This window comes from Tamandua tetradactyla, chromosome 14, assembly GCF_023851605.1.
Source record: "Tamandua tetradactyla isolate mTamTet1 chromosome 14, mTamTet1.pri, whole genome shotgun sequence".
Taxonomy (NCBI): Eukaryota; Metazoa; Chordata; class Mammalia; order Pilosa; family Myrmecophagidae; genus Tamandua; species Tamandua tetradactyla.
This window is the reverse complement of record NC_135340.1, coordinates 35844671-35916262: the sequence shown is the minus strand read 5'-3', so window position 1 is coordinate 35916262 and position 71592 is coordinate 35844671. Positions and strand designations below refer to the sequence as shown.

Genomic DNA, 71592 nt, shown 5'->3' with positions numbered 1-71592 from the left:
GCTTGTGTGAACTAGGCCCAGTTTGGTCCTCTGGGAACTGGCTAGGGACCAAGAAGAGCTTCCTGGGACCTAGATATTTTTATTAAAGTACACTTCCTTATGAGAGGATAGCCAGTCCTCCCAGCTAGAGTGCACATTTTAACTGTTTTGTTTGTTTTACCAAGGTTACACAATGGCAACATTAATTGTACATACAGAACAGATTCTTTTCATGAAATCAATTTTAAAACCCTTACATATAGCTGATGGGATACAGACTGTGCAAAAGGACTAGATACAAAAACTCAAAAATGGACAGCACAATAATACCTAATTGTAAAGTAATCATGTTAAAACACTGAATGAAGCTGCATCTGAGCTATAGGTTTTTGTTTTGTTTTTACTATTATTACTTTTATTTTTTTCTCTATATTAACATTCTATATCTTTTTCGGTTGTGTTGCTAGTTCTTCTAAACTGATGCAAATGTACTAAGAAACGATGATCATGCATCTATGTGATGATGTTAAGAATTACTGATTGCATATGTAGAATGGTATGATTTCTAAATGTTGGGTTAATTTCTTTTTTTCCATTAATTAATAAAAAAAACCCTTACATAGATGTTTTCCTTTTACTCTGAAATGTGTAAGATTTAATTTATAAGACAGAGTAATGATAAGCTGTAATATAAGAAAATTTTTTTTTTATTTTCCTAAAAGTAGTCCACTTTAATTCATACAGTTTCCTAAATCAGTCAAGTCAGGGGTCAGCTTGATTCCCCAGTCATCAGCGAAAGCCTTTTTTTAAAATTAGAAATCATGCATTTCAACTGTGTCTTACTGACTTCACCTCTCACATCTGAGGCACCAATGATTAGTGGGAGGGCTTGCAGACAAACAGCAAAGGGTTTTGAATAAACTGTCACTTCCTTCAGTCTGGCTGCTCCTCCATAGGGACATTGGGCACCTAAACCCCCACCAGCCCCCCTTTCAGGGTTGCTCACCCTGAGCCATATGAGGATTGCCACAAACTTGCAGAATCCGAACTCACTCATGGCCTGGTGCGCAGCCCAGGGCTTCCTTTCATTCACACAATTCCACACACACGTACACATTCCAACACACCCCCCTGCACCGTCCTTTCCAAAATCGAACCTGAAGACTTCTGTTTCCCCTGGTCCCCCCACTGGAGACCAGTACTTGGGTAGTCTGGGAGGTGATCAGGCTCCCCTTCCACCCAGGCCCCCCTAGCCTTTTATGAGTGGGCTGAAACTGATGCACCCAGGTGCTTACCAGACAAACGGGCAGTGCTCCCAGAAACCTGGTTCTAGAAACTGTCTCAGATCCATTGCCGCTCTGGCAGTGACAGGCGCCCCATCCAGGGAGTTCAGGAATCTGAGAGATGGGGAAATGCCCTGCTGTCAGCACTGGATTCCGTCGGGTCTCCAGTTAGGGCGCCACCACCACCATGGGTGAGGGAGGTGACAGTACACCTGCCTCATATCCTGGACGAGCCCCCAGAAATGTGGTGTGAAAACCAGGAATGAGGCTGCAGGCCTCCAGGAATGTTCTGTGAAGTTAGAACAGGCTGAGACTAAGGATCCATAGTTTTGGGAAGCAGGTTTTATTTGCTATGGCCATAGGGCTCAGCAGTAGCCTCTGAAAGTCTGAACCCTGTACAAAAGGCAGCCTTAGCTTTTATGGACTCTTTGACATGTTAAAGACAAGGTAAACAATTGGCTGATTTAAGTTGAGAATGGCCCAGAGCTGAACTGTTGAGGGGCCCCCACCCCAGGAATGTCTTCTCTTGCCTACCTGCATCTTCACCAATTCCTGAAGGCTAGGGGAGGGGGTTTCTATCCCAGGAAATATGCCTTATCTCGCTTGCCTACAAGTAGAGGGGGTTTGGGGATTTTCCACAGACAGCACAGCTAAATCAGGAAGAGGGGAAGGCCCACCTGTTGCAGTCTCTCTCCAGATTCTGGCTTGCTTAACATCTCATGGTGATGTCTGCTGGGCTCCAAGTATCTCCAAAACATCTGTGTCTCTGTTCTCTAAAGCAATTGTTCTCTAAGCGTCTACATCTGCTCTCTCTGTCAGCTCTGAGGCTTCTGTTGTTTCTCTCTCCAAAAAGTTTCCTCTTTTAAGGAATTCCAGTAAACTAATCAGGACCCACCTGAAATGGGCCGAATCACATCCCCATGAAAATAATCCAATCAAAAGCTTCTGGCCTACAATACTGAATTAGGATTAAAAGTAATGGCTGCCTCCACAAGGTTGAATCAGAAGTAAAACGTGGCTTTTCTGGGGTTCATAATACTCTCAAACCAATGCAGAATATTGGTCTGTAATTTTTTGTGTGTCTCTACATGAAATCAATAACAGGATAATTCAGGCCTCATAAAAGAATTAGGAAATGTGAGATGAACATATTTCTGTTGGTTTCTTTTTGTTTTTCCTGAAATTGATGCCAAGTACTATCACTATCTCTACCCTGTGTTCGTGTATAAGGGGCTATAGTAAGTCTACAAGGAGCATTAAGAACTGGGAGACAAAGTAAGATAGTAAGGGCCCAAAAAAGTAAGAAGGCACATTTTAGTGAAAATGATTTCCTATTCTGGGGCTGAGATCTTGCAGAAGTTTGGTGTCAAGCAAGGGTTCCTAGCAGTGCATCTCCTGGCCACTGCTGGAATCACAGACCACAGGTATACTTCTATCCATTTCAAGCTGATGTTTTAGGGTATACAAGCTAGCTGCAGGGTGGCTGCTCTAACAAAGCCTATCCATTCTGCCAATTATAGCTTCATCATTGTTTTGAAATTCTGCATTTGAAAAGTTTGAGAGGATTCAAACTCATTTGCATACAAAAGAAATTTTAGCATTGCCTTAGTGAAAGATAAGAAAGAGCTGTTAGATTTTTATATACAATTTCAATTGTTAATTTTTGAATGTTTATAAAATATTTGTAAATTTTATATTCTGTTTGTGCAAAAATAACAGTTCTCTTCATTAGTGACCATCAGAAATTTGGAAGATTGTCATTAAAGTAGCTTGAAAAGGAATTTTATATAATTGCTTCAAGCACAAAACATTAGTTTAAAAAGCTCAAGGTTTATAGTACAGCATTGAAAAGAGAATATTTGAATGAGTTTCTTGGGTGTGCACATTCATAACTTTCATCAAATTTGTGAAGTTTGGGGCCATTACTTCTTCAAATATTCTTTCTGTCCCCTTCTTTTTTTTTCTTCTGCAAGTACTCCTGTAATAAGTATGCTTCATGTTGTCCCACAAGTCGCTTAGGCTGTGCTCACTTTTTTAAATTTCTTTTTTCTTTCTGTCCTTAGATGAAATAATTTCAGTTATTCTACCTTTAGTGTTGCTAATTCTTTCTTCTGCCTGTTCAAATATGCTGTTGAATCCTTGTAGTGAATTTTTAACTTAAATTTTTATACTTTTCATCTCCAGAATTTCTACTTTGTTCCTTTAAAAAGTTTCTACTATCGCTTCTCGGCCTTTTGGCTAAGATCAAGTGTAGTATCTGTTCTTATCAGTTTAATATCTGATACGTCCTCTATCCGAGGAGAGTGTATTAAATGGATTTTTGGAGCAGGGAGATGGAGTGGGAGCTTGCTCCGTCCACTCCACGCATCGACCTGGTATTGCAGTACTTCCAGGAACGGTGCACCAAAAAAAAAAAAATAAATAAATAAATAAAAAGTTTCTACTTCCTCGCTTTGTTCATGTATCATTTTTTAAAATTACTTTTAGGGCCGTCATATTTTCTTTTAGTTCATGAACCTATGTAGGAGGTTTTGCTTAACTTCTTTGATTGGCATTTTAATGCTAGGCTGCTGAAATGCAAAATAGCAGAAATAGTATGATTTTTGCAAGGGGAATTTCTGAGGCCATGAAAGTGTCCAAATCAAGGCATCATTAAGATGATATCTTCTTCCTAAAGACTGATTACCAGTGATCCTGGACTCCTCTGTCAGATGACAAGGCACATGATGGCATCTACTTGTCTCTCCTTTCTGTTCTGGGTTTCGTTGCTTCTGTAACCGAGAAATAAAGAGTTAACATGATTATGATTACTGAATCATTATATAGATGTTTTCTTCTTTCTATATTGTAGAATAGGTGCAAGTTAATACCTGCAATTACTGAAACTGAGCTAGTCTCAGCCCTTTTATAGTTACTATTGTAATGGTTATTCTAACTTAGTCTCAGCTATGTGTATCCATTCCAATGTAATGATAACAACTCCATCCTCCTGTTTGAATCCATAAGAACTCTGAATTCCTTAGACTTGGGGAGACAGATTTGGGGGCCCAAGCAGTATCTGATCTGTTTTGCACCAATAAACTCTTTCTCTCTTTGAAACCACAGTGTCACGGATTGGCTGTTGTGCACATCAGACTGAGAACTCCGCATTTGTTTTGTATCACTTCCAGCTGCTTGCTTTGGTGACTTTCTTTGTTAATTTCTGTGCTTTCTCTCTCTTTTTCTGAATTTCATCCCTTTACAAAGGACTCCTGTAAAAGGATTAAGACCCATCCCTGGGCCATGCCCCAGCTGGAGTAACCTAATCACAAGTCACACCTACAAGTAAATTCACACCCCCAGAAATGGATGAGCTACAACAGCATAATTTTCTGTGATCCATAAAGCCTCCAGACCATCACAATTAGTAATTTAAATGTCTGTACTTCCCTGGGGATATTTTGTCACTATTTCTTTTGAATGGGTTATCTCTTCCTGTTTCTTTGTATGACTTGTAATTTTTTAATTTAAACTCTGGACATTTGAATATTTTTACGTATTGACTCTGACACCTTCCTCAGGGTTTGTTGATTTGTTGTTGTTTTATTGATTGTTGAAGAATGCAGTCTAGGTTGGCTCTGCATTAAGGCTTTCCTTCAATGTTTAACCTCGCTTATTTTGAATGTATAGATCAACTCAAGCTGAACAGTTTAATTCTTCTCAGGGTTTTCTGAGCATGTCTCCTGTCCTGGGCATACACGTGTAGCTTTCAAAATATTCTCCAGTACCCATGAATTCTCCTGTATATTTTAGTTTCCTCTCAAAAGAAGAAAAAAGAAACTCCTTCCTTAGATTATAATCCCAGGCCTTAGGTGTTTTTTGTTTGTTTGTTTTTGGTATGGGCAGTCCTGGAAATTGAACCCGGGTCTCTGGCATAGTAAGTGAGAATTCTGCCATAAGCCACTGTTGCACCACCCTTGGTGTTGTATTTTATATCTCAGTTGCAATCCTTTTCACCCCAGGTGGCTGTGGTTTACTTGGTTGTGTGCTAATTCTCTGGACTAATTCTCTGCCCTGAGTGAACACCAGGTTAGACAAAACAAACAATTGCTTTGAATCATCTTTTAGGGGGCTAGTTATAGCATACATATGAGTACATCAAATTTTTGCATTAGGTATGCTAATACCAAATACTGGGGACCACACTTTGAAACTGGACCACTGCACTGGGAATGTGGGTCACTGCCCAGTTCAATGAGTATGCCAACAAACTCTGTGTTTGTGTTTGTGTGTGTGTGTGTGGCCAGGACAAATGAAACCACCACACTACTTTTCTTACTACTTTTAGGTCTTCTTTTTCTTGATTCAGTGTTTTCTTAGTTACTGTTTAACTCTGACTATTTTCCAAAGAATATTTCGAGAGAAAGTTGGTTCTGATAGTTTCTCCTTGTTGCCCAATGTTTCTGTGGGTGTGGGGTGTTCACTTGAAGCTACTTATGCCACCATTTTGCTGATGTCACTCCTGGGATAGTTATTTTTATCATTCTTTTTTCTCTCTCCCTTATTTGGGTGTTGTTTTACTTTGCTAAAGCTGTCAGAAAGCAACACACCAGAGATGGATCAGCTTTTAATAAGGGGATTTATTTACTTACAAATGTATAGTTCTTCAGAGGAAAGGCAGCAAGCTTCCATCTGAGTTTTTGTCAATGGGAAGGCACACGGTTATGTCTGCTGGCCTTCTCTCCTGGCTTCTGGGTTCCAATGGCTTTCCTGGGGGTAATTCCTTTCTGTATCTCCAACTGTCTGGGCTGAGCTGCAAGTGCTGAGATGAGATATCTGGAGCTGCTTGGGCTGTGCTGTATTGAGCTCTCTTCTGCCCTCTCTCTTTTAAGCCTCCAGCTAATTAACTTAAACATCAATCATTGCAGAAGGCACTCCCCTTAGCTGACTGCGGATGTAATCAGCCATAGAGAATTTCACATACTGATGATTCAAGTCCATAGCAACAGAACTAGGCACCATCACATGGCCAAGTTCACACCTGAACCTAACTATCACAGATGCTATGGATGCTATTTATATTCTTTTAGTAATTTCCCTAGAAATTAAAACTTATATAATTAATTTATAAAAGCCTAAAGTTAATCAAAACATTTTTGTTGTCTTAGGTAATGCAAAGACCTTAGAAACCTTCATATCTATTTATCTCCATTATTGACTTTTATGTATTTTTTTATCAGAGCAGTTGTAGGTTTACAGAAAAATCACCCAGAAAAGTACACAGTTCCCAAATGCCCCACACAGTTTTCCCTGTTATTAATATTTTGTATTAGTGTTGTACATTTATTAAAATTGATGAAGCATAATTATTATAATTACACTATTAACTATTGTCTATAGTTTACATTAGAGTTTACTTTTTGTATTGTGCAGTTCTTTTCTGATACCATATATACAACTTAAAATTAATAATTTTAGCCACTGTCAAATATATATGTCAGTGGTGTAAATACATTCACAGTGTTGTGCTACTCTCATCATGATCCATGACCAAAACTTTTCCATCACTCCAAACAGAAACTCTGTACCAATTGAGCATTAACACTTTATTTGTCACACCTACCCTTGCCCCTGATAACCTATTCTAATTTCTGACAGTATGACTTTTCATATTCTAATTATTTCATAAAAGTGAGATCATACAATATTTGCCCTTTTCTGTCTGGTTTATTTCATGCAACATGATGTCTTCAGGGTTCAGCCATGCAGTTGCATGTATCAGGACTTCATTCCACTTAGGACTGAATAATATTCCATTGTATGTATATACCACATTTTATTAAAAAAATTTTTTATACCACATTTTTTTTAATCCCTTCACTTGACGGGCAGTTTGGTTACTTCCAACTTTTGGCAATTGTGAATAGTGCCACTATGAACATCAATGTGCAAATATCTGTTTGAATTTCTGCTTTTAATTTTTTGGAGGTATATACCTGGGTCATATTGTAATTCGATAAATAACTTTCTGAGGAACTGCCAAACTGTTTTCCTCAGTGGCTGCACCATGTTACATTCCCACCAATATTGTATGAAAGTTCCTGTTTCTCCACGTTGTTGCCAATATTTGTTATCTTCCATTTTTCATAGTAGCCATTCTAGTGGTGTGAATGGTATGCTCACTGTGGTTTTGATTTACATTTTCCTGATGACAAATGATATTGGGAATCTTTTCATGTGTTTATTGGGCATTTGTATATTTTCTCTGAAGAAGTATCTGTTCAAGTACTTTGCCCATCTTTTAAATGGATAGCATATCATTTTTTAAAACATTTTTCATTATGAAGTATTACACATATTAAAAAAGCAATAAATCTTAGAACACATTGTAACAAGTAGTCATAGAATAGATTTCAGAGTTTGGCATGGTTATTGTTCCACAATTTTATAGCTGGTCCAAGACACTGGAGATTAAAATAAATATCAATATAATAATTCAGCAGTCATATTCATTTGTTAAATCCTGTCTTCTCTGTTTCAACTTCTCCTTTGATTCTTCTCAATTTTCAGGGGCATCTGGGCTCTGCCCTTCCTAACTTTTCATGTTGGAAAGGGGTGTTGATAATATGGGATAGAGGAGTGGAGCTAGCTGATGTTCTTGAAAAGGCTGGCCCATCTGGGTTTCAGGACTTACTTGGTTTAGGAAACTATCCGGAGGTTGTACGTTTCTGAACAGTAATCTTAGTACATGAAATTTTTGTGGAGTCTCAGATAAAGCCCCAGGTGTTCTTTAGGGTTGGCAGGAATGGTTTTGGGTTGGGGTTTGGCAAACCATAGTAATTAGCAATATCTAGCTAAAGCTTGTATAAGAGTAGCTTCCAGAATAACTTCTTGCCTCTATTTGAGCTCTCTTGGCCACTTATGCCTTATTTTGTTAACACATTTATTTTTTTCCCTTTTGCTTAGGAAGTCATTGTTGATGCCACAGTGCTAGAGCCAGGCTTGTCCCTGGAAGTCATGTCCCATGTTGCCATGGAGAGAATTTTATCCATGGGTATCATGACCCACATTGGGGTGGGGGGCAATGATTTTACTTGCAGAGTTGGGCTTAGAAAGAGAGAGGCCACATCTGAGCACCAAAAGAAGTTTTCTGGAAGTAACTTTTAGGCATGACTATAGGTAGGCTTAGGTTCTCCACTACATGAATAAGCTTCATAAGAGAGAGCCTCAAAATCAAGGGCTTGGCCTATTAACTGGGGAGTGCTTAATTATTTGAGACAGTATCAGGGTTTTCCTCAGTTGTAAAGCTTAATAGTTCCATATTTTTTTTCTGGTCCCTAAGGGGACTTTGCCAGTACTTTTTAATTAACTGCCCAACACACTCTGGGATGTATCAGGGTGTTACCTTAAGCTACACAGAATTACAAGCCCTCATTTCCATTCTGGGCTCCATGTGTCTGTGTTGTTTAAATGAGCTATTCAAATAGGTTAAGCGAGATTATGTGCTACAAAAAATTTAGGTTTTGGATAAAATAAAGCTTTCTTCCTTTGGTCTCATAGAGTAAGTGAAATTCTAAAATACAGACAATGTTATCCTTACCCCAGTATTCAGTCACCTTAGTCCCAACCTGATTGGCTACATTCTAATTGAAGCCTGTTCTCTTTTTCAGTTTTTTTTAACAGTTGTTGTATGCAACAATGCTGACTTTAGAGCTCTAGAACTCCAACTCTAAGTCTTAGGTGTCATATAGGTAGCCAAATTTCCAGGGAGATTTCACTTATACATATATAGCACAGTATCTCAAAATCTAGAAATAACACTAACAACTCTGGACTAAATGTCACTGCTATAAAAGCTTGCAATCTAAGCCCCAATTTTCTTATAGGTATTTTCTAAAAGAAACCATACAATATTTGTTCTTTTGTTTCTGGCTTATTTTACACCACGTAAAGTCTCCCAGATTCATTCACCTTGTTGTGTGTCTTTTTGTACCTGCTCAATATTCCATCATATGTATCTACCATAGTTTGCCATTCTACTTCTCAGTAATGTGTCCTCCATCCACTCGGCATCATATATAATGTTCAAAGTCAACAATCCATGGCTCATATTATCCTTACTTGATTGTGCATTCATCAACACTCTCATTTTTAGACAAACTTCATTTGTTCAAAGAGAAAAGTAACGGATAAACACACCCTCACCAAGCCCCCTCCCCCAATTATTTACCCTTGGTATTGCTGTGGTTTGGTTCATGTCTTCCTGTTAAATATAGACCATAGCATGTGATAGTAGTTTCCCCCTATATCCCTCTATTATTATCCCTCTATTATAATAGTATAATAGTAAGATTCTACTATTGAAGTAGTTCATGCAAGAACTTATTTATATTTGTGGTGTTAATCGGTGGAAGTACTTGGCTCTATACAGCCGTTTTCAATCTTGTTCACCTTCAATATGGCAATAATGCTTATAAAGCCACTAATGAACTGCCTTTACTTCATCCCTCCCATTACATTTAAGTTCAACCTCATTAGCTATCTGTTCACACATCTCTTGCCTCTGTGTTTCTTTAGGTCCCCTATATTATAAGCCTCTAAATTCACCTTTACCAAGGTCATAATGGAGAAATCATAAATCTATCTTTTTGTGTCTGGCTTATTTCACTCAGCATCATGTCCTCAGGTTTCAACCACATTGTCATGTTTCAGGACCTCATTTCATCTTACTACTGCAGAATATTCTGTCATATGCATATACCACATTTTGTTTATCCACTCATCTGTTGATGTGCATTTGGATTGTTTCCATCTTTTGGCGATTGTGAATACTGGTGCTATGACTATTGATGTGCAAATGTCTGTTTATGTTACTGCTTTCAGCTCTTCTGAGTACATACCGAGTAGTGGTATTGCTTAGTCATAAGGCAATTCAATATTTAGTTTTCTAAGGAACCACCAAACTCCCGTCCACAGTGTTTGTACCATTATACATTTCCACCAGCAAAGCATAAGTGCTCCAATTTCTCCATGTCCTCTCCAATATTTGTAGTTTCCTGTCTGTTTAATAGCAGAGATTCTTAGGGATGTGAGGTGATGTCTTGACTTGCATTTCCCTTATAGCTAATGAAAATGAGCATCTCTTCAGGTGCTTTTTACCCCTGTCTTCCTGTTAGCAATCTATATTTGCTCTTTGGATAGATGTTTATTCATGTCTTTAACCCATTTTATAATTGAGTTGTATGTTCTTTTGCTATTGAGTTGTATGATTTCTTTATGTATACAGGATATCAAACCTTTAACCAATAGGTAAGAGGGAGTAGTTGGTTAGTTGAATAAATCTTGAAGGTGGGTTTTTTTTCATTTGTTCCCCCTATTATTTATTTATTTTTAATCCATATGTTTTACTCATCTGTTGATAAGGTAGATAAAAGGAGCACAGACATAGGTTTTCACAATCGTACAGTCACATTGTGAAAGCTATAATAAGAAATATGGCTACTGGAACACAGCTCCACATTTTCAGGCAGTTCCCTCCAGCCTCTCCATTACACCTTAACTAAAAATGTGATATCTATTTAATGCATAAGAATAATCTCCAGGGTAACCTCTTGACTCTGTTTGGAATCTCTCAGGCATTGACATTTTATTTTGTCTCATTTCACTCTTCCCCCTTTTGGTCAAGAAGGTTTTCTCAATCCCTTGATGCTGAATTCCAGCTCACTCTAGGATTCCTGTCCCACATTGCCAGGAAGGTCCACACCCTCAGGAGTCATGTCCCATGTAGAGAGGGGGAGAGCAGTGAGTTTGCTTGTCATGTTCACTGAGAGAGAGAGGCCACTTCTTGCTTCCTTCAGTTTTGCCAATGTTTGTCTCATGTTTTGGGACTCCTTGATTAGGTGCATAACCATTTGTGATTGCTATTTCTTCTTGGTGAATTGTCCCTTTTATTAATAGGTAGTGTCCTTCTTTGTCTCTTAGGACATCTTTGAGTTGTGTATCGTTTTTGTTTTAGAGTTATAGCAGTACTTTATATATTCTGGATATTAAACTGTTATCAGATATGGTTTCCAAATATTTTATTTCATTTTGTAGGATGCCTGTTCCCTTTCTTGATAATGTCTTTTGATGCAAAAGGACTTTTTGTGTATTTTTAAAACATTTTATCGAGATATAATTTACATACTATGCAACTTGACTAAGCATGCACTTTTGCATATTTTTGACATGTACTTTAATGTTGTATTTTATAAACCTACAGAACATTATCATTTCATATAGCTAATTTTCATTTTTCTTAGGCTGCTTCCTTAAGCAATACCATGAAAATGGGTCAGCTTAAGCAATGGGAATTTACTTACTTATGGTTAAAGTCTTGGAAAATGTCTCAATCAAGGCACCATCGAGGTGATACTTTCGTCCTGAAAACTAGCCATCAGTGAACCTGGGTTTCTCTGCCACGTGGTAAGGAACATGACATCTTCTGCTGGTCTCTCCCTTCTCTTCCAGGTTTCATTGATCTCAGCTTTTTGCCTCCATGGCTTTTTCCTCTCTGACTATTCATTCTGTTTTTAAAGGACTCCAGTAATAAGACTGAGACTCATCCTGAAGTAGACTCATCAAAAGGCCCTACTTAAAATGGATTCACCCACAGGAATGGATTAGATTTAAGAACATGTTTTTCTTGGGTACATAGAGCTTCAAACCATCACAGCATATATGCTATTTTGTTGGTTATTCATTCTGTTGTGTATTTCTGATCTTTATTCTGGGATAATTTTGCTTCTGCCTGAAGTAAATCTCTAGGAATTTCCTTTAGTCAGAGTCTGCTCATGTGAAATGATCAGTTTTTGTGAATTTGAAAATGTCTTTACTTTGTCCTCAATCTTGAAAGATATTTTCATATCTTAAAGAATCTTAATTGGCAGTTATTTCCCATCAGCACATGGAAGCTATCATTACACTAATTTTTGGACTCCTATGTTGGTGGAGAAAAGTTATTTGCCAATCTAAATATTGCTTCTTTTAACCTATCTTTGTTACTAGTTGACTTTAAGAGTTTATGTTTTTCTTTGGTTTTCTACAGTTTCTCTAAAATACATCAAAATGTGGATTTAAATTTTTTTATTCTGCTTTGGATTTATTGGGCTTCCTGAATTTTTGAATTTCCATCTTTCATAAGTTTTCAGACTATTCTCAGTCATTGTGTCTTTACATATTGAATCTTTCCCATATCTACTGCTTTCTTCTTCAGGAATATGACTGAATGTATGTTGGAATTTTTTTCCTGCTCTACCCTGATTGCAGATTTTGCTGTCTTTTTTACTTTGCATGCTGCATTCTAGATAATTTTACTGATATATCATCCAATTCACTAATCCCTTCTTCAATTTATCTAATCTGCTGTTAAATCTATTCAATAATTGTATTTTTGGTTACTGTAGTTTTCACTTGTAAATACTATATTTGCATTGTCATCTCAAATCTAAGTCACTTTTATAATGTCCTGTTTCCTGCTAATATCTTTTTTTTGGGGGGTGGGGTTACGGTCAGGTATCTAATCCAGGAATCAAACCTAAATTTCCCACATGGCAAGTTGGCATTCATACATGCTAAAATGTTAAATCTCAGGTTAAAGAAAACACTTGGACACGGCAAACACAGTTGTATAATATTTATCTGATAAATCCAAATCTGAAGTTGTTTTTTTTAAGGTGTTTTGAATTTATTTAGTAGGCACTGGATGGTCATTTTCCATAATGTAAACATCCTTTACAAAGGTGTAACACATCTTTGTAAACTGTTCCCCATTGTCTTCAAAATTAAATAGTCTGCCAAGATATGAATTGAACAAAATGTATTCCAAAAATGGTGTGGATTAATGCATTGTGATTATGGTTTGTTTTTAATTATTTATTTTTACCAATATAATTATATATTCACATACCATGTAATCATCAAAAGTGTACAATCAGTGGTTCACAATATCATCATATATCTGTGCATTTATCATTACAATCAACTTTTCTTCTTTTTTTGTGAAAAATAACATAAATACAAAAAAAGCAATAAATTTAAAAGAACACCAGAATGATTAGTTGTAGAACGGATTTCAGAGTTTGGTATGTGTTACAATTCCACAATTTTAGTTTTTTACTTCTATCTGCTCTAAGATACTGGAGACTAAAAGCAATATCAATAAAATGACTCACCAGTCATACCTATTTGTTAAACACTACCTTCTCTGTATAACTCCACTATTGCCTTTGATCTTTCTCCCACTCTTTAGGGGTATTTGTGCTATTTCCATGGTAAATTTTCATATTGGAAGGGGCTATCGATAATATGGGATAGGGAAATGGAGCTAGTTGATGTTCTGGAGAGGCTGGCCCTTCTGTATTTCAGAAGTTATCTGGTCAAGGGACCCATCTGGAGCTTTTAGCTTTCTGAAAAGTTACCTTAGTGTGTGGACCCTTGGAAGAATCTTATATAGCACCCTCGGTGTTCTTTTTTTTAGATTTTTTTTTTTACTTTTTTATTGTATGATATAACATATATACAAAGCAAAGGAAGAAAAAAGTAATAGTTTTCAAAGTACTCTTGAATAAGTAGTTACAGGACAGATCCCAGAATTTGTCATGGGCTACCATACCATAATCTCAGATTTTTCCTTCTAACTGCTCCAGAATATTGGAGACTAGAAGGAATGAATATTTATTTTATCATCACAATGGACTTTTTTTTTTATGAAAAGTAGCGTATATACAAAAAAAACAATACATTTCAAAGCACAGCGCAACAATTAGCTGTAGAACAGATTTCAGAGTTTGGTATGGGTTACAATTCCACAATTCTAGGTTTTTACTTCTATCTGCTCTAATATACTGGAGACTAAAAGAAATATCAATATAATGATTCAACAATCATACTCGTTTGTTAAACCCTATCTTCTCTGTGTAACTCCACTATCACCTTTGATCTTTCTCCCACGCTTTAGGGGTATTTGGGCTATGCCCATTCTGACTTTTTCATGTTGGAAGAGATTGTCAATAATATGGGGTAGAGAGATGGATCTAGCTGATGTTCTGAAAAGGCTGGCCCCTGCAGGTTTCAGGACTTACTGACGGACACAGTTGGAGGTTGTAGGTTTCTGAAAAGTTACCCTAGTGCATGGAACCTTTGTAGAATCTTATATATTGTACTAGGTGTTCTTTAGGATTGGATGGACTTTTTTTTTAATTAAACATTTTGTTTTGAAATAGCTGTAGATTTATATACAGTTGTAAGAAATAATAGAGAGCCCTTTACCTGTGTACCCTTTACCCAGTTTCCCCAATAGTAACCTGTTGTAAAACTACAGAACAACATCACAACCAGGATATTGACATTGATACAACCATGATACAGAACATTTCCATCACCTAAGGATTGTCATAGAATCCTTTCCTAACCACATCTACTTCTCTCCCACTCCACATCTCCCTTGATTCTTGGTAACAACTAACCTGATTTCCATTTCTATTATTTTGTTGTTAGCTTTTTTCTCTCAGGATATTTCTCTGGACAGTCATCCAGGTTGTTTCATATATCAATGGTTGATGGATGGACTGGTTTTGGTTGGAGTTTGGCAAGTTATGATAGGTAGCAATGTCTAGCTGAAGCTTGCATAAGAGTGACCCTCAGAGTAGCCTCTTGACTCCATTTGAACTCTCTCAGCTACTGATACCTTATTTGTTATATTTCTTTTTCCCCTTTTGGTCAGGATACATTGTTGATCCCATGGTGCCAGGGCCAGACTCATCACTGGGAGTCATCTCCCACACCACCCCTGGATGTCATGTCCCATGTGTGGGGGTGAGGCAGTGATTTCACTTGCTGGGCTTAGAGAGAGTGAGGCCACATCTGAGTAACAAAAGAGGTCCTCCAGAAGTTAACTCTTAGGCACACATATAGGTAGGCTAAACTTCTCTGTTACATAAATAAGCTTACAAGAGCAAGCCTCAAGATCAAAGGCTTAGCTTATTGATTTGGATGTCCCTGATATATATATATTTTTAAGGGTAAGGGGCCCTCATTCTGCCATGCACACAGGGAAACAGAGAAAGCTGGAGTGCATGGACACAAGATGCAATGTTTTTCTAAACTTTTAATTTTTTTAAAACATAACAACAAACACAAACATTCTTACCATATGATAATTCCATTCTTGGTATATAATATATGACTCACAATATCATCACATAGTTATATATTCATCACCATGATCATTTCTTAGAACATTTGCATCAATTCAGAAAAAGAAATAAAAAGAAAAAAGAAAAAACTCATACATACCACACCCCTTATCCCTCTCTCTCATTGACTGCTAGTATTTCCATCTAGCCAATATATTTTAGCCTTTCTTTCCCCTATTTTTTTCCACACCCCTTACCACTCCCTTTCATTGATCACTAGCATTTCAATCTACTAAATTTATTTTAACATTTGTCCCCCTTATTATTTATTTATTTTTAATCCATATGTTTTACTCATGTTGATAAGGTAGATAAAAGGAGCATCAGACACAAGGTTTTCACAATCACACAGTCACATTGCAAAAGGTATATCATTATACAATCATCTTCAAGAAACATGGCTACTGGAACACAGTTCTACATTTTCAGGCACTTCCCTCCAGCCCCTCCAACATACCTTAACTAAAAATGTGATATCTAAATGATGTGTAAGAATAACCTGCATGATAATCTCTTGACTCTGTTTGAAATATCTCAGTCATTGACACTTTATTTTGTCTCATTTTGCTCTTCCCCCTTTTGGTCGAGAAGATTTTCTCAACCCCTTGATGCTGAGTCCCAGCTCATTCTAGGATTTCTGTCCCCCATTGCCAGGAAAGTCCACACCCCTGGGAGTCATGTCCCATGTAGAGAGGGGAAGGGCAATGAGTTTGCTTGTCATGTTGGCTGAGAGAGAGAGAGGTCACATCTGAGCAACAAAGGAGGCTCTCTGGGGGGACTCTTAGGCCTAATTTTAAGTAGGCTTAGTCTATCCTTTGTGGGGTTAAGTTTCAAATGAACAAGCTCCAAGATTGAGGGCTCAGCCTATTGCTTTGGTAGTCCTCACTGCTTGTGAAAATGTCAGGAATTCTCCACTTGGGGAAGTTAAATTTTCCCCCTTTCTCACCATTCCCCCAAGGAGACTTTGCAAATACTTCTTTATTCACTGTTCAAATCACTCTGGGATTTATCAGGACATCACTCTGGACAAACCAACAAAATCTCATGTCCTATTCAAGGTTCCATGTGCTTATGGTGTTCAATTAAACTGTCCACATAATTTATATCAGGAAATGCACTAGTCAAAATATAAATTTTGTACCAAATACATTTTTTGCTTTAGTCTCACACATAAGTTAAAATTTTAAAATAAGAATTACCGTCTATTTTCAACATCCTCTAATATTGACATTCCTTTGTTCTTCCTCGTGCAAAAACATTTTTTAATTTGTACATTTAGTCACTATCATTGTACACTCTAAGCATTCCTAGATTATACTATTTCAGTATACATCTATCTTTCCTTCTGATTTCATTTGTGCCCCCAGCCCTCCTCTTCCTATCATTCTCACATTCAGCTTCATTTAGTGTACTAACATTATTGTATTACAGTTAGGTAGTATTGTGCTATCCATTTCTGAATTTTTACAATAAGTCCTGTGCTCAATCTATATCCCTTCAGCTCCAATTACCCAATATCTACCCTATTTTTACCTCCTGATGGTCTCTGTTACCAATGAAATATTCCAAGTTTATTCACTAACATTAGTTCATATCAGTGAGACCATACAGTATATGTCCTTTTGTTTCTGACTAATCTCACTCAGCGTAATGTCTTCAAGATCCATCCTTGTTGTTACATGCTTCGTGACTTTATTCTGTCTTACAGCTATGTAATATTCCATCGTATGTATATGCCACAGCTTGTTTAGCCACTCATCTGTTGATGGACATTTGGGCTGTTTCTGTCTCTTAGCAAATGTAAATAATGCTGCTATAAACATTGGTCTGCAACTGTCTGTTTATGTCCTTGCTCTTATGTCCTCTGAGTAGATACCTAGCAATGGTATTGCCGGATCATATGGCAATTTTATACTTAGCTTCCTGAGGAACTGCCAACCTGCCTATCACAGCGGTTGTACCATTTTATGTTCCCACCAACAGTGGATACTTGTGCTTCTTTCTCCACATCCTCTCCAGCACTTGTCATTTTCTGTTTTATTGATAATGGCCATTCTGGTGGGTGTGAGATGATACCTCATTGTGGTTTTTATTTGCATTTCCTTAATAGCCAGGGAAGTTGAGCATCTTTTCATGTGCCTTTTGGCCATTTGTATTTCCTCTTCTGAGAAGTGTCTGTTCATGTCTTTTGCCCATTTTGTAATTGGGTTGTTTGTCTTTTTGCGGTTGAGTTGAATATATTCTGGATACTAGAACTTTATCTGATATATATCATTTCCAAATATTGCCTCCCATTTTGTAGGCTGTCTTTTTACTTTGTGACAAAGTTCTTTAATGCACGAAAGTGTTTAATTTTGAGGATTCCAATTTATTTCTTTCTTCAATGCTCATACTTTGTATGTAAGATCTAGGAAACTGCCTCCTATTATAAGATTTATAAGATATTTCCCTACATTTTCTTCTAAGAGTTTTATGGTGTTAGATCTAATGTCAGGTCTTTGATCCATTTGGAGTTAATTTTCATATGGGAGGTGAGATATGGATCCTCTTTCATTCTTTTGCATGTGGAAGTCCAGTTCTCTAGGCACCATTTATTGAAGAGACTGTTCTGTCCCAGGTGAGTTGGCTTGACCGCTTTATCAAAGATCAGTTGTCCATAGATGAGAGGGTCTATATTTGAACTTCATTCTATTCCATTGGTCAGTAAATCTATCTTTATGCCAGTACCATACTGTTTTGACTACTGTAGCTTTGTAATACACCTTAAAGTCAGGTAAATGTGAGGCCTCTGACTTCATTTTTCTTTCTCAGGATATTTTTTAGCTGTTCACGGCACCCTGCCCTTCCAGACAAATTTGGTTATTGGTTTTTCTGTTTCTCAAAAGTAAGTTTAGGGATTTTAATTGGTATTGCATTGAGTCTATAAATCAATTTAGGTAGAATTGATATCTTAACTCTATTTAGTCTTCCAATCCATGAACACGGTATGGCCTTCCATTTATTTAAATCTTCCAAGAAATTACTAAAAGAAATCATAGAAGACCTAAATAAATGGAAGCTCATACCTATTTCTTGTAGTTTTCTTTGTATAGGTCTTTCATATCCTTAGTTTAATTTATTCCTAAATATTTTATTCTTTTGGTTACAATTGTAAGTGGAATTTTTTTCTTGATTCCCCCTCAGATTGTTCATTACTAGTGTATAGAAACACTGCAGATTTTTGAGTGTTGATCTTGTAACTTGCCACTTTGCTGTACTCATTTATTAGCTCTAGTGGTTGTACTGTGGATTTTGGGGGGTTTTCAACATATAGTATCATATCATTTGTAAACAGTGAGAGTTTTACTTCTTCCTTTCCAATTTTGATACCTGGTATTTCTTTTTCTTGTCTGATTGCTCTGGCTAGAACTTTCAACACAATGTTGAGTAACAGTGGTGTTAGTGGACATCCTTGTCTTATTCTTGATCTTAGGGGGAAATTTTTCAGTTTTTCCCCCATTGAGGATGATGTTAGCTGTGGGTTTTTCATTTATTCCCTTTATCATGTTGAGGAAGTTCCCTTCTATTCCTATCCTTTGAAGTGTTTTCAACAAGAAAAGAGGTTGAATTTTGTCGAACACTTTTTCTGCATCAATTGAGATGATCATGTGGTTTTTCTGCTTTGATTTGTTGGTATGGTGTATTACATTAATTGATTTTCTTATGTTGAACCATCCTTGCATACCTGGGATGAATCCTACTTGGTCATGGTATATAATTCTTTTAATGTGCTGCTAGATTCGATTTGCAAGAATTTTGTTGAGGATTTTTGCATCTATCTTCATTAGAGAGGTTGGTCTATAATTTTCTTTTCTTGTAATATCTTTGTCTGGCTTTGGTATGAGGGTAATGTTGGTTTCATAGAATAAGTTAAGTAGCCTTCCTTCCTCTTCAATTTTTTTAAAGTGTTTGAGCAAGATGGGTATCCCTGATATTTGATACAGTATCAGTGATTTCCCTGGTGGTAAAGCTTAATAATCCCTTATTTTTTCTCTTATCCCTCAAGGAAATTTGCCAATATTTCTTTATTTTTTATTGATATATATTCACACACCATGTAATCATCCAAAGTGTATAGTCACTGGTTCACAATATCATCATTGTTTTTATCATCACAATCAATGTTTTTAATACTTCAATATTTTTTTCTCCCAGACCTCAAGGGACTTTGTTAATACTTTCTGATTATCTGCTTAATATACTCTGGGATTTATCCAGGCATTACATTCAGCTATATAGGATTAAAGACCCTCATTATTATTATGGGCTCCCTGTGTTTGGATTGTTTAAATGATCTATCTAGACAGGTTGAGTTAGATTATGTGCTACAGAAAATTTAGGTTGTGGACAAAATAAACTTTTCTTCCTTTGGTTTCATAGAGTATATGACATTCTAAAATATAGACAATCTCTTCCTTACCCCTGTATTCTGAATTACCTTATCGTGATCTGATCGGTTTCATTCTTATCTCTAAATACCAGGTCATACATATATAAAAGAGTTTCTCAAAATCCAGAAATAACAATTACCACTCCAGACTAAATGTGACTGCTATAAGAGTTTATAATCTAGTCCCCTGTTTTCTTATAATTATTTTCTAAATGAGACCATACGATATTTACTGTTTTGTTTCTGGCTTGTTTTGCCTCACCGTATGTCCCACAGTTTCATTCACAATATTCATGCCTCAACAACATTTTTGTAGCAGCACAATATTTGGTCATATATATATACACCATCATTTACCAATCTACTTCTCATTCAGTGCATCCTTCAGGCACTTCCATTCATTGGGCATCATTGTTCCCAAGAGAACGATAACCAATAAATGCACCTTACCAAAAAGAAAATTTAAACTTCCCTTTCACTCTTGTTCCTCTCTCCATTATTTACCTCTGGTGTTGCTGTGGTTCTGTTGATGTTTTCCTGTTAAACATAGCCCATAGCATGCAATAGCACTTTTCCCTGTACCCCGGAAATTATATACTCTTTGTACAAGCAAATCTGAAGTTTTTGCACATCTGTTTTGATAGTATATTGTTTCTGCTGGTTCTTGCTTATGGTACTTTGTCTTCTTGTATACTTGGTCATTTTCAGTTACTCATTTTCCATTAAAAAATTATGTTTGAGAGCCAAGATTGAAGATGTCTTAGAGAAGATGATTGGCTTCTTTCTAGTGTCTGGAGGCTTGAACAATACCAGAAGACCTAAACCAATTTCAGAGCTTGTTTATGGGATCAACAAGATAACGTAAACTTTGATTACAAGTCGTGTGCTGGCCTGGGGCCATAATTTCTCAAAAAAAATTTATTTATTTTCATTACCCTACCTTACTCAGCGACAGAAAAAACTTCTCTGCAGTTCACTGGGGATGGAGTAAATACATACATTTTCTTCTACTTCACCTTTGCCTTGAGGATGTATCTCTTTGGGTTCCTAGTTTAATGTGGGGATTGTGAACAATTAGACTTCACAATTTGATAGACCCTAGAAATTTATTTCTCCTACCCACTGCCAAAACTGTAGGCCATGCCCTTAAGCTTCAATGCTCAAATGCTCCCCTTACTATTTCGGATTCAGGCTTTTCCATAGATTTTGGCTTGCTAAAATTTTTGATCCTTTTAATGCAAATTGGCAAACTTTATTTAAAATTTTTAGTTGTTTTTGTCAGAAGAGATGGTCCACATAGCATAGCACAACCATTACTGAAAATAGAATTGAAGTAGTTGGAGTTATAATAAGTTGGGAGTGGGGTGGGTTTCAAGAATATATACTAAAGATCTGTTGGCAGCCATACCCGATCACATGACAGAGAAATTGAGGAAAGCTGTCTGTGAAGAGAGAAACAGGAGAGTGATGTCAGTGCACAGAAAGGAGCTAGAGACTGCTTACACCTGGTTCCTAGCCCCTTTTCCAGTCATGTACAGAGGCCTGTATATGTCCTGCTCTTAGGGTCCATGAAACTTACTTGTATACAACTTACTTATATAACAAAGTCCCCTTTTTCATTTAGGCTTACTTAAAGGAAAGCTTTCCTAAAGACCAAGTAATCTGTAGGTGACATCTAGATGATTTTTGGAAGGCAGAATACATTTGCAAGAATTCCTGGGCCCCATGGCAAGTGCTAGTAGTATATGGTTTTTTGATTCTTAAAATTCTTTTAACACCTTTAGAACACAAGCAATCAGCTTTCTTAGAAATTCAGTTGACACCCATCCCCAACCTGTTAAACCTGTGGCCCAAGGATACCTGTATGATAAGCATTTCTTTTCTCCTCTCTTGTGGCTAAGATATTCAAGATTATATACCAGTTTCTCCATTGTATGCTTAAGATGCTGCAAAGTTTGGTCTTCTGAAGAAAACAGATGGAACAAGTGGGTTCTATAGAGTTATTGTGTTCTAAAGAGTGATTTAATAAAAAGCAGAGATGAAAACTTGGGAAGTTGCAGTTGTTTTTGTACATTTCACAAGGTGGGTTCATTTGAGTTTGAAACTCTTCTGGTACCCAAAGTGAGAATCATACCCCTACTATGAACCAAAGAGTTTTTAAAGGACATACCTTTTTATTGCCACCCATCACAGGGAAGGTTTCTGGGAAGTCTTGTGATGTTCCTTTTCACATGTGTATTTGTTCTTTATCACACTTGCATTTATTCTTCTCATTGTGAGAAGAATCCAATTTTGGTTTCCTTACACTCAGAGCTAAACCCGTGAAGTCTCTTTTGCCGAAATCCTTTAGTGAACTCAACCTTTGTGGTATTTAAGGGTGTTATAATCAGGCCTTGGCCAAACAGATTGATAAAGAAACTAAGACACAAGGGTCCTTACCTTACCCTTCCCTCAGGGAACACCCTAGTCACATGGCTCAAAACCAAAGAGCACCCAGACACAGCCCAGACCACACCCAGTCTTTGGCAGAGGAAAAGTCAAGAGGTAAGTGGAGTTGATCATCATTTAGCAGGAGAGAATGGGGCTCCTCTTAGTGGAGGTACATTTTCTCAAGGGTCTGAAACCACTCATTGGGCTGAGAAGGAAGGTCAGCCATTTCTAAGAAACCTGCCCTAGCAGCGCTGAACGCACATGCTATATTAAACTGATTCTACCTAGTATTTTGCTGAGGACATTGACTCTGAAGTTCACATCCTCAGTGGCTATTCATATGTTTATTTTCAGGTTACTTTCCCCCTTTTTCTGTGAAGATACTCTGCATGTATTTGATAGGTGGGGGATTCATCTCTGTGTTGGTATCAGATATGCCTTTTAGTAACCACATAAACATGAGAGTTGGCATCTGAATTCTGACTGTTTTCCTGGAATTTTGACTCAAATTATATGAAAGCTGTCAGGCACTTAGAAAATTTCTAGTGTTTATTTTACCAAGAATTACAGAAGAAGAAACCAAAAGATTCCACTGTTTTCCATATTTCTGAGGGTGATAATTTACTTTTTCAATACACCTATCTATGCACTTGTTTTTTTCTTCATTTCAGATATTTATTAATGCCCTCATATGAGCTGGCCACTTTGCTAGGTATTTTGGAGATGCAAAAGTATGAGCCATACAACCTGACCTGAAGAAGCTGAGGATGCTGGGCCAATACACATGATTCTAAAAACAAAATAAAGCATGATTATCTAAGAAAACAGCATGAGGGAGAGAAAACCAAAGCACAAGAAGCAGGGAGGTGATAGTTAGAAAGGGAGCTTGGTTTCGCTACATCCCATTCCTAGATTCTATAAGACTTCCCTGAATCCTAAAAAAACTCCCACTTTTTATTTTAACAAAATGTTATTTTTCACAATTAAAAAGTAATAGATGTTACCACAATAAAAAACAAATTTAAAGAAGTAAAAAAAAAAGAAAGATCATTCTAGGATAAGTAGCATTTAATAGGTATAGAAGGATGGGAAATCATAAACCAATGATGAGAACTGAAAAGGTGTGACAATTCGAGGAAGTATAAGTAGACCAGCTTCACAGGAGAAAAAATTTGTACAAGACAATCTGTTGCTAACACACAACTGTTATGTGATAAATGTTGACCTAAATATTGGAAGATAAAGATAATAAGATAGAGAGGCACACACTGGGAGTACCTTTAGTGTTAGTTGCATCAAGTTGAAAATAGATTTTGTCTAGGCCAAGTGCCCACCAAAGGTGGTGTACTGGTTAGAAAGTGTTGCATACCCCAGAAAAGCCATGTCCTTTAATGCTGATTCAATACTGTAGTGTAGGAACCTTTGATTAGATTGTTTCCATAGAGATATAACCCACTAAATTGTGATTGTGACCTTTGATTAGATGGAGATGTGACTCCATCCATTGATTAGTTTACCAGATTCCTTCAAAAGGGGAAACATTTTGGAGAAACTTCAGATGCAGATGCTTGGAGAACAGAAGGGACAGAGCCAACAGGAGACTTCAACATTTGGAGATGCAGAAAGAAAATGTCCCTGGGGAAACTGTTAGAAACTAGAAGCCAAAAACCCCAGCAGACACCAGCCACATGCCTTCCCAGCTGACAGAGGTGTTCTGGATCCATTGGCCTTTCTTGAATACTTTGTAGCTCTGCAGACATTTTCTTATTTCTGCAAAATTGGGCTATAGTTTTGGGATGGGGAAACAAGAGGGACTGATGTCAAGGCCAAACACATCAGGGTATGTTTCTCTGGATGCCTTAGTTGGGACATTTTTGTGGTCTTAGAACTGTAAACTTGCAAGTTAATAAATTTCCTTCATAAAAGCCACACCATTTCTCATATATTACATTCCAGCAGTATTAACAAACTAAAACAGATGGGGCTTCTAGTAAGACATCTTCCCAATATTAAGCTGGGGCTCCAAAGAGTTATTCCCATTAGATAAGAGTGAACAAGAAGTGAACCTACCTCTCTCTACACCCCTACTTCTAATAATTGAGCTGTGGAGCTCAACGGAAAATTAGTCGAGATTAGCAAGGGAAAATAGGAAGGTTAAGGACATTTCTTGAGAAGATGTGGCCATAAGTCAGCATTCGCCCTTTGCAGTTTGTGTTTAGATCACCATGGAAGTCCAAGGAATATCTGGCCATGAACTTCGTTCAGGGTCATCTTGGGCTGATAGTGCTCTCAGATGCCTGCAAGAAACAAAATTAATTAATTTTTTTTTGAAGGAAGACACCTTCATGTTAGTGCTAAAACTCTACTGCATGTAATTTTGGAAAGACATTGAGCAATACACATTCAAAGATAATCAATTATACAAAGAAACAAAATAGCATGAGTAAGAATCAGCACAAACAATAGATAACATAAATTTCAGATACTGGAATTATCAGTGTAAATATTAAAATAACCATAATTACTGTACTTAAAGAAATAAAAGGCAAGCTGGCAAGTATCTGCAAGAAACAGGAAATGATAAATTTGGCCTAGAAGTTTTAAGAAAGAATTGAAGAGAACTTCTAGAATTGAAAACTATAATTTAATACAAATTAATGACTTGGTGGGAAGATTCATCAGCTGTAGAGAGAATTAATAGGATGGTGAGTCAGAACATGCTATTCAGAATATAATACGGAGAGATAAAAAGACAGAAAATATGTAAGTGAGGTTAAGAGAAATGGGGGACAGAGAGCGAAGGTCTAATAAAAGTTTAATTCTGATTCCATAAAAAGAGAGATAATAATGGAGCAAAACCCAAACCTGCATGCAAGTCTCAAGTCACTTTACACACCTAGAGTGGCATGCAGACTTCTCTTGCCTTTCCGAGCTTCTTGTCCTCCTCTTGTGTCAGGAAGAATTCACACCTGTGATTATAAATTCTACTTCTGCCATCTCACCTGGGAAGTACCCTGAGCTTGTTTGGTTTATCACCTCCATGCTTTCAGAGCACACTTCTCACATCTCTATGAATTTTTCATACCATGTTGTGATTTTATATTTATTTGCATATGTATATATTATTAAGGATGATAAATGACAGCCTGATTTAGTTCAAAGAAAAGATTGAAGGAGTTAGATAAAAGGAGGTTCAAATTGTACCTTATCTCCTTATAGACATGTGATCTTAGTGTAGGACATTTAAGGTTTGTATTTTTCTTTTTCAATAAGAGAAAGAACAGCCTGAATTTTTGAAAAGCAGCAAAATAAGAAAGCCAAATTTTCATCTCCCCAAATACAGATTTTCAGGTTTCATTGACACAAACCTTTCTTTCTTTCTGTCTATTGTATAAGCTTTCTGACTAGTACTCTAAGCACAGTATATAAAAACTGTAACAGATTTGTGTGCATTTGATGTGCGACAAGTTTGATTTTTGTGTAGTCAAACTTGTTTTAAAATTTCTTTGTTAATTTTATACCATTGACTCACACTTGGGAAATTGATCCATAAAGATATTTGATTGATATCTACCTTTTCTACCCTTCCTGGTACGTAGGTGTTTTACAAAGAGAAGAAATGCATATGAAATAGAAAAGGAAGGGAAAGTGGCATTTGAAAAGAAGTTTTTCTGATACATAGCTGTCATATGGAAACCTGAATTCCTTCAAATGTGCTCATGTTTGTAAGTGTAGTGTTCATATGTAGTTGATGATGCTAAGTTAATGTATTCAAGTAGGCTGTTAAAATTTCTATCATAAAGTTATCCTGGGTGCATTACTCTGCATTTTGGGGGGAAATTGCCTTTGAATGTATTTCTGCTTTTGATGTTAATGGTAATTAAATATTTTCCAAATTTTCTTTTATAAATAGAAAACCTAATCTGTTTTGTAAAGTCTGAGCACCAAAAAGAGATGAGAGATAAAATGTACCTATTACAAACTGTTGAATATAGTTAAGAATAATATTTTAATATTCTGTTATCAACAGTAACAAATGTGCCACACCAATATTCTGGATTAATAATAGGGGAGCAATAAAGGGTATGGGAGATTTAGCTTTTCTTTTATTTCTTTTCTGGGACAATGAAAATGTTCTAAAATTTATTGTGGGACTGCAAGCAAAACTATGTAGTGATACTGGGAGCCACTGATTGTGTACTTTAGATGGTATGTATGGTATGGGATGGGAATATATCTGAATAAAATTGCATTCCAAAAAGAGATGAAAGCAAAAGCAAAAGAAAAAAAAAAGGAGCAAAACCAATACTTGAAATGATAATGGCTGAGAATTTTCCAGAACTAAAGAAAGATAACAATCCAGAAATTTAAGAAGCCCCACACCCAAGAATATGACATCTCCAACATGAGACTTGGAAAAGCATGAATTGACTCCTCTTTTACACTTCTAAATTGAAATCTTCCCTAGATGCATCTGATTGGAGGAACCTGGTTCACATACTCATTCACAGCTGCAAGCTGAGGAAGCAAGTTTTCTAGGACATGCTTAAGATATAGCGTAGTAATTAGGTCCAGGTGTTGACTTGGCCAGTGATGATGCCCCATTCTGTTTCTGTGGCCTTAAATCATCACTATGTGAAACTCATCTATAGTTGATTACATTTGTGGTCCGCAAAGGGAAGAGCCTTCCACAATGAGTGAGGTTTAATTTAATTAGCTGAGGCTTAAAAGAGAGAGGTCAGAAGAGAGCTCAACAGCTTAGCATACCTCATCTCAGTACTCGCAGCTCAGCCCAGGCATTTGGAGATGCGAAAAGGAATTACTCTGGGGAAGGCTGTTGGAACCCAGAAGCTAGCACAGAAGGCATGCCATTTGCCTTCCCATGTGACAGAGACATTCAGATGAAAGCTAGCTGCCTTTCCTCTGTAGAACTATACATTTTTTTGTTGTTGTTTCTTTTTTATCTTCTATTTTGGAAATATAAATTTCTAGCTAGATAAATTCCCATATTAAAAGCCAATCCATCTCTGGTGTGTTGCATTCTGGCAACTTTGGAAGACCAAAACATATATAAGAGGGATGTTTAGAAGATGCTGGACAGTAAGTAATATGATAGATGCCTACAAGAGTGCTATTCAAGAGCTCATGTTCAGGCCTCATAAATACAGAGGTTCTAATTCAATGGGTGACCTGTGATTGGATCTAACCTTGTTGGCTCAATCAATTTATGGAACTCTGAGACACAAGAGGGTTCTGGTTACAATTCCTACAAACTGCTCTATCCTCACCTCAAATTCAGCTGACCTAAATTCTAGCATTTCAACACTCTTTGCTTTCTTCAGATACCTTGCTTTCCTTCAGACTTCCTTTATTCTGAAAACATCATTCTTCCAGAGTCCTCCCTGCCTCTTTCCTCTTTATTGTCCTCCAGAACTAAGTTCGGGAGAATCACCCTTCCCTATATCTCTCTCAGTCATTCCCTCTTTTTTCTTCCCACAAGTGTTATGTTTTCACATCTGCACTGTGGTTCCTCTTTGATATTCTACTGCTCTGGTTTCTCTTCCCTTTAATTCATTTTGCATATCCATGTCTGTTTTAATTTAGATTTTAGTTTTCCTAAAATCCTGATTGTCCTGCCACTCCCTGCATAAACCTACAGGGATTTATTTCCTTATTTTCTATTTATAAAGGGGCCTAATTTCATTTCAGAAGTTCCTGTCTCCTGCTCACCTGTCTTTTCACCTTCCCTCACTCTGTGGCACCTTAAGTGACTCAGGCTTTCTCTCAGAGTTTGCTCATATATTTTTCTTTACCAGGAATCACCCTTCTCCCAAACTTTTAAGTCTTAATCACCCTTCAAAGTGCAGCACGACCTCCACCTCCTCCTGAAGGCCTGCCTCTGAAATGGCTTAGATCTTTGTAGGCTTGTGTACCCGAGGCGTAATTAGAGCCTCTTGACACCTGGCACAGCCGCGTCTCACTGTTCTCTTTCATGAAAACTAAGGTCTTATTGTTCCACAAGACTATGTCAGTAACTTCAGGGCTAAAACCGTATCTGGATCCTTAGTTCCTAGTGTAGTGAGTGTTGAATGAAGTTCAACATGTTGTAAGAGAATTCCATAATTGGAGTGTAAAAAGGGATTTTATAAAGCTTAACAGTAGCTAATTTTTCCTGCTTAATTCAGCTATTTATATATATTTTAGCTTCTGAAATATCCAGCAAAAGCATTTGTGTCATTTTATATTCACGGCTATGCATTTGGTGTGAGTTAAGAATTGTAAAGAAAAGAATTATGGGCCCCATCAGGCTGAAGATAAACAATCCGGGACTTTCCCAGGGTGGTTATCTGCTTCTCGCCACCCCCATGACTCCTTGTGCCACAATTACTTGTTGTAAAACTGCGGCTATCTGCTTCATGCAAAAAGCAACTCCCATGACTCATGCTCAAGAAATGCTTGTTGTAAAACTGTTCGTTATCTGCTTTTTGCAAAACAGCACCTGTGACCCATGCTCGACCCCCCACCCCCCTCATCTTACCCCTTAAATGCTTTTCCAAACTCAGGCTCGGGCCTCTCTGTTCCTGCATGTTCAGTGAGCCCCACGCATGTGTGGTAAATAAACCCCTTGCGTGTTGCATGAGAGAACGTCTCTTGGAGTCTTCCTTTGCGTGGCAAAACTCTCAAATTCTTACAGGAGTTCAGTAAATGTTGAATGAAGGAATGAACGAAATAGTGAGTTAACGAATATTTTCTGGCGCTGAATCTTCAGCGCTGCGAGAAAGGTCCCAGCGTCCAAGGAATTTGGAAGGGGTAGCCGGATGCGGTTAGTAGATGTTCTGAATCAAAGAGAAAACCCAAGTGCAAATGTCCCAGTCTCAGCTAAGAGACCTGCGCTAGGCTCTTCCCTTTATGACCAGTTTCCTCTTTTATTTTTCAAGATTTGAGTTAGATTGCGTCAGGCTGGGTAGATTTCTCCAATCGTGGTGGTTCCTGTCACTTGTTTCCCACATTCCTTCATTCCCAGGAAAAATCAGGAAGAGACTACACACTGAGTTCCTGGAGTTGGGGGATAGATCGAAATGGTATCCCAATTTTTAATTCCTGCACGTAAACATTCTACTAAAGGACCAACAAACCTAGAGGAGATTATACTTTTGTAGGAAAGAATGAAAACAGCTCACTATGAGGCCCTATAGCTCAGGGGTTAGAGCACTGGTCTTGTAAACCAGGGGTCGCGAGTTCAAATCTCGCTGGGGCCTTCTCAACTTTTTTCACTGATAACGAATTTTTCCCCTTCTGTACCTTTTCATCCTGAAGAAATTCAGCTACTTGTAGCTTTTCGCCGCAATTCAGACCTCCAAAATAAACGCGCTTTGAGCGAAACACTTTTCTTCTTTTGTTCCGGTATTAAAGCGCAAGTGCTGCTTTAGCTGCTGCCTCGAATGTAGCGGAGTCCATGACAAGCTGTGGGAAGCGCTACCAGCCTCTTGCTGACACCTGCTGGCCGTGCTTCCGAGGCGACAGTGCTGCTAGCTGCGGGAAGCGGTTCACCCAACCTGCAGCGCGGGAGCCGGGATGAAAGCTGTTGGAAGAGAGGGTCATAGCAACCTAACTGGGAGGATCGAAGACCGAGAGCGAGTTCTTTTCCCCCAATGGCAGTTGCCGGCGGCAGCCATCCGGTTAGGCGTTCTGTAAGATAGAGGCTGTTCCTCAAAATTTCAGTTTTCAGCGGGTTTACGGACTTTTCGGGATCTCAGCGGGGAAAATCAAGGGCCGGTACTTTGGGGGAGAGGGGGTAGGACTTGAGTCACTAAATTTGATACTGACTCAAAGAAAGTGTGATTACTTCTTTGAAAAAGCTAAAAATAGCCTTTCCAAAAGTGACTTCTCAGGGAAGCATTGGGCTTAACTGTATGTATTATATTCCATATCTACTTTGAGTCCCCGAGTCTGTGAAAGACTGTGGAAGAGAGATGCAGCTCGCCAGTGCAGAAGTGCCCGGTTTAGAAGGAGAGCAAAGGAAGTGGGTCTGAGTCCCGAGACCCCGCCCTTGTACCTCATCCGCATTTGTGCGGTCAGAATTGTGTGGTCCTTCAACTCCCCCACTGCCCAGCCCCGGGAGACCAGAGGATGTGCGGTCTCGAGATGAATGGGCTTCAGGAGCGACAGTAAGGAGCCCATTGGTTGGCTCCGCTTGGAAGCCCCTCAGTGAAGGAGGCAATTAGAGCTTTAAAAGCGTTGCCCCCAAGAACTGCGGACGCAGGACTTTCTCACGGGCTGGCTTTGCAATCTTCCAACAATCAGAATTTATCACACCCAGGTCTATTTAGCCGCTTACTGAATAAGCAATTTTAGAAACTCCATTTCTGCACTTCCCTCACTACTTCATACATCCTTCGATAGCTCAGCTGGTAGAGCGGAGGACTGTAGTGTTTCTCAGTTGTGGTCATCCTTAGGTCGCTGGTTCGATTCCGGCTCGAAGGAGTTAGTGTTTTTTGGGTTTATTGCCCATGAATTGCTTTCCTCTTTCTTCCAGTTTCTTGTGTTCCAAGGGCTCTCACCAGCCATCATTACACCTTTACAAAGAGTTTATCACGGTGTTTTGTATTCTCGTCCCATGGCTTTGAAAATGAGTCTTCTTGAGTGAAGATCTGCGAGCCAACTCTTCCAATAGATTGGATCAAGTTCTGTGGTACCCTCCCTAAGGCGTATTTTCTTTCCCACTTGATCCCAGGTCACTGTATGAGGACCGAAAGTCAGAGACCAAAGACCACTCGGTACAGAACATTGTGTATGTACATGCTTGCATGCCTGTTTGTGTTCTGTGAACTTGGGGCAAAAAGTGATTTGCCTCACTTTGACCTTCAGCCTTGGTGTCTGCCCCAGCTCTGCAACACACATCCATTCTAGGGAGATCTGTAACAACGTGTGTGGTGGCTTGGAGTCAAGTACTCCCAGAAAAACATATTTTCAATCTTAATCCATTCCTGTGTGTGAATTCATTGTAAACAGGACCTTTGATGAAATTATTTTGCTTAAAGATGCGGCGCAATTGTATTAGGATGGTTCTTAATTCTATTACTGGAGGCCTTATAGAGAAAGGCCGCAACAAGCAGCCAGAAACTGGAAGTCAATGGAACCTGGAAGAGGAAGGAGAAGATGATGCTGTGTGCATTGTCTCGAGACCCAAAAGCCAAGGAACCCCAAGGATCCTCAGCAGCCAGTCCCAGAACACCAGTCTTGAGGAGAAAACATGGTCTTGCTGATACTTCGATTTTGAACTTCTAGTCTGAAAATCGTGAGCCAATAAATTTCCGTTATTTAAGCCATCCCATTAAATGGTTATTTGTTTTAGCAGCCGGGAAACTAAGGTGCTTTTAATTTAACTATTTATCTATTCATAGAGCTCCACAAAAAGATTTTGAGTTGGAGCAATCAGGAGGAATAGGATTTGACATGAGTTGGGAATGAGACTGGGAGAGAGAACTCCAGGCCAAGGAAACGATTACAGCAAAGGGGAGAAGAAGGAAAACTTGATTCATTCGGGGAAACTGCGAGCGGTCTGGATGGAGAATACACAGTTCACCTCTAACCGACTCCAGCTCCTGGTACTTTGATGCCCACCAATCTTACTTCTAGGATTTTGTTTATGCGAGGTAGTAGCAGACTGACAGACATCGCGCGCTGCGGTCTTGGGACTCAGGCCTCCTCAGTCTTGCAATTGAGCGCTTCTCCTGCCCTTGGACTCCTTCCAAGCTCCTTCCAGGCTCCAGCTAGCCGTTAAACCTTTCCGGGTCTGGAGGGGTCCGGAATGTGAATCCGGAAGAACAGGCGAGGCTAGGGCGTAAAACGTGAAAAGAACTAAATGAAACAAAGAGGAACACCATAAGTAGCAAAACTGCTGAACAGTTTTTGCAATCGCTGGCTGAAAAATTCTATTCCAATACAGTAAGAGTAAAGAGCCCCTTGTCGTGGCTCGTTGGTCTAGGGGTATGATTCTCGCTTTGGGTGCGAGAGGTCCCGGGTTCAAATCCCGGACGAGCCCTCTTTTTAAGTTCACTTCTTGTTTCTCCTCTCATGGGGCTACAGTTTGGGTACTTGGGAAAAAGTTAAAATTCGGTCATAAACTTGTACTCTCCTGCAAAAGTGAGCAGCGATGAATGAGCACGAGGCAGATCCCATTGATGACCTGTTCCTGATGAAACTTCCGCGAGCGAACGCCTGGGAGAGGTGGCCTCAGCTCTAAGTAGCTGTTTCCCGGTTTTCTGCCGACCTCCGAGCCCCTGTCATCCGACCGCTGTGCATGGGATTTGGCCTGGAGAGAGGACCCTTTGGCCGGCTCTCCGCGAGGCTGGGCGCGCCCGGCGCTGGGGCTGCCACGGCGCCTGCTCCGGAGGCTGGGGCGGGTGGCAGGGGCCCACTCGGAGAAACAGGGCGTGGTCCCAACTACACGCAGTCTCGCATACCTACCCTCCCTCCTCATTGCGCCCCAACTCCGTCCGTGTAAACACACACCCAGCACGTCGGCCGCACAGGATCCAGAGCGGAATTCAAGAGAACGCCTTTGCATTTTCTACCAGCACCCATCATCATACATTGGAGGAAGAAGCGGGTGAGAACAACTTCTCTTTCCACTGTCCTGCCGGGTTCTGCCCCCTTGTATCCATACCTCTTCTTCTCCTTGTTGATAACTTTGGCAGGAACTTTTGCTCGGAGGAGTTCCTTTCTAGCAGAAGCAGTGTAAGGCTTCTCCCGGAGGCTGAGAAACGGGGAGGGAGGTAAAAGTCCGGTTCTTGTAGAAGTTGGTGATTCTACAGTCCCACCGCGCGATGTTTACTTTCCGCAGCTGGACGGAGATGTCAGCCTGAGCGCCCCATTGTCTAGAACACGGGCTCAGAGGGGAACCACAAAATCAGCGAGGTCTACACCTCCTCAAAAACTAATATTCTTTGCTTCGTACCTCGCTTGATAGCTAGATTTAAGGAGTGTTTGCAGGCAGAACTGACTTTTGGGGGCTGGTGTTTTCGGTTTCTGCTTTCTTTCCTCTGCCTCCCCTCGCGTAACACACCTTCAGCCAGTGTGAAATTCTTGGACAGGTTTTTACAAATGGCCTTTTTTCTCTTAACTTACTGAAACGTTGGGATCCTCAGCGTTCTCACTCTAAGACACCACATCAAAGGTAGTAGCACATGGGCCAAACAGAAGCTCTTTTTTTAGGAAGGAAAATAACAATTTCACCACCACGGTGGAGGAAATCTCAAATGAACCGACTCTCTGGCTATTAAATTGAAAACCTTATATTCGGGACATAAATGTAATTATTAGACCCTCTGAAGTGGCAGGCTTTTCTGACAGTATGGCCAATTCCCAGAAGCAGCCTCAGGTATTCAAAGAGGTACTTAACTATAAAAGGTACTAACTGGCCAGTTGGCACAGGTGGAAACTGTCCTTTACAGACAAAACTTAACAGAGTGGGTAAACATTTTTACTGAGTGGATAAAAGGAAAAGTGAAATATTTCTTGAATTTACATAAATATTCCTTGTAGATTTCCTTTAATAACCGCTCTCAATGGCAACTTTAATTTCTAGAAATTAATTAGTATGGACTACAAACATGGTGTGGTGCAGTGAAAATCTCCTACCCCTAAAACACCATATGTGACCTTGAGCAAGTCGTATTTTCTTTGTGTTCCTCAGTTTCCTCATCTATGAAATGAGGAGCTGAATATGGCCTGGGAGGTTCCTCCCTCTTTGATTCCATGATTGCATGGGTGTGTGTGTGTGGGGGGGTATTAGTAACATGACATATAAAAGAAGGTAATCCAATAATGTGGAGAAGGGCAGTAGTCTGGCGATGGGAATGGGAAAGATCATTCCGGGAAAAGTGGAATGACTGACTACTGTTGAAATAGCAGATAAATGTTAGGTTATAAGCAGGCCAAAGAAAAGGAATTTTTAAAAAAATATATTTTTATTGACAAATCTTCACAAACATACAGTCCATACATGGTATACAATCAATGGCTCACAGTATCATGACATAACTTGTGTATTCTTCACCATAATCATTTTTTTAATGAAACATAACCACATACAAACACAAACATTCTTACCATATAATCATTCCATTTTTGTTATATAATCAGTAACTCGCAAAATCATCACATAGTTGTGTATTCATCATCACGATCATTTCTCAGAACATTTGCATCAATTCAAAAAAAAAAATGAAAGGAAAACAGAAAAAAAACTCATACACACCATACGCCTTACCTCTCCCTTTCACTGACCGCTAGCATTTCAATCTACTGGATTTTTAAAAAATATTTTCCCCCCTATTATTTATTTATTTTTAATCCATATGTGCTACTCATCTGTCAATAAGGTAGATAAAACGAGCATCAGACATAAGGTTTTCTCAATCACATTGAGAAAATTTGCAAAAGCTATATCATTATACAATCATCTTCAAGAAATGTGGCTGCTGGAGCACAGCTCTACATTTTCAGAAGTTCCCTCCAACCTCTCCATTATACCTTAACTAAACAGGTGATATCAAGGAGAAAGATTTTGTCAAGTTATTGTTGGAAGAATTTGCCAGTGTGACTCGTTAATTAAAGTGGATGCATAAGAAAGTGAACCAATGCAGGCTGGTAAAACCCTTCTTTAGTTTTCATTTAATCTGTGTTTGAATAAAGAGAAATCTAGGTAAACAATTATTCTTAGAAAAGAGCCTTAAAATACCTTTGAAAGAGATAATGGGCACAAAGCCTAGAGTTTGCAGAAAAATGAATGTTTAATTTTTGTCTTTGGAAATATAGGCATGTCAGCAAGGACTTTGCCCTCATAGTCCTTTAGTCAATAGTGTCCTGGCTTTCTGGAGCAGTGCTCCTCCTTTTCATTATCGTTTATCCTCCTTTAACAAATACTTTTGTTACTGAATAAATTTCATGCTTATAGACCCCGAATATGCTAGCATTAGAAAGCAACTTAGAGATCAGCTAGTCTATCTACTCCATCTCCTAATTCTATCATTAGTGCTAAAACAGAATTAAACATATACATCATAGAAACGGAGAAGTACACCAACACTGGAGTCCTTAGGAGGCAAACCTGTGCTGCTTCTGTGCTGTGTGCTGGGATGGTATAGGCTGAAGGGAGAAATATAGACAGCAGAGTCCAGGAAAAGGGGAATGACTTTCACGTTTAAACTATCAGAATATTTTTAAAACAGGTGAGTATTTTTTCAATGGGTAATTGCTTCGCACCTATTAAAATTGTTGATAACGATATAATGTTCATTAATTATAGGCTATAATTCCTTGATATAAGTATTTTGAAACACGAATGAGTAATTACTGAGATGGAGTGTAATGAACTATTAAAATATTTTTGGTCAAAGCCCTATTTTCCATTTCAACATAAACTCATGGTGCTCGTATAAAAAGAAAACAAAAGCAAGCACTCACCCCTGGCTTTTTGCATTGACAACCATATGGGCAGAGAATGGACCTGCCGTTGTTCGAGGCGCTAAAGACTGCTTCCTGGCACAACTACATAACTCGAAAATAGAGCCTGCTGAATTTGAGTGAGCTGGTTCCTCAGCCCATGGGACTATGCCTGTGTGTTGTATGTTGTGGTAGCACACCTTATCTCTGCTTTTAGGAGATTTATCCTAGAAGCATATTTTAGTTTCCTGGGCTACTCAAGCAAATGAATGCCATGCAAAGGTTCTGCTTAAACAATGGGAATTTGTTTGCTCACAGTTTTGAGGCTAAGAGCAAGTCCAAATCAAAACATCATTAAGGCAATGCTTTCTATCCCAAGACTGTGACATTCTAGAGCTGGCTGCCAGCAATCACTGGTCCTTGGCTTGTCACATGGCAAGGCACATGGCAGTGTCTCCTGTCCTCTGCCTGCTCTTCTGGGTTCCATTGATGTTCACCTTCTGGGTGCTTCCACTGTGGCTTTCACTGTCTGAATTTCATACTGTTGTAAAGGGCTCCAGTAATAGCATTAAGACACATCCTGATTGAGTTGGGCCACATCTTAACTGAAGTAACTTCAGTAATAAGTCTTACTTACCATGGATTCACACCCACAGAAATTGATTAAATTTAAGAACATGTTTTTCTGAGGTCCATACAGCTTTATGGTAGTTTGTAGCTGTTATGTTCCCCAGAAAAGGCCATGTTCTTTTAATCCATTCCTGTGGGTGCAGACCTATTGTGGGGATGACCATTTGATTAGGTTATTTCAATTGAGTGTGACCTACTGCATTCAGGGTGGGCCTTGATCCTCTTGCTGGAGTCTTTTATAAGAGGATAAAACACATACAGAAGCTAAGAGATGCAGTTAAGAGAAGCTCACAGAGAAAAGACTCGGAGAAGCAAAGAGAGGACCCACAGACACTTACAGAGGAAAGCACTGGAAGCTGAAAGCAATGAAATCTGGGAGCAAATGACCAGCAGACACCAGCCATGTGACAGGGGTGTCCCAGATGCCAGCACCCTGTCTTCAGAGTCCAGGTATGGTACTGTTGATGCCTTGGGTTGGACATTTTCATGGCTTTAGAACTACATGTTATAAATTTATAAATCTTCATTGTAAAAGCCAGTCCCACTTGTGATATATTGCATTTCATCAGCTTTAGCAAACCAAAACAAGCTCCAAACCACCACAAAGGGTCATGTCAGCAATTCTTCTTAACAAAGAACTGGTTGGTAACTTTTAGAGCTCAGTTCTTCCGACTCCATTTGAAAAGTGATATGTGAATAATTTAAAATGGGTACCACTTGCAAATGGTGGATTTGCCAAAAGACTGTCTTTGGGCAGTTGTAAGCTGTGGGTAGAGGCCCTACTCTGTGGGCTTCATGACTCATTACTTCTCTTTATTTCTGAAACACTTTGAGCTTTGGCATTTAGCAGATAAAATGTAATGGCCAGCGGTTTGCTTATCTCTTCCTTTCCAGAGACTCCAAAAACCCTGAGGCACCAGTTGCTAATGGAAAGTTTTGTCCTTTAATCACCGTACCCAACCTTTTCCCCTTTTAGCTCAGGATTTGGTTGGGGGTGCAGGGAAAGAGAATGGGGACAGGGAAAAAAGTGAAACTCAGGCACTACTGGACCCCAACAAAACTTAAAAGTAGGTGAAGTTTGTCCTTTTGCAGGTTCCTAATGCTGGCTACTTTTCTTCCTCCTTAAAACCTCTGGCTCTTCCACTTACCAAAACTGTTCTTAAGATAGGCTCTGAAGCACATGCCCAAGGATGTGTAAATTGCTAGTAGCTGTTTGTAAATTGCTAGTAGCTGTTAAAGGGTTTGCCTCCCTAGGCACATTTACTTTGACATGGGGATTGATAGCTCAAAAGTTAAAATATATCAGTGGGATATCAATAATTACCTGGTAAACTGGAAGCAGAGCTTTCCTGGAAACTTGAAAGCCTTCCTGCTATACCTGGAAATCAGACCTGCCTTGTCTAGTAACTACTACCCAACTTAATTGTGTTTGTAGGCCTTAAGTGAAGTAAGGAGAGTTTGCATGTTTGGAGTCTCCAAAGTGAAGTCAGATTTATTTCTGAAAGCAAAAAAGGGCTATTAAAAATAACTTGGGACTTATAGTCAGAAAAATGAGATTCTTCTACTCCACAAACATTTAATGATCCCTTCCCAGATGTCAGTTACTGCTTTTAGATACTAAGAATATAGCGATGAATACGACAGATATTCTGTTCTCAGAGGGTTCCATCTAATGGAGAAAGAGAGAGGTATACCAATGAGATCAATTAGTTTTCAGAGGAGTGAAGATTAACAGTCTACATTTCCCTGATTACAGGAACTTGAAGTGAAAGCAGGTCCATGCCCCCGTGCATTCCAGATAAGCTCACCTTCTTTCCTTAGCATTCCTGAAGTTCCTAGGGAGTGTTAACATGCTTGCGAGATCATTCTTTTAACCTACTTGAAGAGGCTGCCTTTTTACTCCTTTCCTTCCCCTGCTCCCTGTGTGAGGTCTAGTGCTGTCATACAGAGGGGCCAGAGCTGTGGAGAATATCTGAAGATGTCAGCACACAGTGTCCTCTTCCTCATTGGCAGCTCAAAAAGATGCTCCAGCTCTTGTCCAGACTCGTCTCAACTTTGATCCATCAGAATCCTCAAGTGAGGGGAGGTACTTTGTCTCTTGCCCCCATCCCCCATACACACCCCTTGTCTACCCTCTGGTGTATGTCTTTATACTGGCTTGCTATGTGCTTTCAGAATCTTAGAGAGATTTCACAAAACAACATTTATTTTTATTCGTCTTATCAGAGTGTCCTCTAGAATACTGGAGGTTAGAACAGGAGGGGATTTGAAAGACACTCACTGTAACCCTCTCCAAACACTGCTCCATGACTGTTTTCTCTTTTTCCTGCCCCTCACCATTTTCTTCCCTCAGAATGAATCCTGTCCCTGGGGCAGCACAGACTCTTAGGCAGATAGGCTTCACTTGGACTGACTGATCAGCTTTTCAGACACACCCAGATAGATCTGAAGTCTGAAGTCAATACAACTTAAGCTGTCAGTTTGGGAATCTGCTCTATGCTTGGCTAGGCACGGGTGTTACTGAGTACAGGAACCCACAAATAAAGAAGTGGGCACCTCCTCCTGGGGTGTCCACTGGGAATGAGGAGGGTCAGTAAGGACTGAGAGAGGAGGTGTTGCTTGAACCCTATTTGACAAGAGGAGCAAACAGTCTCCCTGCAGATAAGGGGTTTGAGATTTGATTCATTCATTGGTAATTTGATCTTGGAGTTACCTCCTAAGAAAAAATAGACTTATATAATACCTACTTTCCACAGTCCTGGTGAGGATGAAATGAAATCTTGTAGGTGCAAACTTCCAAAAATGAAAGGTGCTCAGTGACACTTATAAGTATTATGATGATACCGAGTGCTGTTTTTTAATAGCAGGCAGGCTGTCTTTAGATGACACCTTCTCAAATGCAGGGAGACTGAATATTTGGAAGTGGGTGGATGATGATGAAGAGTTGAGGATTTTTAAAAAGATAATACTGTTCTAGATCCAGCACCAATGTAGTTAGGTGCTGAGGATCTGTGAAGCAATGGGCACCCTGCTGGTACCTGATATTTGAAACCACAGGTTCTATAAAATGATCCCGGTGACCTTGGCTCCCTGCTTCTTCCCATGCAAGCAACAAATCTGCTTTATGAGTGGATACAATATCAATGTTGCACTGAAGGTGGAGAGAATATATTTTGCAACTATGTTTCAAGGAAAAGAAAATTGAGTGCTTGCGTTTAATGTCTTGTGGACAGGTAAGGATGAAAGGAAGGAGGAGCCCAAGGGACATGGCAAGGATATTTCTGGGGGTTAGTGTCTGGGTGGTTGAGGTGAGGGACAGGAGACTAATAGCTGTTGCATAACCTTTTCTACAAATGCTTTTCTGGCTCTGTGAAATCTGTGGACTAACCTGGTTAGCATCCTTTTATGATACCAAATTATGAGGATAAATAGAAAATATGGTGGGAAAACATCCTGTTAGGAGACCATATCTACCTCTTCAGACTTCTTCAAAATCAGTTCTTTGAGTTGGCCCTTAAGATCAGAGGTGTTATCTTCTGGATCCAGTCCTGTCATGGGCAAGTGTAAGAACTATGGACTTTAGGAAAAGGCAGCTTCTGGGCAAAAGGCCATGTTTATCAAACTCTCCTCCCAGGACAAATCTCTAACCCCTTTAGGTGGGTTAATATTTGGTCCAATCCTGCCCAGAGAAGAAGTGAATGACTCATCATTTGTCCAAAAGCAGTGTCCTTGGTTTTCACATCTCTGCTGGGGATTGGGGATTGTCAGCTCTGTTCTTCCCACCCGTTCATCTGAGCACTATATAATCAGAACCAGGAGGGATCTCCAGGTTCATAGAGCTGGAAACCATCTCCTTGAACAAACAGCTGGAACCCATCTCCGGTTGGAGGAAAACTGCCAGAGTTTTGTAAGATTCTTTGTCCTAGGTAATCTACTTGCTATGTGTTTATGTTATGTATGTATTGTTTTTAGCCATCCATCCATTTCAATGAGACTGTTTCCCCAAAGGACTGTTTTCCCCAAAGGTCTCAGAACACAATGAGACCCTTGTCTGACGACTCTGGAGTCCTGGGGACAGGCATTATATATGACTTAATAGGGAAAGAAATACAAAGAAAGTGTCAGCACTTTTTCTTTCTAACCTTGCCTGCTAATTTCTTTAACAAAGTTTTGGATGCCTTCTAAAAGCAAAGTAAAACATATCCTAAAATACAAAAGAAGTTACACTGGCAGGTTGAAGGAAGGAAGTAAAGGAGGTAAGTGGAGGATATATATTGGATGTTAATGCTTTCACTTTGAGGGAGATTCCCCTAGAAAACATAAAAATGTGAGATTATATTTATGAGAATTATAACCATAAACTATCAAATTAACTTCTCATTGCATAGAGTTTGATGGCTCTCTAGGATACACCCCATTGCCTGTGGAAAAGAAGGAACATTGAGTCTTGTGAAGATTAAGGAACTGGTTTGAGACAGAGGATAAAGTTAGTGTAAAGAACAACTGGGGCAAATTCCATTAATGAAAAACTGGTTGCCAGTTATGTGTTTCAATATAGAAAGACATGTATACTTGAGTTTGACCACTAAGTATGACTATCTGCACCCTTGGTCTGGGCAGATTCACTTCTGCATCACAAATAATCTTTTACTTTTTCCCCCCTAATCCATCTTCCCTTGCTTTTTGAGAAATTTAGAATTGAGTATACGAGTGAGGACACTGTGGATGAGGAAGCAGATGTTAGATATTGGTGGTCATGATGTGTGCTTGCTGAGATTTGGATTCCGGATATCTTAGGGAGTCAAGATTAAAATAAACTTGAGGAAAACCTTGGCTGAGTTGTTATGGGATGGACGTGAAAATTCTGCTGGGTAGAAACAAAGATATCTCTTCAGCTCTCCAGCCCGGGATGTGCTTTTTTAGGAGGCAAAGCCCCCATGGAGGATTGGTCCAATGCCTTAAATGGAGGTGGATTGTCTTACGTGTCAAGTCTTGAGGAGGCTGCGTCTCAGTGATACTGAACCACCAGTCCCTCTCTTATCCACTTTTCCAGCTGGTGCCTTGTGCCATCAACTAGACTTATACACTCTTGTCTGTGTAAATCCTTGGTCACTGGACTTTTAATAGTGAGACTAGAAAAAGCTTTCTTATGTTTGAATGTGAATGTGGAGTTACAGACTTTTAGAATTGGCAACTCTCTCATTTTAGAAAAGATCAAACTTAGGCCTGGAGAGGAAAACAAAAATCAATCATTAATATATAATATATGTGATGTATATATTTTGAGGTCTATGAGGCAGGCATTATGATTCAAGGGTGACCAACATGGGCCCTACCCTTTAGTAGATTATATACCAGTAGGAAACCCTGATAAGTAAATAGGTGCTTGTTTGCCCAAGATAAGCAATCATTTTCTCGGAAAAGAAGCACATAACATCTGGCAACTGGTTAATCTTCTTTATTTTGTGATATCTTCGTGAGCCAATCCTGAGGTTTGTGAACTTTGCTTTGGCATTTGCTGTAGCAAGGTGTCCTTGGTCTTATTATCTAAGGCATAGAGTTTGGACAGAGATTCTAGACAGGCCTGCCAGCTGAGACTCCCTTGTGTCCACAGCCATTTCCCCACAAATACAACGCTGGCACCTCCCACAGGCACCCACAGTCCCTTCTACAGCACTGAGTTGGCAACATTCTTATCCACCACTGCCACCTAGTGATTCTTTTAGGTACAACCAAGTCTGGTTCTACTTTGTGATTTTTAAACTCTGGGATTCTGGCTCCAGACCAAGGGACATTGTGTGATCCTCTAATCCTGAGAGCCCATGATTCTACAATTGCCAGTATTTCCCTATTGCAGAGCAAGAGACTTAATTGATTACACATTAATAAAACTTTGAGGATATACTCCAAAAATCTAGAGAAAGAAAACACTCAGACCGAAAGCACAAGGGCAAAGGACTTAGCAAATAGGAGTATGAAGCCTAGCAGGTGTGATGGGGCAGCAGCCGTACCTGAACACGTTCTTTTAGCTGCGGTCTCCCCTTTACATTCACATATTACCTTCTCTCCAAGTTCCCACAGACACAATTTAACTTGATTCTATAACAAATTATATTCCCTGGGCTCCAGGGAACTTTTTCAGCTGTTATTTTATTTCAGTATTGTGGAACTACCACAACATCCCTTAGAGTACAATTTGATATTCTTCAGTACTGCACTAAATTTGTTTTAGGTTGTCATTAACCAACTAGCCAAGGTAGACCAATGACAAATGCTTATCAGAAAGAGAGTTGACTTTGCTCACTGACTCATGCCTTCTTACATACAAGGATTGCATGTGCAATGATTTTAGTTAGCATAGCCATCTTAAGCAATGCTTTCAAATTTAATTCCTGTTCCTAAAAAGTTCAGGCAAGAGACAAAGTTTCAGTCTCATTATTACAATGTAATGTGTAATAACCAGATGCTTTAAACCACAAAACAAGTAGATTTTCTTTTCCCTGGAAAAGGACTCTTGGCTTATCTGTACAGTAATAAGAGTTTCAGTGATTTTTTTTCAAAGTTCTAAAAAGAAACATAGTCTTCCTATGCATCTTCTGTAACATTGTCTTAAATCTGGTTTTCAGTATCAGAAGGTTGTAAACTTTGCATTAGCATTATAATCCACACTGGTGTGCCATTTATTTATTTTTTATGGTTTTTTGGTACCATTTATTTTAAAATTTAGATTTCCTCAGAATTTTATTTGAGAATACTATGAGGGTTTGGATTTTTCTCCCTCTGTAAGAATTTCTCAGTATGTGTAATGATTGCCAAGGAGTCATAGCCAATCATAAATTAAATTGCTCATAGATGAGCTATTTTTAAAACAAAATTATAAAAATCAGTTGAAATTTTACAGCAAAAAATCATTGTTCAGTATGATTTTGGCACATGGATGTATTCTCAAATGTCTGATATAATGTAGCATAGGCCTATAGTGGCTTTTAAAGGCTACAGATGTTCTTTAAAATTTTCACCAATGTGGTCCTAAGGGTAGAGAACAGTAAATATGCTCTCCCTAGGAAGGCTATAGGTATACTCGGAAACTACCTGCTGTCAACATCAGATGCCTTTGAATTCTTAAATCTTCAAATTTCTTAAGAAACATCATCTTAAAAGGTCAAAAGAATTTTGTTTTGTTTCATTATAATCCATATTTGTTTAACTCTGTTTTAAAATACCTATCACTGAGTTACAACCGTGCTGCAGGAAGAAGCACCCTATTTACTATGGCTGTGTTTGCGTGTCTGTGACACACCACCCCTGGCACGTGAGTGACAGATGATGGCAGGAGTCCTCTCATTATTTTTGTTCTTCTTCCTAGGGAGTCATTAAGGATTCATGATAGCAAATTGTAAGGCTTTTGATTTGATGAAAAAAAGTCTAAGGACGTTTCATTTTTCCTACCACATGACAACATCATTTGCCTGTTGTATAACAGTCTATGAACATATGCAGAGAAACTGTGGAAAATATTCTATAAGAAAAATCCAAATTGTTCCCAATGCAAGAAGCTCACAGGACTGTAGAATTCACTTGAATTCCTTCTTCAGTTCCCTGGTAGGAGTTAACCTAGACACACTCCTAAGCATAACATGGCTTCTTCCCTACCCTTCTCCTGTTCTTTCTAAATGGTGCATAGTACTTCCACTTCTGGGCACGAACCTTCTGGCTCTTGGGGAAGTAGGTCTGCCTCCTTTCACTTCGGGGTGAAACTGCTCTGCTCACAGCTAGCTGATGAATTGACTTGTGTACCTGTTGTCATGTCTTCACAAATCCTCTGGCTCTTTCCTCTAAGCTCCCCTTCTTCACAGCTCTCTCACCTTCTATATGACTCTGTCATCTCAGTATATTGGTGCTCCCATCCCTTCCCCATGGATGCCACATCCTCCTTGTAGGGAGGCATTGGATGTGTCTTAATGGTTTTTGTGTTCCAAGGACCTAGCACAGTGCCTGGTGCCCAGTAGGGGCTTATGCAATATTTATTAATAGATGATTTAGAGAGCACAAATGGATTTTGTAATGCTAAAACTGATACGAATATAAATACTCAATGATCCTAAGGAATGGGAAAGAATGGTTGAGGCTGGAAGAGGTGTTGAGGAAATTAACTAGACTTCCCAAAAGAATGGGTCGACAAGAAGTGTGAGGTTAATGAGGAAGGGGAAAAAAAGATATAGTTACACGACTGAAGATACCTGATTGGTGATCAGGGAGAGACGTCCCCATCCTTGGAGCCTAATTTGGCAGTGCTGTTCCATGCCCCTACCATGCCTCCTTTTGCACTTGGCAGGAGCTTCTGTTGGAAGAGATTGTAATGGGCCTGAGCCTCCTGTTACTGGTCTTCGCTCTGGATCTGGGTCTGACCCCACCAGCCCTAACTCAGGATGACCCCAGATACCCACGTTTCCTGATCCAGCACCATGACAGTAAACCAAGCGGCCGAAATGACAGATATTGTGAAATGATGATGAGGATACGAGGCCTGACCTCACCTTGCAAAGGAACCAACACCTTCGTCCATGGCAACAAGGGCAACATCGTAGCCGTCTGTGAAAATGAAGGCACCCCTTACAGGGCAGACTTGAGGATAAGCAAGTCTCTTTTCCAGGTCACCATTTGCAAGCACAAAGGAGGGTCCCCCCGGCCTCCATGCCGGTATAGAGCCACAGCAGGGGCCAGACAAATTGTTGTTGCCTGTGCAAACGGCTTGCCTGTCCACTTTGATGAGTCTTTTTACAATCCATAACCCGCAGGTTGCTGGCCCAGAGCCGACTCTGCTGCCCTACCCTCGTATTTCCTCTTCACTTCCCAGAACAACGTTGCAAAGCTCATTGTCAGGGGCCCAGAAAATGTGCTGCCTGGATTTTTTGTTCCTGCTTTACAACTTGTTTGAGAAATAAAATTATCTCTGAAATCAGTAAGAATCAAAGCCTTCTCACTGATTCATGGTGTATTGATCTTTCCCCAACATTTCTACTCAGCTGCTCCCCGAGAGGATTGGATGGAATAGAAATGCCTGTTTCTTTATTAGTCCATCCTGGGGGAATAGTAGGGAGGTAGGCTTTACTTCCCTGTGAAGGAAATGATAAGTTGATCCTGCAAAGAGAGCTGAGGAAATTCCAGGACTCATAGCTATAGAGCATAATTTATCTTCAGGTGCGGCAAACTGTTTTTGCTGTCCAGTAAGCCAATATGACTGTTGCAGATATGAGATCTTAGAGAGAAGAATTTAGGACTGAGTACCAACAGACTAATTGCGGTCTCTTCCCTCCCTCCTCTCTCTCACCCCCTTCACCCCTCCTCTTAACACCCCCCCCCACTCAGTACTGAATGAATACCAGAATCCATTCAGGATAGTCACCTCTTGTCTTAAGCAGGAGGTAATTTTAATGTTGGTTTGAATGGAATGCTCCCAGAACATTGTCTTGTCATATACGTATATTTTTATATACGTTCATAAAGTTTTATACGTTTTATAAAGTTCATAAGGTTTGATTACATTATTTTCTCTTCAATCTTTTACTCTATCAACTGATTTCTGGCAACTGCGATGTCTTAGAAAAGTTATAGTAAGATTCAAGCTTATCACTTACTTTCCTTCAACTAGATTTGTTTTCAAGTATACATAAACTTAGGTTAACAGATACTCTTTTTGTAAAATACACTATAATCAATCCATAGGTTGAGTGGTTAGCTTCCTGTTTTCTAATCTCTATCAATAGGTACCTGGATATTTTATCCAGAAAGAAGTTGTTAAAAATTTACAGTTTTAGACCCAGGTTTGATTCCTGGCCCATGCACTTCCCAAACAGACAAACAGATGAAAAGTCAAACAAAAAATCAGCAAATGGTGCTGCAATCAGGGGATACTCACATGAAAAAAGAATGAAATGTGAGAATGTGACTTTATTTGGAAATAGGGTTGTGACAGAAGAAATTAGGCAAGCTAAAATAAGGTCATTCTGGAGTAGGGTGAACCCTTTATCCAGCATATCTGGTGCCTGGATAAGACGAGAAAATTTCAACACAGACAGAGAGACAGAGGGGAGAGCACCACATGACGACTGAGACAGAGGGTGCCATGGCTTGCCAGCAAGCCACACCAGGAGCCAGAAGAAGGGCTCAGAACAGATTCCTCCCCAAAGAACTCACAGGACACCCAGCCCTGCTGACACCTTCATTTAATACTTCTAATGCAGAACTATGAAACAAGAAATTTCTGTCATTTTAAGCCACCTCTTTTGCTGCACTTTGTGGCTATAGCCCCAGGAAACCAACTCGTGAGTGGGGCTCCCAGTGCTGGCCTCTTATGCTGCCTACATTGCCCTAAAATGCACCCAAATTCCTGGAAACCCAAGGTCCAGATGCCATGTGGCCGAGCCCAGCCTCACTGAAAACCCAGACTTATGGAGAAAGGGGATGGAGATATCCGTTCCTGGGACACACACACCACAGGACTCTTTGCAACTTGAGCTAGTCTATTTCAAAATGAAAGCACTATCAATTTCTAAGAGGATTCTAAACCTCTCTTATTAGGAAATTTACCTTGTTATAAAAGCTCAAAAGCTTCTCAGAAAGTGAGAAAGTCCCAGTCTCTGGTAAGATCTTTGGATCCTTTTTCTTTTTTTAATTTATTAAACATAACAACATACAAACACAAACATTCTTACCATATGATATTCCATTCTTGATATATAATCAATAACTCACAATATCATCACGTACTTATATATTCATCATGATGATCATTTCTTAGAATTCAGAAAAAGAAATCATCAATTCAGAAAAAGAAATAAAAAGAATACAGAAAAAAATTCATACATACCATAACCCTTACCCCTCCCTTTCATTGATCACTAGCATTTCAATCTACCAAATTTATTTTAACATTTGTTTCCCCTATTATTTATTTATTTTTAATCCATATGTTTTACTCATCTGTTGATAAGGTAGATAAAAGGAGCATCAGATACAAGGTGTTCACAATCACACAGTCACTTTGTGAAAGCTATATCATTATACAATCATCTTCAAGCAACGTGGCTACTGGAACACAGCTCTACATTTTCAGGCAATTCGCTCTAGCCTCTTCAACATACCTTAACTAAAAAGGTGATATCTATATAATGCATAAGGATAACCTCCAGGATAACCTCTTGACTCTGTTTGGAATCTCTCAGCTATTGACACTTTATTTTGTCTCATTTAGCTCTTCCCCCTTTTGGTCGAGAAGTTTTTCTCAATCCCTTGATGCTGAGTCCCAACTCATGCTAGGATTTCTGCACCACATTGCCAGGAAGGTCCACACCCCAGGAGTCATATCCCACATAGAGAGGAAGAGGGCAGTGGGTTTGCTTGTTGTGTTGGCTGAGAGAGAGAGAGGTCACATCTGAGCAACAAAAGAGGTTCTCTGGGGTTAACTCTTAGGCCTAATTTTAAGTAGGCTTAGCCTATCCTTTGCGGGGTTGTTTCATATGAACAACCCCCAAGACTGGGGGGCTCAGCCTATTGCTTTGGTTGTCCCCACTGCTTGTGAGAATATCAAGAATTCTCCACTCAGGGAAGTTAAATTTTCCCCCTTTCTCACCATTCCCCCAAAGGGACTTTGCAAATATTTTTTATTTGCTGTTCAAATCATTCTGGGATTTATCAGGGCATCCCTCTGGATAACCTACAAAATTTCATGCCCTTCTCAAGGTTCCATGTACTATGGTGTTCATTTAAGCATTTGGACTCTTTTTCAACTTCCCTAAAGTTTTACTCTGTCTTGGAGGTGAGGCAAGGTGACATAGAGGTCATTGGCTCACTCAAGGTCTTGAGGGAATCAAAGCTGTGGAACTAAATCATATTGATCATATCATAGCTGTGAAATGTCATATATTCTCCAAAAATCTATGCAGCGCATTCTCATTGTATCCACTGCTCTGACACTAAGGAAGAAGAGTGCTTCATGAGAGAGCCTGTGGCAATGGGATGGGGTGCTTCCTGGCCTGCAGAATGGATCTAGCTGCTAGATAGCCAATCCTAGTATTTTTCACTCTGAGTCTTTTGTTCTTTCATAGCCAGAAGCTGTTTGGAATGAAATGCCAAGTCACAGGCTAGATATTTCATCTCAAGCAAATCATTTGAGGAAACATTTGCACTTGTGCCTTGCAAGGAAAAAAGAAGACCCCCCCCAATTATCAAATCCCTGAAGACTTATGATATCTGAGGAAGAAAATCCCATGTAATTTGGAGAGGAAGACTTTCTCTTGGGACACAGTACAAATTTCTAGTACTAAGATATTTTATGGCTTAAAAAAAGTTTTCTAACTTCTTGAGATTATGGGTACTCTATAGGATAGAGGGGGATCTTGAATATACAGAATTTGTTATGGTCATTTATTATTTTATCCAGATTGAAGGAAATAGAGGAAACCAAGAGAATTGGAAACAATAATAATTACCAACATTTATTGAGCACCAGGCATTGTGGTATGCATTCTAAATTGATTTTTAAATTTATTCTTCATAACATTCCTAAGAGGTAGGTATGATTATCATGCTCAATTTACTTATGAGGGAATATGCTAAGAGATTTCCCCAAAGTCGAACAGTTAGTATGGCAGGTATGGGTCTTTGGGACTACAGTATCAAAAGTGGTTCTTATTAAGAGTCTGTAAGGTGCAGTGAAAAAAGCCTGAGAGAGTGCCCTGACCAAAAGGCATATGTTGGGTTGATTTAGGGATCATCTTATTTTCTCTTGTAGCTAGGACTTTGGGATGCATCCTTTGACTTCTGTAATGGACTTCTGTTCTCAAATATTTTTCTGTGGCTTGTTAACCCAGTTAGTTGGTGTGGCTGAGGCCATGGGTTGGCTCTTCCATAAATAGTTTAGGTCTTCTCTTGCAAAACAATTGTTCTTGGTCACAAAGAAACAGGATTAGAGAATGTAGATGAGACCGTGCAAGGTTACAGTTGCTGCTAGAGAAATAACCCAAAGGACATTGCTCTACTGGAGCTATTACCCAAGTACTAAGTACCTTCAGTAGTTGTATCCCCTAGTCTTAGGTGCAGACTGAATCAAGTTTATCCATCCCCACAACTTTTTAACCCATAACCCCTTCACTTCCTTCTCTTCCTAACTCTATCTCTTATCTACAGATACAGGTGTAGAAATATGGCTTAAAGTTTTATATTTTTCTGTGCATAGGCAAAAGTGACTGCGAATTTAGGAAGTGACATTTAAAATAATGATAGTTTGCTAAAGGCCATTATCACTAATCAAAGGATAGGCTTTAGGTGGAATGAATTGCAGATCCCTTGTCAGCCATCTGAACTCTGTTCACATGGTGTGATTTGCCATCATGAAGCAGCATCTTGGAAAACAGTGGAAAATAGCAGCCATATACTTCACAGCAGTAGTTCAGCTGGGATAAGTCTGTATATTTAGAGGGGATCTTTCTTTTAAAAAGTTTTCCTTGCCACTTTGGGTTCTTTACGTCCAGTTGAAACAAGCAATGATTTTCCTTCTCTCTTGTGTCAGCCCTGACTGCATTTACAGTTCACGGCAGTGACTGGTAGCATCTGGCTCTTCAGTGTTGGCGTGTGATCCCCCTCCTTTCCACCTCTTAACCCTTAATGTAACCCTAGTGTTTAGAGAGGAGAAGCAACTCTGAACACAGACGTCTTTAATATCCTGAATATCGGGAAAATGGGGCGACAGAGTCGAGCATAGTGAAAGGGCACAGGCTTTGGAGTCACGTAGACCTGGATTCCTTCCTTCAGTCAGTCAATGAAAGTAATGAATGTTCTGAAACCACATGGCAATGCTTTCTTGGTTATTGTTCTGGGGTATTTTTTTTTTTAAACCTGTGCAATCTACATTTTTCACTGCCTTGAGGTGCCAGCACAGTGATCCTACAACTAGAGAACATAGACAACTACCAACAACTGTTGACAATTCAGGCAGAGCATCAGGGACAAATACCTGACCATGGAGCATGTCCTCAGTGCTTCATGGTTTTAAGTTGTGCATAGAATAACAGGAGAAAGAAAAAAAAAACGTACTCCAAGTCCTTTTTTGTGTGTGTGTGTGTGTAGATTATGCTGTTTAGAATTATTTAAAGATATTTCTTAGATTTTCTTATTCAATCTCACAAGCCTGGGAAACACCTTTACTATCTAGATACATGAGTTTCAGTTATCCATTTGCTCACTCATTTCATTTATTAGTTCTTTCAATCAGTATTTATTATCTACTCTCTTCAAAGCACTGTATTCTGTTTTTTTTAATGGGGTTAACAAGATTTCCATAAGAACTTGACTTTAACACCATTAGAAGAATAGACACATGAGTGCATGAGAAGAAAGGTTGTAACTAAATGTTATTCTACACTCTTTTCTCTACTTCCTTCAATTCCCATATATAAGGAATTAAAATTGGTCCACAAGCTTACTTTGGCATAGCCTGAGCCTGTCCAAACTTTAGAATCAGAGTCTCCAGGGAGCCAAACACTACCCAAAGATCACATGGTGAAGGAATTATCTCAAGAAACTGGTATTGGTTTCGAATTTCATGTATATTTGCCTTTTATCCCTCTTTCCACACCTTTACTTCACAGGCCATAAACACTTGGACAAAGAATCAGTCAGTCTTTGTCCTGAATCATTGTGCTAGCTAGGGTCACTTTTCTCTATTAAAGCGAAAGGCTCTTACTTTCAGAAAGATCATGTTTGCAAAGTGTTCATTCTTGGAAGCAAGGGTGGGAAAAGTGAGCAGAGACGGGTGGGGAGATGGTACACAAAAGGAGGAGGAAAGAAATTTAAGAAACTCAGCAAATGAAGAAATGGACTGTCATTCTCACCACCCCTCTCCAGTGCCCCAATTCTTACCTTCCTTTCTTCTGCTCCCTGCTTTCTCTCTAGGCACCTCTAACATATCGATGGCTCTGCCGAGGACCCATTCATTGCTTCTGATCTTGTTGCTGATACTGCTGGAGCTACTGGTGCAGCCCTCCTGGGGCCAGAACCGTTTGTACCAACGATTCCTGCGGCAGCATGTGGACTCTCAGGGGAAAGGTGGTACTGTTCGCTACTGCAACTACATGATGCAGAAACGGCGGATGACTGTTCCTCAGTGCAAGCACGTCAACACCTTCATCCATGAAGACATCTGGGACATTCATAATATCTGCAACAATCCCAGTACTCGATGCAATAATGGCATGATGAACTGCCATGTGGGTGTAGCGAAGGTCACAGATTGCAGGGAGACAGGAGGCTCCACCACCCAGAACTGCAGATATCGAGCCACGAGCAGCACCAGACAAATTGTCATTGCTTGTGACAGTAACCCAGCAGTGCCTGTGCACTTTGACAGATAGAAGCCACCCAGTAGGGGTTACAGTCTGGCACATGACCTTTAAATTTTGCTACTCTTTGAATAGCAAAGAGTAATGCATTTGAGCTGTCCCAGGCTCTAATTCCTCTGCTTATTTTTTTTATTCTTTTGCTTTATATAACCCATTCTGTTAACTACGTTGAATCAAAGACAAATGGAGACATAAAATAATCCTGAATCTGAGCTTTTCTGTAATAAGCTTCCTATTATAATGCTGGTCAGCTTAGTTCTCCCAGATCCTTTCTGTGGAAAGCAATCATTATATATGTTTATGTAGGATTTCAAACATTTCAGAGTGATTTAATTCAAGTCACCTCATTTTAATACCACAGCAACCCTGTGCCATGGATGATGCTGTTATATACACAAGCTAGAAACTAAGTGATTTGCTGAAGGCCTTATAGTTAGTGACACAAAAATCCAGTTTCCCTGGCTACTCATGCAGGACTTTTTCTACTTCATTCCAAAGAGTGTTTTGATTATCCCCAAAAGTTGGCTGTTAGGAGAAACTTAAAAATTTGGAAATATATACTGGCAAAATGAGAGCTCTGTCTGTGTGACTTGGCATTGTTGTTATATTTGGGTCTGATAAGATCAAGAAATGATGTAAGAACTTTTCTCTTTCTCTTCCAAAACTTTTTAATCACCCTCATAAGTCATTGTATTAAGATTCACTGCCTTTTCCTGACCGAGAAAATGTTCATGTTCCCTGTAATAAAGAACTTACTCTGCAGGTGTCTGAGCAAACTATGCTATAGTTACTGAATATGAGATCACTTCTTTTTTTCTCTTATATTCTTTTAATTATTCTTTTGTTTCTAAATATGCACACAGTACAACGTCTTCATGGACTCTGGTCAAAGACTAATGCCCATCATATCCATGACTGTGACAACAATTTTTTATCTCATTTACTACAGAAAGAATGATTTCTCTGAAAGACAATTCTCACACCTCTCACTTCTCCAGACCTTCCTTTGTATATTTAATAACCAACTGGCTAACAGAAATGCATGAAGACCTTACCTCTGAAGAAGGGAGGGTGTATGTGTGTGTTTGTGTGTGTGTGTGTGTGTGTGTGTGTGTCTATGTATTGAGAGTAGAGACCAAGGACGAGAACGGAATTCTTTCCAGGTAGTCACAGGAATTGGTAATTCTTGTTTTTTCAGGCTGCTGTGACAAATACTACTCATTAGTTAACTTAACATTAGGAATTTATTGTCTCATGGTTTTGAAGGCTAGGAGTCCAAAACCAGGATGCTAACGAAACCATGCTTTCTCCGCAGTGACAGTAGCATTCTGGTGGTGGCTTCCTGCAATCCTTGGGGTTCCTTGGCTTGCATCTCTGCCTCCTGTCACATGGTGATGTCTTTGGTCTCCTCCTGTCTTTCTCTTTCTGTTTCCACTGGCTTCTGGCTTCTCCTTGTGGCTTTCTCTGACTCCTGAATTCTAATTTTTCTCCTTTTATGGCCTCTAGTAATATGGAGTTAAGACCCATCCTGGTTCTAGTTGGGTCACACCTTAAATACAAAGAACATCTTCAAAAGGGCCTATTTATAAATGGGTTCACACCCAGAAGAATGTGGATTAAGATTAAGAATGTGTCTTTGTTGGGGTACGAAATTCAATCTTCCACAGTAACCAAAAGTAATAATGGGCACAAAATCTTACTTGTGATGGAATTTACCTTCTATCCCTGTCTCTAAGCACTGTGCCCGTATTCTACTGATGTTCTATCCCTTAATTGTGTCCCAGACTCCGTATTTCCTTCCCTTCTCAAGAGATCAGCCATTCAATTAAACACTTAGTTTTAATTGTAATGCAGCCAAGACTTGTATGTAGTTCCTTGAAAAGAGAATTTGAACATTTTCACTGGGTGTTTCAAGTTCTACTACATGGTTGCTGACCAGTCAGACGAAAATGTGTTTAATGTACCTGATCCATTTTGGTGAGCTTGTTGTTCCCTATCATTCCCACCACCATGTAGTTAGCATAACTGAAATATTTGCAGTTATTTCAGATCTTTTTAAACTAAATTTGATATGCAGGTAGTATTTTGATTATCTATGTTCCTTCCGGGGGCTTTTCCCAATAATATCTAATTTAGAAAGGAACTCTTTGGTCATGTCCTTTCCTTACTTCCTGCTAAGCATCTGACTTGAGAGAGAGAGAGAGAGAGAGAGAAAGAGAATGAGGTAAAGATAGCCTTGAGAGGGTGGAGAATCTTGAGGGTACAAATCTATTTTTTCCCAAATGTGGCTTTACTAGGACTTCAGAAATTCATCCAAAGCTTAGTGAAAACAACTAGTGCATTGTCTTTTAACTTTTTTGTTCTTGTTGCAATTTATAGCCCATTTCTCTGTTTAAAATAGTTAAGGCAGAGTTAATTATTAATAATAAAAGATAACTTTATCATAATTGTCAAGGCAATCAAAATGCCCCTACGTATTATTTAGGGTAAGGCTAAGCAGGGAAAACAATACAGTAGTTTAAGAACAAAGAACTTTATTTCCCTCTCACTCAAGAATCCCTATGTGCAAGTTTTTCAGGTATCTAGAGTCTATCCGTTCTATTACTTTGCCATCCCCTATGAGAGGGATTTAAGCATTTTTGTGCCATGTAACTCTTTGGCATTCTGGTGAAGTCTATTCTCCGATCAATATTATCAAATGCATAAGATAAAATACACTGAATTACAAAGGAAATCAAATGTCAAACATTTAAAATTTGTGATTTAGTAATAAATATGCTTATTAATGGCTTAAATAAGATGTAAGTGTACCCTAATTACAACTATTATTTTGAAGTAGTGATCATATGAAATATTTTGAGATATCTGTGACAAGTATAAAATGATATAAAAATATCTGTGATTCCTATTTGTGACCAAATCATAAGTACTTCTAATACTTCCATGGTTTCTTTTCCACATTTATAAGCTAAGAAATTGCTAAATTTTAGTTGGAAGGTGGTGAAATAAAGATGTAATTTTTCCCCTCCATACCATGGAGCACTTTTTCCCTTTATCCATGGAGCATTTGGAAGCCCATGGATCTCAGGCTAACACCCCCTGAGGCATTATTATCTGCAGGAGGAAGCCTGGGCAATCACCCCATCCAAGTTCTAGCAACAGGAAGGGAAAGAGAGTGGAGGGGTATGTCTAGAATCTTATGGACCACACTGAAATGGGAGGACACTTCATCCCATTTTACTGGTAGGAACATAGTCACCTGACCACACCTAGTTCCTAGGGAGCCTGAAAAATGTAGTTTAGCTGAACAGCAACATACTCACCACACTTCTATTACTATGGAAGACAAAGAATCGGTTTTGTGGACAGGAAGGAGTCTGCCCCACACACTTTATTTTAAAAAAGGATTTTTAACAGCCTGATAACTGATCCTGAGATTGGGGAAAATCACCAGATACCAAAAAATAATCTTATGAGTTACCATTGTATGGCACGGAGAGAAGGATAAATGCTCCGTAAGTAGATTATAGAAGGCTTTCCAGCCTTCCCAGGACCTTCCTTGCCCTCAAAGTCTTCTTTCAACACAACCTCAAAATAATCCCACCTTTGGCTGCTGCTCAGAATGAAGCCTTTCCCTACAGCATTACCATCTCCTTTCTCATGGAAAAAAGTTTGCCCTTATTCACAGCCACATCTCTCTTAATTTCTTAAATGAGTTTGAAGCTCTGGTCATGACACAAACTTCCTAGGTAATTTCTTTTCCTAATTGTTCTTTATGCTCCAGTCAGAGATTTTGGCCCTTTCCATCTCATGTGTAAGTCTCAACACACTTACTTCCATTTTTCATTCTAGCAGTCCATTCCTTATCAAACATTACCATCTCCTTCCACCTAACACTCTCAACTACTGCTACTTGCTGCATAGTCTTAGAAAGAAACAAGAGACCCCTTACAGAGTCACTTATTTTGCATACCTACTGTAGCTTTTACAATAAACTCCTATGCCTAAATTTGGTTTCTTCCTACTGCTAATACAATCTTTGAATCCTTATACAACTAACTACCCATTCCAGATTTCCTTGCCTACAATCCCCCAGTGGCCTGACAATGTCCCCATGTACTAACACTTCAACATGTAAGTGGGAAGTGATCTGGTTGTAACATCTCTAATGCTGTAACAAAAACAAAATCCAAGCCTCTGCCCCAACTTACTCTTTCCACCCCTCGGTTCACAATCACCTCTTATTATCTCTAGCCTATTTGTCAGTTAATTGAATAATCTGATTTTAGAGCTGGATAGACTTCAATCCTTCTCTGTTCTGGTAGTATTGTGGTCAAGAGCACAGATTTTACAGCTGGTTTATCTGGAATCAAATCCAGGCTTTGTGACTTTTACAAGCTTTTGGATTTGGAGCCAGTTACCCTCTCTGTTCTTGTTTCTTCTATGAAAATGGGAATAACAATAACACTTACCTTATAGCATTGTTGTAAAAATTAAATGAATTAATATGTGATGTAAAATGCTCAGAACACTTGCCACATAGTAAGTTCTATACAAGTGTTTGCCAGAGAATCACTTGAAGACCATAGAGACAGAGTCACCTGTCTAAGGTTATCTTTCAAGTCGCCCTAACCCAGGTACAATGAATTCCTTAATTTGTGCTCTTTCCTATGACCCTACAGACCAGACTGTAGGACAATTTACAGAGTATGAGTTGAGACAATCCTAGTGCTGCTGCTTCTTTTTCAAGAATGCTTGACATGAGCTGGGGTTTGAAGTACAACCGAGTTTCTATAAATGCCAACATGTTCCCTATATAATTCTGAGGACTTATTCCCATTCCAATTGGAGATCCAACTACAAAATAAGATGGCATTGCTAACATGCTTTGAAGATAAGCTCTGGATATGAACAGAACATTCTGACATGCTGACAACAAGGTGGCTCCAGTGAGAAACTCAATCAGGGTAGCTTAACTAGGAGCAACCCTTGAAAGTATTGGTAGAAAATACATTCAAAGATCTCACTTAAATTGGACCTTTGACTATATGTTCTTTCAGCCCTGAATGAGGGTCCCACAGTTCACAATTTCAGAGGCAGTGCCCCTCCTTGAAGTTCCCATAGACCATAGCTTAGTCATCAGAGATTTCCTCCAAATTTTTTAAGAAGTTGAGTCTAGGAGTTGAGTCTAGGAGCCAGATCCCTAGTTGACTCATGATAACTCCAGATTATTACTCTCCATGGTCACCTCTCCTCAGGCCTTGCAAATCCTTTTGTGCCAGGAGTCAGTTATTGATGTGTAACGTCTTTGCTTGGGGCTATTCTCAGAGCGGACCCAAATGTTCTAGATGAGAAGATATAGGAATGGGTTCACATAACTAGTTTGCCCTCTCCCTACCACTACCACCACTAACAATTAGGCAGGATTCTGGATCTGCCACTGCTACTCCTTTTGCCACTGCCACAGACCTTTTGGGCTTTGCAAAGAGAGGAAGGGTACAGACACTCTGCTTTTCTGATCTTCACACTGACCCTAGCTGATAAGCGACGTGAATCTTGAATCTAATTAAGGTGAGTTAGAAGGGTTGATGCTGCTGATGGTTGGGGGAAAGACCTAGGAACACGGAAGACACCAAGATCTTGTCTGAATTTGTAGAATGGCAGACTTAGGAATGGAAAGCGATCGAACTCTTAGGAAGCAAGACCTGAATTCAACTCAGCATTAATATCACTGATACAGCCCCTTTCCCCTCAGTCTTCCCAAGCATAATGCAGTGAAGCAGCTTGAAACCTGGTCTCCTCATTCTGGTTAGGGCTTTGGGCCAGGCACAGGGTTCCACAAGTGAGAAAGTCCTTACCGTGGTCCTATGCTTGATGTTGCATTTGATGCCTTCAGAACTGCTCTCACATGCATGTATCTCATTAGGGTCTCACATTCTGGAGGGAGTTATTATTAAACCCATTTGAGCACCCGATGAACAGAGAGTTGAGAAATAGGTGTACTCCATGTGGTAGATGAGAACAAAGGGACTGGTTTAAAGGGGGCCCTTTTCAAACAACTCTATGCCGTACGCTTTCACGAGAGTAGATCCTGTGGAGGCAGCATTTCAGTCTTGGTGCTTGACTGGTCAGAGCAATATTTATAAACTGGAGTTACTTTACAATGGCATTTTCAAAAATAGCTAAGACAAATCAAGATAATTTGTTGTCTTGATAATTGGGGAAATGAGCACTAAAAAGGGATGTGGGTATTTGGAAATGGTAACACGTTTCACACATGTTTTGGGGAAGTGCTCCTAAGTTAAGATGATTAAGCATGATTATACATAGAGTCAGTATAATTGCAGCCTGGCTTGTGATTTCAGAAAAACAGTCTTCCTATCAAGAAAGTATTTACTCATCTTCTACATTCCCTTGAAAGGTGACAGCCCTTTCACTTAACAGGCATCATGCTTAAAATACCATTCTCTTTTGGATATGTGCACTCCTGACAAAGGGCAGACAAATATTTGGAATTCTCAAAATAAATTTCACTTTTTTTTTTTTTTTTTACAATTTTGCGCTTGGCTGACTCAGACTACGGCATATTTTAAGCTTTTATAAATTTTATTATCTAACGAAGCTTTTTTTTTCAGTCTGGGGGCCAAATATTGAAATTGGATCCAAGGGAATTTGCTGACAGGGAAATGGATTTCAAGGTGCAGCTGAGCTTTCAGCGCAGTATCTAAATAATTCTTTCCTCTCTCTTCCTTGTGCATCTGCAGGTATCTCTTACGAGGGAGATGTCATCCTCTCTAAAGATCCTGGGCCCCCTCTTGGTCCTCCTGTTCCCCTTATGTGACCTTCTTATACATGGCCAGAACCTCTCCTGGAAGGATTTCATGAAACAACATTACCTGAGGCCAACCCAGGAATTTGGGCTGTACAAGTGTAATGTCCTCATGAGGGAAATAGAGGGTCTAAAAGGAAAGAACTCTCACACTTTCATCTATACCTTATGGCATCATATTGATCGTATATGTTCCAAGTCCTGGAAAGAGCGCTACAGCAATGTATATATATGGGCCAGATCCCCCATCAAAGTTCTCAAGTGTTTCCGAGAGAATTTTAAAAAGAGCTATAAAGAGAGGAGGAGCTACAGCTACATTCAATTTCATTGTGGCATGAACGGTTATGTTGATAGCATAGAGGATGTCCAGTTGTTAGAGGTGATCAACATGTAGAACAGCTAATCACCACCCCAGGTTTTAGTAGTGTTCAGTGCTTCCCAAGTTATGACCCCTGCCTGCAACAACAGCCCCTGACACTTTGTGTATTATATGTAAATGTTTTCAAACTACTTAGAATTTCTTGATTTCATAACTTTGACTATGTTGGTTCTCTGCCCAGAATACCCTTTAATAACTCATTTACCTTATTTGCTCCCACATTTTTTTTCAAGATTCGACTCAATGCATCTCTTCTTCAGTAACCCAGAACGTTTCCTAGTATTGACTCTCCTTATGCCTACCAAAGTTGAACAATCATTCCTTCTCTTAATAAATTATATCAATCCAATGTATGAAATATTTATACATGTGATGTGTCCAGAATGTGTGCTGTATGATTGGTGTGAATGGTATGGATATGTGTGTGATGTAGATTATGCTTGGATATAATTTATGTTGGGTGTAGGTTTAGGGTGTTTATCATGTGTGCATGTCTAATGTGTATGCTGTGTCTTACGTGTATGATGGGTATGTAAATGTTTATGTACTAAACTGGTCACAGGCTGCAATCAGGAATTGTGTAGGCATTAATCACCTTGACTTGATGCATTCCAACCAGATTGGGGGTGGGGGGTGGGATAGGAGGTAGGAATGACTAAATATAAAACGTTTGGTATGGTTCCTGACTCACAGCAGGTGCTCAGTCAACGTTTTCTTCCTTTTCCACCCTTTGGCTTAGCACTTTAATTTTGACTTTGATAAAAGAAGTCTGACAAGTGCCCATCAGTCATCTGTACTCTTTGGCTTCAGAAGATGGTGATTTTCAATATGAAAATAGAGTAAGTTGTTATCTGTGTGGAAGCTATAAACTTTAGGATCAAAAAGAACCCCTTTTCCATCACCCACAGTCTGACATAGCTCCTTAACGAATTTATTCATGAAGAAGTTATCTAAGGAGGCTAGTACATTTAGATGGATAAAGACATTACTGGTTACTGCTCCCTGAGGCTAATAATATTAAGTAGAAGATATTAGCACAAATGAGTGTATCTGAAAATAACCTTACTTGGCAGGGTAGGAGTCAGAAGACATTAAAATGCAACACTGCTCAAGAATGGAGCTTAAGACTTAAATTTTGTTGGAGGGAAGAGGAGTAAATGGAAAACAAATATATTGGAGATGCAAGCTTCTAGAGTCTAAGAAGTGGGAAGAGAGATACAGGGTACTAATAGAAGGGGAGTTAAAAGACAGTTGATTCATATAATTTTGCCTGGGGCAGGTATGGGGAGGAAAAATGCTAAACATGAAAGTACTTTATGTTCTTCAGCTTCTTGCACTGCTGAATGACTCTGGCCTTAAAACACTAGAGAAAGGACCAGAGTACCAATACTTTCAATTAAGTGACTGCCCACCTTCCTAAAACTCTTACCTCCATGAGCAGCTGATGAATCTAAGTTGGGTCACTATGTTCCTAGGATAGACCCCTCAGCTTTGTAATTTTCCAGTGTGCCTGGTGTTGAGATGACACCTGATGAGTGACCAATATCAACCAAACTCATAAGAGATTGATAGTAAAACAGTAGTTCTTCATTTATTATCAATTTACATATGAGGAATAGTGACTATATTTTTCACTTGATAATGCTGCCTCAAAATGTAGGTTGACACAAATAAGTCATTTTAAAAACTGTTTAGAAGTGCTTTTTATTAAAGAGTTAGCAGATGGTGATTCAAAACAGTATATGAGGAGATGGATTTAAAGACAAACTGTGTAATAGCTTTGTGTTGCTGTTTTGGCTTTCTTAGCAACCACTTCCCCTTATTCTCACACTTGTAAATTCATTTCCCTTGGAGGAAAGATTCTTCCTCTTTTTTTGGGTGCAGTATTGGTGGACTCTCCATCAAAGTTCCCAGTCTCCTCTACTGAGCTGAACAATCATGAGACCCAAGATCATCTAACTGGACTTTCCCTGGGAGTCTGAATCTCTAGCAGTGAATACAGGATTAAAAACACAAACCAACCAACCAGTTGGGGCTGACTCATACCTGTTAGGCCCTGCTCTCCAGCACACCAAAGTTTCTTGGCTTCCAGCTATTTCTAGCAATTGATCCTTCAGCTTTATTTCTTCATATTGTAATCTCACCCAGCTTCTTTCAATAAATCCCCAACCCATTCCCACCACCATTTAAAATGTTCCCCCATAAATTAGTTCAAATTGACTAGTGTTGCTTGCAAACAAAAAGCCTAATAGATGTAGCATCTGTGTTGCATATCTACTTACAACATTTGTGATCCTCATGATTGTGCCAGAAATGATGACATCCAAATTTTGGTATCTGCCATGCGTGCCAGGTGCTTATGTTTCAGAAACATCAAATTCTTTAGCATTGTACATAATCTCATAATCTGGGTTTCGCCTACCTCATTAGCCTCAGCTCCTTTCACTTGCTCCACTTGTTACCTTAGCTGCAGTCATACCTAGTCACTTATAGTTCCAGGAATTCCATACACATTCTAGCTACTGAAATTTTTTCCTTCTCCTTGCCTCGTAGTGAAAGTCAATCCCATCTTTACCTTCAAGTTCAGTATTATACTCTAGGCTCTAGTTCATGGTGAGCCACACACACCTCCTAGCTCATTTATACCAGTATAAATGACACTTAGCATGCATCACTTTGAATGACTAAAAAACTCTTCATATTTACTCATTCATATATTCATTTATACAACAGCATTTGTAGAATATCTATCTTCTGATATAATGATGAAAAAGATCTTTCTATGCATTCAAGTGAATCAAGCTTTCTAGAACCATTGCTTTTAATTTGGGGACTTCAGTAAGACCATGGACCCATTGAAACTATTTGTATTCATTTTGATGTGTTTCCATTTTTGGAGTGAGGGTCCATACATTTCATCAGATTCTCATATAGTTTACGAGCCATTAGCCTATGGCTGAGAGGTAAATAAAACACAAACACACATAAATACCAAAATACCATTAAAACCACTCAGAACTAATCTTTATCAACTAGAACTGGTGTACCTGGAGTCATTTAAATTAAGGTAGAGATGCTTTGGCAAAATTTCAGATTTTATTGGCCATGTGTTATAACCTATGCAGTGGAAGTCAGTATTGTTCTGAACAAAATCTTATTCAAGATGCTTTCACAAAGATACTATATGCTTCCTAATTATAATAACCCACTAAATCCGCTTCCACAGAATCTATTTCAATCCCTATACAGCACTCTAATTCACATCCAGTCACTGGTGGTGGGTGTGCTGGAGAGAGAAGGAAAAAAGTGAGATGGTATGTTGTGCTATTTTTGCCCTTTTTTCTGTGTCCTGAGAAATTTTGGAACCCATGTTGTGTTTGTGAACTTTCTGTATTTTACAGTCCTCACCTTCTTCCCTTCAAATATTGAAGAATCCTCATTTTACTGCATTTTAAAGTGCCTTATGACAATCAAATTTCTTAAATTTTTATTCTAGATTTGGGAGGCATGCATTCTTATTTTCCCATATAGTCTTGTTTACAGGAAAGCTGAGATTAAGTCCAAAATCTCAATTTGTTTAACAGAGGGATCCTAACTCAATTAAGAGGAACAATTGAAAGCCACTATGCAGATGTCTTGTTAACCTTGAAGAGCTTATGCAGAGAATGGGAGAAGAGCGAGACAGCAGATTTGAGCTTTTCTGACTGAATCCCTCTTCAGTTATACTTTGGTATGATTATAATGTAATTTAACAATTACAAAATAATTCAATGATTGCTAATAGAACTTGGACCTATTTAGCTAGAACTGACTATCTCAGAGGAGGGGACTTTTGTGCAGACTTCAAAGTTGGGTTGGGGCTTTCTTTTTTTCTTTTTTAAACATAGTTAAGAATTATAGGTCAAAATTCCTGTGACAACAAATTTTTTTTTTATATGAGAGGAGGAGGAGGGCATCTTAAACAGAAACTTAGCACTTCATCTTAAGTTTCTCCTTGAAGTAAGCTTTTAAACTGGCATAATTTTGATGCCCGAACTACGTTTGAATAATCAACACATAAAACAACTGGCTAACTGTAAGTTTTGTTTTTTTTTTCAAAATGTAATCCCAAACCCAAAACATACATATGTAAGGAATGTAAGTAACAGAAAGTTAATTAAAACAATGCTCCTGAATTTAAAGGAAGTATGCCCACTTCTCTCTCTCAAGAGGCAGGTGGTCAGCTGAAAAATAAAAACATTGGATCGATAAAACACTCCAAATTAAAACAAAACAAAATAAAATAAAAGCAATCATCTGCATTCATGCAATTACCAACTGTTTAAAAAAAAATCCTAAACTCCAAAACAACCCTCAAAACTAACAAAAAGGAAAATATTTCCCAGATCCTATAACCTGTTGGTTGAGGAGCCTGATTAGGATGTTCAGTATGCTGCTCATGGGACAGAAAGGTCTGGAGTTAGCACTAGTTCAAGTCTGTAGGCCTTGGAGGTGGTAGCCACCTCCGGTTAGGATGCACACTTGTCTTCGGTCCATGAGTTCTTGGACCAGCAGTTTCAAAAATATGTCAGCTAAGTAAGAGAATCCCAGCACTTACCTACCTCGTGTCTTGGCATGTTCTTTGTTTCACTCAATTTCTTTTTCCTTTTAATTAATATTATTAAATATTTCTATTTTTGGTAGTGGTATCTGCTGTGGGCAGTGGTATGTAGACAGACATTGACAAATACAAACAGCAGTTCAAAATTTGACCCAGACTTTAAAAGAATAGGAGGTGATGGTAGAAATGAGGTAATTCTTCCCCAAACATGTGAACAGACAGCTCCTGCTCTTCTAATGTTCTATGTCATGAGGAGAGAGTAGGGCTTGTCAACAGGATGGTTAAACAAAGAAGCTACAGAAGAAAAAAAATAAAGGTTCAGATTCAAATTTGATTCTTAAAGGCATAAGAAAGAAAAAAGGGAGTTTCTCCACGATAAGCTGTGAAAGAACTGAAAAGTGTTGGTTAAAGGGATACCTTCATGGAGCGAGGCTGGAGAGTGAGCAGCAGCAGCAGTACTAGCATCAAAGTTCAGGGAAGGAGAGGATGCTTCAGCTGGGCCCAGGGCCATGTAGAACCAGGGAATGCTAATCAGCAGGGCAGAAGGGCATGGGAGTGGGGGGAGAAAGGATGGCAGAGATGGTACGTGAAATGCAGGATGCCACAATGGCATCTTAGAAGAGTTGGTGCTGCCCAGATGGTGGCACCAAAAGTCCACCAGAAAAGGCAAGGAAGTGTGACGCTCTTTCATCCATATTTCTTTTATCCAACATAATAAGCATATGCACATATGCATAACAAGAAATGACTAAAAAGAACTCACAAAAGGGCACACAAAATAATATTTGGGTAAACATATATATCCCCCACTTGATATCTTGGCACTATTGATATATGCATAGATTTCCTGTCTTCCACTCTCCTACCTTAACAGACACAGCAAATTACCAAGCATGGTAGCTGAGTGACTACTTTCATACTTGAGAATATGCTTCACATCAATACACTTATTTTAGTTTTCTTAAAAAAGGCAAGTGTCTAACATGCAGCTTGCATATACAACAATTCTGCATTAACACTGCAATTGGATTACTCAAGTTTTAGAAAACACTGGTTATTTTCAAACAGCAAACTGACAGTGATCTATAGCTACAGTTTAAGGCATATCAGCATATTTAAAAATTAAGAAATAGACAAAGTTTTAGTACTTAATTAGCTTAATTTGGGTGTAGTTTTAAAATTCCCTTTATACCTACTACAATCTGGACTTTATAAGTCAACATTTCCATTAACGAGTCATTACAAACATGTTCTGTAAATGAGACTAAGATTTTTGGAAGCTGAGACTTGACAATTTCAAATGGCTGCAAATGCAAACAAAAGGGTCTGAATGGACAGTTTCGGTAGGACCACACAGAGTGTGACATGAGTTGGTTGACAGCTGAAAAATCTGACACAGCAGTTTGTATGTGAAACATTTATGGATATGTCAAGAAAGTGAGGAAAATGAGTCTATCTGAGATGTGCAAAATACAGAGAAGAAATGTTATTGCTGGTGAAATTACAATGTAGAGGAAGATGATAATAAGTAACCTATTCCCAGTGTTAAATTAAATGATTCTTCCCATTGAGATGCCTTTTCTGGACAAAACCTTGACAAATTAATAGAGTCTAGGCTGGGAAAACAATCACTGAACTGTCAATCAATTCTCAAAGGGCCTTTCTATCACATCCAATAGCATATGCAATTGCTATGGATATCTAAACTAAAGTCATGAAGAAGCAAAAAGATGGTCATTATGGTTGAAAAAAAGATGGGAGAGGCCAGTTCAAGTGGTCTGGCACCAAAAAAAAAAAAAAAAAAAAAAAAAAAGACCATAGCTAGCATCATGAAGGAGAGACCATGAAACTAAGATCACAAACAATTAATCAGTGATGAAGACAGCCTTGCATAAATTTTTCCTTTATTTTCTCTAGTGGAAAGTAGCAGTTTCTTACTCTAGCTTTACCAACATTGTCAGAACCAAAGACTCTGTAATATCTACTGATGCCCATGAACACAGACTAAGATTAGTGATTTCTGAACATCTACACCGATAGTAAAGAGGAACATGGATTTATATGGTTCTTGTGAAAAAGATACAAATGTAGTCATTTCAAATGTATCTATAGTTGTCCTTACCTCCCTACTCCACTTGAAAAGAATGAAAGAAAAGAAATCTATCCATCCCCTTTGTTTTTACTATTTTTAAAAGATCAGAAAGCTCTCAAAGATTTCTTACTACTGTACTTACATGCAGAGGCAAAAGCACAACCAATTAGACTGAGAGTATCATTTATTCCATGCAGAGCCAAGGACTACTGTAAAAAAAGGCATAGATACAGAAAGAAAAGAGAAGAGCAGCAATAACAAACTATATAGGGTTGGAGAGGAGTGGTAAAAAAAAATCAGAAGCAATACATGAGGGGGAAAAGTGCTCTATATCTTTCTTTTTGACTTTCCATATGTTTTATTTTAAAAATTTTAATGCAAAAGAAAATCAATGCTATCAGTAAACTTGGAATCAAGAAGTTGTTGGATGCCTTTCACTGCTAGGCTCATTTTAATAGGGTTTTAGTGATGCAGAAATGATTTAAAAGCATATTTCCTATTACATGGCACAAAAATGGTCACCCAAGCAGTGGTGGGAACAAGCATATGACTTGCGTATTCAAGCTTTTGCTGGTGCACTGCAGAGAGCAAATTCAGTCAATGGTTAGAGTTGGCATGCCATCTCAGATTTGGCAGCTCCATAGCTAGCCTCATACTAGTAAAACAAGCAGACAAACACTAACACCTGGTCCAGTAGCTCCTAAGCCTGTCTTTATATCATTATTGCTAGCTTAATTTGAGCTTCAATAACTGACTTCCTTACTTGCCTAATTAAGCCTAAACAGTTCATGGAAGACCATTCCTTCTTTCTTTCTAAGAATATGATGAAGTACAAGAAGAAGAAGAAAAAAATCCATGTTGGAATCTATGGAAGACATATTAAATGAAAAAAAATGTGGGGGTTGGGTGGGTGGTTTAAATTTTATCCTATTTACTTGATATATGACTATCACTGGTCAGAAGGAAGTTGCAGGGGTGAATTATTTGGTCATGAGAAATATTATCTTTTCAAGTAAACAAGAGATTACAGAGTTACAAAGCTGGGAGGACCTTACTTGAGAGAGTAAAAAAATTCAAGATGAGGATAAGCATCAGAAAAGAATGGTACAAAAAAGAGACTAAGCAAATATGCCCTTTCTTAATGCAAACTAAGAACACGGTTCACCTCATGGTTTACAGGTTAATTCCTCGCCCTCATTGCTGAGGCTTTGGGGCATCTCCCCAGTAGGCCTTGGACAGAAAGAGCAGGTGAGGCTAGTCATGGTAAGGAAAATTCCAAGACAACTGGATATGAGAAGCCAGCTGTTCTATTTCTTCTTCCCTTTATTGCCAAATATTGAAGAACTAAGTAAGGAAGCCAGATGTAAAGCTGAATTTCTACTTTCTTGACTCATAGGGTTTATGTTGTGTTCTTCCCCATTTTTCCCTCAAATTTCTGCTGCAGATGACACACACTCTATAGAAAATTTTCTCTTCGAAGCATTTCTGGAAATTTTCTTCTCTTGGTTAGTTAAAAATTTTATTAAAAGTTATACTGATATTTTGGAATCAATCATTAAGTCCTCTCCACCCAACCCACTGAGAACAAATGTAGGTGTATTTATGACAGATTCCATCTCTTAGGTAGTAAGTAGGTTGAGAAAACCATCATCCTTCATAGAAGGTTGTATGGTCCAAACTTTGAGATCTCTATTTGTGAAAATATCAAGGTTACACTAATAAAAGTGGATATAATCATAAGTTTTCTTGCGACAGTCTGCCCACTGTAACTTGGCCAAGATTTGAGAGAGAGGGGTTTAAAACCATCAAGAGGAAATAGTCTGAACAGACCCACAAACCCAGGCCAGATAATGTTATTGATCAAAATGAAAAGGTTGGATAATACCTTTATCTTACTGCTCTGGGTTAGTAGCAGGGCAGATGTGTACAGCAAAACTGTGTATATATGCACCTGTCCTGCTCCTAGCTCGGAGTAGTTAGACAGGAATCCACCTGCCTGAATCAGGACAAAGTGGGTATTTCATCTCAGGAATGAGGCAGAAGCTCAGTGCTGGGAATTAGGGAATTCAGTTTGAGTCAGCGTCAGCCAACCAACTATGGTTCCCAACTAAGGATGGGTGTCAGAATCACCCATGAGAATTTGGCAAAATATAAGTTAGGTTGAGTCCTGCTTGCATCCACTCTATCATCTTTGTTTGAAACAAATGTGGGGGTTTTTGTTCACTTGTTTTTTGAAAAAAACTGTTTTTAGCTGATGTTCATGAAGATCAATGTCATGAAGGACATTCATGAATGTTCTAAGGAATGTGTGCTAATTAAATTAAATCCTTTCTAAGAAGGTGCGTTTCATCACCAGAGCTGTGTCACACCAACCTTTGGGCCCTCTGCTGAAAAAATAGAATCAAGTCTCAAATAATGCCTTTTTAATTGTATCCCACAGTACTATAGATGTAGGACAATATTGTATCATGCTATTTCAGACCTGCTTTTAATGACATTATTCTAGAATTTTTCTTATCAGATGATGATTGGAAAGCTAATAAAAAATGGTACCGTAACAGTAATAGAACTTGCTGTTTTCAGGGATTCTTGTTTTTTACTTTTTTTTTTCTTCTTTTTTTAACAGAGTGTTCTGGATATCTCTAATTTTGTTCAGATGACTGCAGAACCTGGAAAAGCTGTTGCTGCTACTGATGCGTAACATACTGCTGTTGGTGTTTTTATATAAATATATATCTATCTAAACATCTATAATTTGAATTTTTTGAAACTAATATAGATGGCTGTAGTGTAGGGTATGAGTACCAGCTAACAGACATAAATTTCATCCTGTAGATAACTGGAACCACTAAATGCATTTGGGCAATACGATATCTATGCTCAGGGAAAACTAATCTGGAAGTAATATGTAGACTGGATTGGAAGGAAAAGAGACTAGAGGCAGGGAGTCTATGTAGGAGGCTTTTATGTGAATCCTCCATGAAATAATGAGGTTCTAATAAGGGATTGGCAGCACCAATTGAAAAATGGGAACAGATTCAAGAGGCAAATTCCCTAAATTTGCTTTTCCTTATGTTCTGGGACCCTTTACACACAGTTCCTTCTCTTAGGGATGACCTTACCATGCTCTAGTTTCTAATTATTCCTCAAAACTAAGTTAAGATGTTATGGTCTCCAATAATACTCCCCCTCCATTATTTCCTCACAGTCCTCTGTGATTCCTGCTATCACAGAAATAACAGTTAAGTTCTTTCACTCATATTCATTCATATATATTCATTCATATATATTTTCTTTCACTAGATCACAAGCTCCTGAAAGTGAGTATCCAATAACTTGCCTCATAAATGCAAGCAGAAGTCTAATTTGTTCAAGTTTGTTGTTGAGCTCCCAACATTACCAAGTCTGTGGCAGCTCTCATATCAGATTTCCATGGCATATTTTCTTCCAAAGAACTGAAATGGTGCTGAAAAAAAAAAAGAAGCCTCAAATCATGAAGAAAGCACTTAACCACTCACTGTCAGGAAGCAATAGTTCCTCAAAACTCTGTTTTGGGTCACATGATTTCTAAAAATGGACTTTCTCTTCCTGTGGTAAAGATACCACTTTGTAAAGCAGTTTTGCAAGTCTAAGAGGCTCACTCATGCTGTGCATGTTTTTTATCTGCCAGTCTTTCAGCTTTTTTCCCCTAAGGCTCAGATTTTTCCTCCCCTCCTCACACGGGCAGTTTCGGCAGGCCCCAGAGACGAAAGATAGACAAAGGTGTTTGAGCCTAGGACTAAGGACCACTTCTGTTCTCAGCAGGACCTCAACACCAAGACAAGGTATGAAAATTTTCAGCTCTTGGAAGAGAAAGGCAGTCAGTAAAGATGGCTGGGTGGTAGTGGTCAAAGAAATGGAGAGCGATTAGCTTGGGAGATGAAGAGGGAAGAGATCAAGTTTCTGATGTGGGGGTCATTGTACATGCGAACATAGGATAAAGATGAGAATGGAATTTTCTAATCAAAAGAAAGAACTGTTTACCTCATATTTCTCCTCACTGGGCTTTAGTGCGTCATAGAATTGTGAGACTCAATTCAGTAAGAAGGTGGTTTGAAAAGAAAGAGAGAGGGAGTTGCAATCTTAAAAAGCACAATAAAATCTAAGTGGTTATGATTAACAACCATTGCTTCTACTGCTACTATTATCTTTCTTCTTCCTACACAGAAGATGGTGCTACATCACCTAGGATGCTTTCCTCGTCTCCTCTTGGTGGTGGGACTGTGTGGACTCATGAATCCATTTTATGCTTGGCCTAAGAATCTCACCAAATCTCAGTGGTTTGAAATTCAGCACATACAGCCAAATCGTCGCCAATGCAATGGAGCAATGAGTGGTGTCAACAATTATACCAAGCACTGTAAGCCTCAAAACACCTTTCTGCATGACTCCTTCCAGAATGTGACAGCTGTCTGTGGCTTGCTCAACATCACCTGCAAGAATGGCCTGAACAACTGCCATGAGAGCCTAAAGCCTATTAACATGACTCACTGCAACCTCACTGCAGGGAAGTATCCTAACTGCGTATATAAAGAAATTGCCCAATACAAGCGCTTCATTGTTGCCTGTGATCCCCCTCAGAAGGGTGACCCTCCCTATCGTTTGGTTCCTGTTCACTTGGATAATACTGTGTAGAGTTTTCACCACTTTTCCTCTCACCTGGTCAGTTTCTCTTATGATTTCTTCTATTTTTCCTTTTTCTTTTTCCTATTGATTTCCCTAGTTCCTGCAGAGGAAAGAAGGAACTTATTGGGAGAATTGAGTGCTTAGTATACCAGACTAGAGTTGAAACAAAAAGAAATGATTCTTTTCTTCTTTGAAACTCAGCGTTTTCAGGGAAAGCAATAGAGAAGAGGGCAAAGAAGGGTCCAGGCCTCCATATTTTTAACCTTTGGAACTTGCCAAGCTTTGTTGCACTGTATTCACAGAAATAAAACACTTTATGCTGCATTCCAATGAGTGTAAGTGCGTTTGAGAGCCCCTTTTCACAACTCACCAGCATGGACTTATCTAGGCCTGCATTTGCCTGTATCATTTCAGTGTTTGGTCCTTAGGCCACCTTTGGGTTTATTTAGCTTCCTGGGGTCTCTGACACTTCCTTTGTCCTGCCTCTATTGGGACATTGGAGCAAGGAAGTCCTCCGTCCCTTCAAACTCTGCTCATGTCTTTATACACTTCCCTCTAAACGGTCTATATTTGGTGACACTGAAACCTCCTATAGAGTTGATAGTACTTTTTATTCACAAATCTTAACACTGAGGGGTCACAGATTTTTTTCTATTTATTTCTATATTTGATCAGATAATGTTTTAAATATAAGGTATTAGTAATAGTTGGAAGTGTAGCCTTATCTATTGGAATGAAGAAAGAGAAAGCATATGTCAACAACAACAACAACAACAGCAACAACAAAACACTGGGAAAATAAAAATACTTTAGACCTACTTTAATGCTGTCCTATCAAAGAAACATTGGGGCTTTGGAAATGGCACTAGACTTGGAAACAGAATGACTAGGAGTAGAAATTTGGCAGAGGTTAAGAATTTAGGGCCATGTCACATTCACAGAGAGAGCTTCAGTTTTCTTGTCAACCTCTAGAGTTATCCTTGGGCTAGAGGGTCAGTGTAAGTCAAAGTACTTTGTAAAGGGATCAGCCTTTGAGTAGCCAGAGTCAATGGAGATTGAAAAGGCCACATATTGAAGTGGTCACAGTTTGCTAATTACCTGTGCTGTACAATCGTTCTTTCCAAACCAGACTACTCCTTTAATAGATACGCTAATTAGGCTCATGCCGCGGTCCAGCCGCAGCAGAGGGAGCAGGCTTGAAGGTGTGGAGGGTCGT

General features: G+C 39.0%; 4 protein-coding genes, 1 long non-coding RNA gene and 4 other non-coding genes across 11 annotated transcripts; 8 read left to right on the top strand and 1 right to left on the bottom strand.

The window, feature by feature from the left end:
• Positions 1-3480: 3480 nt before the first annotated feature.
• Positions 3481-3671, top strand: LOC143656673 (U2 spliceosomal RNA). The gene has a single exon (XR_013162577.1). It is a non-coding gene; the product is annotated as a U2 spliceosomal RNA (small nuclear RNA).
• Positions 3672-22820: 19149 nt separating this feature from the next.
• LOC143655825 (uncharacterized) lies at positions 22821-32891 on the bottom strand. Its single transcript, XR_013162277.1, has 3 exons — positions 32805-32891; positions 28873-32171; positions 22821-24631 (listed from the first exon to the last, which is right to left on the bottom strand). It is a non-coding gene; the product is annotated as an uncharacterized LOC143655825 (long non-coding RNA).
• On the top strand, positions 29521-29593 carry TRNAT-UGU (transfer RNA threonine (anticodon UGU)). Its single transcript has one exon. It is a non-coding gene; the product is annotated as a tRNA-Thr (tRNA).
• On the top strand, positions 30728-30818 carry TRNAY-GUA (transfer RNA tyrosine (anticodon GUA)). Its single transcript is given in 2 exon segments — positions 30728-30764; positions 30783-30818. It is a non-coding gene; the product is annotated as a tRNA-Tyr (tRNA).
• On the top strand, positions 32308-32379 carry TRNAP-UGG (transfer RNA proline (anticodon UGG)). The gene has a single exon. It is a non-coding gene; the product is annotated as a tRNA-Pro (tRNA).
• On the top strand, positions 32763-52590 carry RNASE4 (ribonuclease A family member 4). Of its 3 annotated transcripts, none has more exons than XM_077127315.1 (2): positions 32763-32946; positions 51366-52590. In XM_077127315.1, exon 2 carries the CDS (start codon positions 51383-51385, stop codon positions 51821-51823), a length of 441 nt encoding a protein of 146 aa, XP_076983430.1. In that variant the 5' UTR covers positions 32763-32946; positions 51366-51382; the 3' UTR covers positions 51824-52590. The 3 variants fall into 3 exon arrangements, with proteins under 3 accessions (XP_076983430.1, XP_076983431.1, XP_076983429.1); XM_077127316.1 differs by lacking the exon at positions 32763-32946 and adding an exon at positions 40213-40320; XM_077127314.1 differs by lacking the exon at positions 32763-32946 and adding an exon at positions 40232-40339.
• ANG (angiogenin) lies at positions 40024-45387 on the top strand. Its single transcript, XM_077127317.1, has 2 exons — positions 40024-40320; positions 44749-45387. Exons 1-2 carry the CDS (start codon positions 40024-40026, stop codon positions 45202-45204), a joined length of 753 nt encoding a protein of 250 aa, XP_076983432.1. The 3' UTR covers positions 45205-45387.
• A 6003-nt stretch (positions 52591-58593) lies between the features above and the next one.
• EDDM3B (epididymal protein 3B) lies at positions 58594-59054 on the top strand. The gene has a single exon (XM_077126533.1). It carries the CDS (start codon positions 58594-58596, stop codon positions 59032-59034), a length of 441 nt encoding a protein of 146 aa, XP_076982648.1. The 3' UTR covers positions 59035-59054.
• A 10246-nt stretch (positions 59055-69300) lies between these two features.
• On the top strand, positions 69301-70700 carry RNASE6 (ribonuclease A family member 6). Its single transcript, XM_077127313.1, has 2 exons — positions 69301-69535; positions 69918-70700. The coding sequence occupies exon 2, from the start codon at positions 69921-69923 to the stop codon at positions 70383-70385; it is 465 nt and encodes a 154-aa protein (XP_076983428.1). The 5' UTR covers positions 69301-69535; positions 69918-69920; the 3' UTR covers positions 70386-70700.
• Positions 70701-71592: the final 892 nt, after the last annotated feature.

Coding starts and splice junctions, on each gene's coding strand:
- ANG (XM_077127317.1), top strand. CDS start 40,024: ATGTTTATCAAACTCTCCTCCCAGGACAAATCTCTAACCCCTTTAGGT. Junction 40,321..44,748: donor AGGAAAACTGCCAGAGTTTT/GTAAGATTCTTT, acceptor TGCACTTGGCAG/GAGCTTCTGTTGGAAGAGAT.
- EDDM3B (XM_077126533.1), top strand. CDS start 58,594: ATGTCATCCTCTCTAAAGATCCTGGGCCCCCTCTTGGTCCTCCTGTTC.
- RNASE4 (XM_077127315.1), top strand. CDS start 51,383: ATGGCTCTGCCGAGGACCCATTCATTGCTTCTGATCTTGTTGCTGATA.
- RNASE6 (XM_077127313.1), top strand. CDS start 69,921: ATGGTGCTACATCACCTAGGATGCTTTCCTCGTCTCCTCTTGGTGGTG.